Source organism: Punica granatum, chromosome 8 (genome assembly GCF_007655135.1).
Source record: "Punica granatum isolate Tunisia-2019 chromosome 8, ASM765513v2, whole genome shotgun sequence".
Lineage (NCBI taxonomy): Eukaryota > Viridiplantae > Streptophyta > Magnoliopsida > Myrtales > Lythraceae > Punica > Punica granatum.
In genome coordinates, this window is record NC_045134.1 from 24,764,681 (window position 1) to 24,833,173 (window position 68,493).

A 68,493-nucleotide genomic window follows, 5' to 3' on the forward strand; every position below is an offset into this window, starting at 1 on the left:
TAATAATCTTCATAATGTCAATTGTTTTTCGTCTTAACCCCTTCTTTTTCATTCTTCTTTTATCCTTATTAGCATGTTTTAACTATATATGCAATTAATTAAATATATCGTAAGACAAATTATATATATAATTCTCTCATTTAATGTAAAAACTATTTAATCACTGTTTTTGAAAATTATATACATTTTGTCTTTCTATATTTATAATGTCGTTCAATCAAATTTCTAATTTCTTTTTTCTCCACGTATATGTGTTCACCAAATTAAGACAGTTTGAAAGTTAGAGTATTCTATCAGTTTTAAAATGAGTCACTCTATATTAATTTTTAATGTTTCACTTTCCAATATTACTAATACATCTTTTCTCGGATTTTCATCGTAAAAAATATTATTGATCAAAATATTTTTAAGGACCGGCGACATCATATGGGCTCTATAATCAAACATATTTATGATAAACCTGCAGAAGATACCAACCGGAAGTGATCAATCAAGTAACAATCAATAATTTCTTTTTACTGGTAAAGTGACAATCAATCAAAATTATGGTACTAAAGATAGGCGACAACAAACAAGTGGAGAATGCATTTATCTATACTGCTTAAACTGAAAAAACCTTATCGATAACTTTCAGTTTTCAAAAGTACCCTTAACAAAATATTTACAGTTGATAATAATCATCAAATGAGAGATATAATGATAGTATGAAAGAAAAACTACCCCTATTTTTTCTTCAGCAGTCCCATCCATTCCTCTTTCTCTATTCTTTTTTTTTTTTGCTAGATAAGATATTTCATTAATGAGAATGAGCAAATACAAAGGCCGGTGGATCTAGCTTAGGATACCCTTCAAAAGTACAAAGAGACTGAAAATATGACTTTGAGCCAAATTGGCTTAAGTCGTGGGTAATAGTATTGTCATCCCTAGGAATACATGAGCAACACCAATCTAAAAAAGTTTCTAAAGGTAGTAATAATATATGATACAATAGTTCTAATTTCCCACGGGGAATTATGTGGATGCAAAATGGCATCTACAAGAATCAAGACGTCACTTCTTAGCCAAATCTTATTTATTCCTCTTTTTGCAGATATTGAAAGTGCGAGTAGGGCAGCTCGGGCTTCTGCTTTGAGCGGCTTGTCGTTAGTGGAGATTTGGAACCAGGATAGAATCGGTGGGCTATTCGGATGTTGTATGATTCCCGAAAGGCATGCTCTGTTTCTGTTCCAAGCTGCATCAGTGCTGATAATACTCCAATCTGGTCCAGTGGGTATTTATGAAGCTAGGAGTTGCAGGAGTTATGTCTGCGAAGTTCTTTCCCCCTGTTCCGTCCACTCCTGCTATGCTCCGTGAAAGACCTTTTTATTGTTTTGATAGTTTCGAGGAGATCAGCTAGTTTAATTGCATGGAAAGTAATATTTCGTGAGTTCCATAGTTGATAGAAAGTTATTGCTGCAAATAGAGAAAATGAGGTCTTATCATGAGTATTCGGAAGGAGAGATGAGGGAGGGGAAGCTATAAAGTTAATCAGATCCTTTGCACAAGTGTTAGGGAAAAAATTGGATTGGAAATGCTAGGGTGTTCCTCCAAGTAACACGATAAAAGATATACTCTCCGTAGATGTGATCTCGATTATCGGAGCTGGTTTAGCAGAGGGGACAATGTGAGTTCTCCTCACTAAACTAGGGGAGGCTTTCACTCGCAATTCTCCACAAGTGGAGTTTAAGGCGTTCATAAATTTTAAGATTCCAAATGTCTTTCCACAATATTCTACTAAGGTTTTAGAATCTATGCTGTTGATTCGTAAGATTGAAGGATTTGACGGTATGCTTCCTTGAAGTGTTTAGGGTCCATTGTGCTGAGTCTTCGAGTTCGTCCAGGGCGAGATGGATCTTGAGGATGTTCCGCACTGTTTCTTGGTCGAATAGGCTTGTAAAGAGCGGAATGTTCCATCTCTTTGGTTGGTACAACATCAAGTCACTTACTTTTAGAGCCGACTCTTGGGCTATATTGGTTTTGGGAGATGGTTTGTGGTCGTTCGTTCCAGGGATCCACAAATTAAGCCATACCGAGATAGATGTTCCATTTCCTACGGAGAAACACGTGTTGTCTTGGATGGTGTCTTTACACCATTGGAAGCCTTTCCAAATTGGTGAGGGGGAAGAGCAATTGGTGGTGTTGAGAAAGTTGTTATACTTAGTCTTGATAGCCCTGCTCGCAAGATTGTTATTCGTTTTTGTCAGGGCCCATACAGTTTTAGAAAGCATTGCCTTGTTCGTATCTTCTGCTCTTCGGAAGCCTAGGCCACTTGTTGCTTTCGGTTGGCAAATAGAGTCATAGCTCTTTGGCGCATAATAATTGCCCTCATCTTTACTAGTACCCCACCAAAATTGTTTTGTTACCTTGTCAATTTTGTTTAATGTGGATTTTAGTAACCGAAACAGTGACATGGTGTAAATCGGGGTGCTATTGATGATAGAGTTTATTAGAATTGTTATGCCAGCCCAGGAAAGTGCCTTTGTTTTCCATGTTGCTAGCTTATTTTTGATCTTGTCAATGAGGAATTGAAATGATTCATTATTCTTCCTTTTGACGAATAGCGAGTTTCCTAGATATCTTGCATCTTCTTTTAGTTTCTTCATACCTAGGATTGATTTAGCAGTTCTTCTTGTGTCCGTCGAAGTGTTCTTGGAGAAGAAGAGGCCTGATTTAGCGCAATTGACTTCTTGTCCCGACCAATCACATAATTTATCCAGGATTTCTTTTGTGGCTCTGATGTTTGCTTCGGTTGTTTTTGTAAGGATTAAGAGATCGTCTGCAAACATTAGGTGGGTGATTTGTGAGCCTCCTCTACTTATCTGAATTCCTTTGATGTCACCATTTGTTTCTTTCTTGTAGAGGAGTCGAGACATGATTTCCATTGATATGACAAAGAAGTAAGGCGAGATAGGACCTCCCTGCCTTAAGCCTCTAGATGGTGAGAAATGGCCGTGAGGTGATCGGTTGAGCAAGATGGAGAAGGTAGACGTTGAGATGTACTGATATATCCATAATATGATCTCCTCTTTCTCTATTCGTCTCTCCAAGTCAACCCCTTTCTCCCTTTTACCTTTTTACCTTTTTGCCTTTTTTTTTTTACAAGTTTATCCTTTTTTACTCAATATTTTCAATTAACTTGTCTTACTCAATATTTTTCAATTAACTTGTCTTACTCAATATATTCAATTAACTTTCATAAAAAAAATTATCAGAAGCAAAAATATCTTTATCGTGAAGTATTAGACCTCATCTAGAAGCAAATTTTACTTTTAGTATATTAAATTTTTCACATGTAGCTCAGGTATACTCTAGTTGTAGATAAATCACAAGATTTCAATTCAATCTGAACATTGCGCGTATAAAACTTAAAAAAAAAATTCCGGAAACATTCCCAAACGAAAAAAAAATAAAAAGAAAAGAGAATCTTAAATTCGTTTTGGTATTCAATGATTTTGTGAAGAATTATTCCATCAATTATTTGTGTAAGAGAAAAGTTGAGAGATGGGTAGAGCTAACCAATCATGTAATAGCTTGGGGCTCCAAGGTGCGCGATAGGGCCAATGGACAAACCAACCCAATGGAAGCCCTCACGCTGTTCCCTGGGGTCAGACAGTGGCCCCATTGACACCATAGCAGCGATTATGGTGACCGTACATTAAAATTAAATAAAAAAAGAAAAAACAAAAAGAGAGTATATTGCATGGACGGACGTTTTTATCTGTCAGTTGAAAGGTTAAAAATCCAATTTTCTTGATGAAATTATCTATACTTTTTATTAATTATTAGGATTTATATCATATCATTGTATAAGATTCACGAACTTTCTCAAAGAAAAAAGTGATATTTCTTTAAAAATCAGACTTTGAAAAAAAAGTAGGGCCTAAAAAAGAAGGAAAATAAAGCAGTTTGTGGGCACATATTATTAGATTGGAATGGACACTCCAGCCACTTCTCCAAAGGCAAACTAAAATGGGTCCTTTGCCGACCCCAATGCTTAATTGGAAATGTCCCAATTCAGATCTCGTGATGCCCTACAAAAGCTTTGATCTTTATAAAATTAGCCCGAAGAATTTGCTCGATCTTTTGCCCTAAGAGAAAAGGTCCTTACTTTAACACTAGTAAAATTAATTACCAAGAAGTCTCTCTTCTTTTCCGGGACAAACTTAACGAAGCCCGTGTTAAAACGGATTCCTCATTTATGCAAGAATCTGTTCGATCCAAACTGGTCTATACCATGCTCATTGGTTAAACACTGAAATAACTTAATTCCTTCGTGTGATCTTGGTTCTAGATGACCCTATCTTGCTTTAACATTTTTTTATGAGTTACGACTAATCAAAAAGCAGGCTTTAACAATATATTTTAACATTCAAAATGACCAAGACTATGAACATATAAAAAGAATTCTCTCAAGATTTATTTTATAAATTTTTTGGTGTGTACTTTGATATCCGAAATTTCAATGGACCACGACTAATTAAGTTCGAGTCGAGTCGGCCGACTAAGAAGGTAAAACTCCCTCAGTATGGATTTCTTCATTTACAAGATTTGAATTTAAAAATTTATTTATGGAAAATAAGTATCGCACTGCTTAAATCAACCAATATTGATTTCATTTTAAATTTTTTATAAAAAAATAACGAAATTTCTTGATTAAGAGTTTTTTTTGGTAGAGATTAAGAGTTATATTTGTATAAAACTTTTAAATATTTATTATTTTTTAATTATATCTATAGAGGAAATTCTAATATAACATCTAGTTACGATGATACGCTTGTTACTTTGGTTCAAATATTTAGCACTTCAGTTCAAGTGTTTAGTATTTTTGCTATTTGTGATGGATTATACAAAATACAAAATACTTTAACCCCAATACTAAATACCTAAATTGGAAGTAGAAGTAAAAAATATTTGTACCAATCACAATTACTGTACTAAACGCTTGAACTGAAAGTATCAATTGTGTTACGGTGACTTGATATCACTCTAGAAAGGACTTATCTATAGAATAAATGTCAGCTTTGATCTGCATAACTTTCAACATGATTATCTCAATATAATCATTCATTCATCACTAATAGAATTTGAATCGAATCCCAATTGCTCGACACTTGCACACTAAAAGAAGAACACTTACGAGGAACAATTTTTATACGGATCGAAACAAAAGAAGCAGATAAAGAAAAATACCGACCGCAAATATTATCATCGTCGTCAATATTTGCTATCATTATTTGATGAAATTATCTTGCTTAAGCTTTATGCACTTTTAGAACTACTTGACAGAGCGGCCCTGGTGTGAGCGTCGTTGATCCCAAATTGGATTAGGTTCAATTAAATCACATCCCATAATTGATGATTAGTCAAACAAAACGAGGACTTAGCCAAAATATAAGAAATCCCCACAGTCGTCCGTTATCGGTCGAACAGTTTGTACGGGGGTTGGGACGATTGGACGGTCGGGACAACGGTCGGGACAGCTCAAGCATGGAGAAGCTGCTCGGACTTTAAGCCCACCCACCACTTACATAAAGACCCCCTTTGTGCTCTTCTGCTCTGTAGAGCACTGTCTCTGCTTCTCCCTCGCTCCCTCTCTCTCCCTCTCTCTCTCTCTCCCTCTGTGTGAGGGTTGGTGGCTTTGTGTCCGTGGAAGGAATTCTGCTGAGGAAATGGAAGCACTCTGAGGGCTTGAGCTCTGTTTTTCCTGAAGCTCAAGCGAACCCCATTGATGCCCTGCTCGGTTTCTTCTTCACAAGTTGCAGAAACTTTCATAAGTTGTCGGCAACTCGCAATGGCTTATCAGCCTTTGCTCTTTCTCTCTGATGTTTTTTTTGTGGTGAACTGTTGAGAGGAAGCTCTGTTCTGTCAGATCGAATCTTTTTTCTCTGCTATTTCAGTTACTCATTAATACTTTGTCGACTCAAAAAAAAAAAAAACATATGTGAGTTTCTGTTCCAAAAATGGCGGTTTTTGAAGCTGTTTCAAGACACTGATCTCACCCTTTCCAACGGTGCAATGGCCGCAGGCAAAATCTTTACTTAATGAACCAAACCGACCCTTCTTGATTCTCTTGATTTCGACATCTCTCGTCTACCCATTACGCCTTCTCTTCTTTGGAGAGCCGCGTGCCGTCCGGCCGGCGTTAACGCCCTTCTTCTCAGAGATTTCGTTGGGGCCGCCGTAACACTTTTTTTTTTGTGTTCCTTGGTTAGTGTTGAAATGGGTCATGTATTTGGGAACTCATCTCACAAACCGACGGGCTTCGAGACCGCTGTCTGGGCTGTCAAGGTTGTCTTGGTAATAATGGGTGTCGTGTCGTCTGTGATTCTGGTGAAGATCTCTGTAATTCCAACCGTGTCCTCCTTCGTCGTCTCCACTGTCCCCTGTCTATGGAGCTTCTTCAGGAACTTCCTCTCTCCTCCTTACATTTACATACTCTTCAACTTCATCATCCTCATCATCGCAGCTTCTTCCACTTCCCAGCACCCCTTCATGAAACCTCAGAAGCAACCCAAGGCTGTGTCCCGGATTGTCGAAGCACCCGACGACGATCAGTTCGAATCCCTAGATCGAGAAGAGAGTTGGGAGCCTGCTGCTCGGGATGCTGATGAACCGGAGCGCCATGCGACGGAGCCTCTGAAGGACGTGGGCTCCTATTTTGCTTCTGGCTTATTGGCAAGGCCGGGTTCGGTTTCGAGAGAAGGTTCAGCTGATGTGAAGGAAATGATCGTTGAACCTCGAGGGCCTGAGGGTCGCAGAAAGCCCGAGCAGTCGGAAGAGCCTGAGGAGCCCGGAAATCCGGAGGAGCCTAATGACACAATTGACTCTATATGGAAGTCCATAATGGTGAGCCAGGGGAAGCCGCCGCCACCCCAGCTCGAAAAGAGCGACAAATGGGACTCTCCGCTGCCTCAGGTGGACCAGACTGAGCCCAAACCCAGCCTGGGACCAGACAACCCAGCCATCTGGGCTCGGTGGGAGGTGAGAACGTCGGACACATTCGAGGAGGACAATGCCTCCTCGAAGCTGAGGAATCTCTTGAGCCAAGACGAGCTGAACCGGAGGGCCGATGCATTCATTAAGCAGTTCAACCTCGACATGAGGCTGCAGAGGGAAGAGTCCAACCAGAGGTACATCGAGATGGTTAATGGGGGCAAGTGATCAATCCATTCCATTTAGGTCCGAGAAGGAAGATCTTGAATTGGCCCCTTGTTCCTCTATTCAAACCTCAGTCCCGCACCTGTATTTAATATCGGCCGTACTTCATCGTTACTGCACCGGAGTCTGTTCGAACTTACCGGTTCTTAATAGCACGTAGAATCAGACATTGCCCATTTCCTTTTCTTTTGGGACGTAAGTAGAACATGTAGAACGAGTTGTTGTGTTAATAGCTTTTCTAATAAAAATTTTGGTGTAGCTTCTGTCCTTCCTAAAGCAACTGTTGAGTTGGAGATGCGTATTGTAACAACGTGGAACATCTGATCTGATGTTCATGTCATATGGTTCGGATACGATTGATGTCTGATATCATTCTTTTTGAGTTAGGGAAAGTGGACGAGAGAGCTCAGTGCAGTTTCCTCGTGCCATTTCCCATCATTTTCCGACCAAATATCGATCGCTATTAGCTCATAATGAAGTGTTGTATTTCGCCAACTCCGCCTTTTAGTGATAACGTAGTCCATACAGTCAAAATGTTCGATCCAGTTCGGTTCACTTGCAGGAGTTTATAAAATTGTGACTTGTGATTTACTAGAAGCTCTACGATTACATTATCGGATATACAGAATTCAAAGCGATATATACCACGAGTTGCCATGGTCGTGCAGATTTAGGTCCTTATCAATTATAATAATGTCTTGTGAATATGTTTGCCACGAACAACGCCGAATATTGTGAGGGAAAACTTGAGAAGATCTTCCATTTTAGTAAATGGAGACTCCACGGGGGCAACATGTGCATCTGATCATACTTTGCCCGGACCGGTCTGGCCGAATCATGCATCCCTTTATTATACGCCTTTTTATTTCGTCGGACAGGGGCTGACAAGCCCGGCCCGATTCTATTGTGGGCCTCACTCTTTCTACCATGGGCCTGCTCTGGCCCAATAGCCGTCAGGCCACGCTCCTGCCCCCACAGCCGTAACCTTTAAACGATGCGAACATCGTTTGACTAAGCTTCGGCTTCGGTATGCCAAATGAAAAACCTTTTCCGCTTGAAAATTGGTATATCAGCTTCGTTGTATCATTGGGGAGACGAATCGATTAGCGTTCGAATAAATGAGACGGACTACGATTGTTGAAGTCGACGCTTTAGACTAATGCTCGGTTAAAACCTGCAGTTCATGACCGCTTCCGAAGTTGCTTGACTCAATGATTTAGATCAACATCTATGACGGTCAGATCAATCTTTTTGTAGTGAAATTGATACCACGGAAAACTAATCAAATGGCTTACATACACGGGAGACCGGACTGGTCCTTCCCGGTTCTCTCGGACTCCAAATTGGCTTTTTAGTCTTCGGATCTCGCAAGCTAACTCGGCAAATTCGAAAAAAAAAAAATGTAATTAAATAAAAGTTCTGGGCTTCTCAGCCGTCCGATCCTTCAAAACATCGACGGCACAAATTGCGAGAAATTTCCCCCCCATTTCGTCGTCGTCTTCCCCATATAAAGCCTGCCTTCCCAAGTTTAATCACAATTTCTCTCTCCTTCTACCCTCTGTATGTGTAAGAAGACGCCATTAGAGGAGCTCTAGCTCGGAAGCTTACTGATCATGTCGCTGGCGCTCTTGCATCGACAATGTTTCCGGTAAAGTTCCTCTTCATCTAACTGGTCTAGTCTCAAATTCTCTCCGCGATCCATGGAGACGCGGTCGAGTTTAGTCAGAACCACGTCGCAGTGCAGATTGCCGGTCGTAGTAGTTAGATTGTGAACCTCCTTCCTTGTCCGCCTTCACCTGCACAGCGCACAGCTCGCTGACTTCTAGCTAGGACGAGAAACGAGCTCGGATTTCTCCCATTGTGCGTGAGGGAGGAGCTTGGCTAGAGCTCTTGCACGTAGAATCAGGCATTTCGATGTTTAGGCTGAAGAGAATCATGCGGAGATTAGTGCTTGATCGTAGTGCGGGAGGCTCATCGCTTGGGTTCCGACTCTAATTTGAAAGCTTCTACGTGATTGTGATTTTACGAGTCCTTTGTCAGTTTCTGATGGATGAGACGAGAAGTTGTCGTCGAGTAATTTTCTGAACAATCGTGAAATCACTTGCTTATTTCTCGAACTAGTGTGCTTCCCAGCAAAATTTTCCACCGATTGGCTCTGATAAATTCTTCGACATGACAAAGCTTTTCTCCATGAAAATCTCTCGAGATATCTTCAGCATCTCGACTTGTTTTTTGCTCCGATAATTTCCTTGTTAGTACTTACTGCTAATGATCGCCATTTTGAACAGAAAATTTTGAACAGAAGTTACAGAACTCCGAGCTTAGCGGAGATAACTAGAGAGAGAGAGAGAGAGAGAGAATGGGTTTGAGTTTATGGATTAATTAATGGAAGGTTTAGTCGGAGTAATGGTGATGTGAGTTTGTGTGGGGATTCGAGAAGAAGAAGAGTTGCAAAGATGTGAAATGGAGATGGAGATGGTGACTTTCTCTCGAACTGATTCCTCGAGATCTGCGACTTTTTTGCTTTTCTCTCACATCTTTCTCTCTCGAAATCAGAAGGAATGGTTAGGATGTCGTTAGGTACTGTTTCGTACGTCATTGCCATAAATTGCGAATGGAGGAGTTCGTAACTTCAAACTGTAGTCCTTGACAGTCCTCCACTTTAGTCTCCTGTATTAATGATCGTTAACTTCTTCTATTGATTGGGATTTCGTTGGTTAGAGAAATGAATGGGGCGGGACCCTCGCCACTGCCGGAGACAACTTCTGAAATGAGCAATGGCTCGGAGGAAGAAGGGCTGGCCCGGCAGAAGCTGTCGAATCAAGCCAGTCACCCACCAGCTCTGCCGACAAAGGGGTGCTCCCTTTCCGCAGCTGCAGCACCACCCTGGCTCCTCTCCTCTCTTGCCGGTGAGGACCTCTCCTATCTCTTCTCAGAATTACACACCATCCATGACCATTTTGCACCCTAAAGTAACCGTACACAATCTTGACATTGTTATATGAAGATGAGTTGGTTGGTGTCAAGCTGGTTTATGGATTTTTTTATTTTATTATATCTTTTTATAAATTACATGAGCCTTTTAGGCCTAGTTTGGCAAATGAGTAATTTTTTTAACTTTGCTTCACTTTAACTTCACATATTTTTAATTTAACAACATAATTATTATTTTTTTCTTTTTTCTTTAATTTTTTTTAACTTAATCATCATTAAATTTAATTTTTAATACTAAATTCTTTCAATTATTCATTATTTTTTCACAATTTAACAACACAATTATTATTTTCTCTCACTTATTCATTATTTTCTATTTTTTTTATAATTCAACGACAAATCATTATAACTTCAAATAAATATAATTATTTATAGTTAGAATAGAGTGGAGTTAAACTACACTCTATTTCCCAAACAAAGCGTAAAGAAAAAAGAAAAAAGTGATAATTGTGTCGCTGAATTAAAGATAAGTAGAGTTAAAAGTGGAATTGAGTTTAAAAATTTTGCCAAACAAAGGCTAAGGCTTAGTTTTACATGATTTAGGCAATCTTCTGTCACGGTCGTAAATATCTGTTGCCCATCCAACAATTCATGTGCAATTGATGGTATAAAAATAGGACATAAATTCGAATTCTGGGGGGGTCCACTTTCTGGCTCTGCTGCCTTGGGATAATAGTTTTCCAAATGTCACTAGTCCAAGCAGGTGCAGTGTGCCTTAGACATTTTTAATATTTTTGTTTTATTTTATTTTTCTTTTTCCTTTGGGTGATTGATCGGTTCATATGCTGGGACCATATAATTAGGGTCAAAATTAGAACTGTGACTTGTCAGTTTAGCTTCACATCAGCAGTAATACGATAATCAGTACGTTTTTAAGGCGATAAGATGAGAAAACTAGTTCTCAGGGAAAAGAAAGATGTGTAAACAAGCAGTTATGCACTGAAGCTGAGTTACATATTTGGTGCGTTTGATCTGTTGCAAAAATATTTTGACAGTGTACTTGTTGAAGTTCATGCACTCACGCTCACATTCACGACAATTTTGGAGTTCCGTGCATGAACTTTAACTAGTCTCTTGATTTAAATTCGAAGGACGGAATTGGTTTTAAGATGGTAAACAGTGGAAGAGGAAGTTATTATAGTTAGTCTTTAAATACTGTATTTAGAGCATTCACAATAAACGAAGATATTGTACTGTTTTAAATACGTAATGAAAACATTCTCACTAAATAAAACAACAGTTCTTACAAGAACTTAAAAAGTGAAACCCAACCCTAATTTAACCAACATTGCTCTCTATACCAGACACTGTAATAGTATTCTATCCCAAATGCTGCCATGCCCGCCCCAATAGCTAACCATATAATCATTGGTGATTTTAGGTTGCAAATTCGCAGTGTAGGAAATCGTTACTACCATAAGCAGAAAATCTCAAGATTAGGGCATTTGACCCTTTCTCTTTATTCTATGACTGAGGTCAAACTAGAAAGCTTCTTGAAAAGAGACTTCACAAATTGACCTGTCCTAGGGCAGCGCATGATAACGCGAACATATTATGTAGTTCTGGTCGTACAAGAAGGACTCCCTTTCAATTTTGAAAAAAGCTGTTCCTTTCATAACATTTGACATATGATGTCTGTCTGGGTCCATGTCAGTGTCCCATACCCTTCTCCAGTCCTCTCAGTCCCTGTTGTATTTTTCCCAAACCGCCCCGGCCGGGCTCTGTCCTTTTTTCTTTTTTCTTTTTTTTCATTTTTTCCTTCTTTTTGAAATTCGAAATCCTCCGTTGTGTCCTGATCGTAGTTCAGATTCAGAATCTTATGCATGCCCCCTCTGCTTCCCTGTTCTCTACTTGATTTTGTTTCTATTCTCTGATAAATGACTCCTCCTACTGGGGCCCCTAACCTATCCTTAAACGCCGTTATAATTTGGACTCTCTTCACCACCCCCACCCCACCCCCCCAGAACCCTAGCCAAAGCCTAAAGCAATCTATCGATTGCGCCATCGGATCCTAGATTTTGGTTTTTCCCGTGGACTAATTCGCGGCCAGAGTTTTTTCTTTTTTTGGGCAAATCTGAATGAATACATGATACCTTCAGCAATGAGAGAATGTATACGTAATAGATATGGTGAGGCAGATAATCGGAACCATTAAGTAGATAATTGGAACCATTAAATGGTGTAGTTCATGTAATTTTGCTTAACAATTAACCGGCTCCAGCCGTGGCTACACCCTTTTGTTTTATAAGAAATCATTTTAGGACGAAGTCCTTGTTAGCAAATGTTTAAGGTTGTGTAAAGCAAGTTGCAACTCATAGAAGCTGAAGTTCCATTCCCACCACTCATTCCTATGCGTTTTACTCCCTTTATTAACACTAATTCTCAATTGAAATAAATATATAACAAATCAAAGTGCCTCAAATATTCCTCAAATATAACTATAAAAAAAAGAGCCTCAAATATTCCTTTTTCTCTGTCCCTCTTTTCCCCAGGCAGATATATCTTGGGCACACGTCAGATAAAAGAGTTTTTATGGTTGCTTAGAATGATCATTTAATTCGTTGGATCAACTTAATAAGTGGGCTCATGCATTTAAAATTGACCTAATAATTGGGTTGGTAGCAAGTCATTGTCATTTAAGCGAGTGTAAAATTTTCTACCGCACAATTTCCTTCCTTTGGGTAATAGTACAGGTCCTAGAATTATCATGGCATTGCAATTAACACGTCTACTTTATCATTGGCGATGGTTGGCTCAGGGCTGAATCTTCAAAACCTGTCCTTTTTGTACGGCGACCTTTTTGTCTTTTTTCTTCGTGATGCACAGTTATAAGCCATGGGCCAGTGTATGCCCATCAACTATTACATTATGTTGACTAGAGGACAGACAAGGCATTGGCAAAAGAACTATTTAATCTTTTGATTGAACGTTACAATATAGAAATTCCTTTAATTTATGGGCACTTTTGCTTGAACGAGAACTTTTCCCGTACTTAGTTATTCCTTTCACTGGTAAATTAATTCCACCTTTTGCCCAATTTTAAGGTTTTAGAAGTTTCTGATGACCCTTTAATTTAGGACAGTTTCCTGTCATTTGCTACTTACTGATCGAAATACGTGTAAGTTTACATCTACAAATGTAAATTTGATTGTGCATAAGCATGAATTTTTCATTTCATGAAGTGAGTTCGGGTCTTGGGTTTTCTCAAATTCTCTCATGCATGAACACTTTAGCCATAGACGTATAGTTTACGATCATCTTCTGATGTCTGCTGCGTGAGTTGCAGATCTTAATGAAAAGATGGGATGGATGGCTGTAAACAACCCTGAACAGGATGACACGGGAGAGACCTTCGCCCAACGAGCCGAGTCTTACTACCAAAAGCGACCGCAGCTCCTAGCTTTCCTTCAGGACCTTTACAGGGCGTACATCTCTCTTTCGGATCGCTACGTTCAACTGCTGTCAAAGAATAACCGAGCCCAACATAGCCGCCAGTCTTCCCAGGTTTCCACTATAACCACCGACAACGACTCTTGTTCGTCGGAGAATGATCACAGGGAAGATCACTCTGATGCCGAGAGCTCACTCTCGTTCCAACAGCCTCTCCAACCTTATCGTAGTTCATGCGAGCTTTTCAACTTTGATGTTCTGGTTGCGGAGATTGTGATAAAAAATGTGGAGTGCGACATTCTACTTCATGAGGTAGAGATCAGCAGCCGTAAGAGCAATGATGCATCAAGGAAGATTGAGCTGCAAAGGAGCCTGCTTGAGGTGTTGGAATCAGAAAGGCTGATACTGTTGAACGAGAATGCAAGGTTGGGGTACAGAATGAATGCCCTGATTGAGGAGAACCGGGAACTGGGGGCAGAGTCCATGTTCGTGAAGACGAAGGCGGGCGAGTTGGCCCGAAGCTTACTCAAGTTGAAGGAGGATCAGAGAGTCTGCGCGCTGAGCCGTAAGATCGAGGATCTCCAGGGGCAGATTCATGGGCTGGAGAAGAGGAACAAGGAGTATTACGAGCAGCTCGTGAGGAGGGAGCTCGAGGCCGAAGTCGGGAAGGGAAAGAAGGGGAAGAGGGACGGGAAGAGCGGGAGCAGCAGAGAGGTGGATCTGGACGTTTGCTTCCAGATGGAGAGGTTCAAGTTGAAGCCAAGCCTTCGGGTTGAAGAGGGGAAGGTGTTTGGGTGGTGGGAGAAGATCAAGAGGATGGACATCTTCATGTGCGGGACTATGCCTACCGGTCACGGCTGTTGATGATCTCTCAAGATCCAACTGATCGGAACATTATTAAAAGAAAAAGTAAAATAGTTCTCTCCCTCTCAGAATCTCTCTTCATATTATGATCGTGGCAGTATTTCTTCGGCTGTGGAGATGGCCTGTAAACTTGAAATGCTATTAATATAATTGTATATCAATCGCTAGGCTTTTCTTTTAGATGGCCTGTAAACTTGAATTGCTATATTATCATGTGATATGACGATGCACCACGAGAATATCAACTGCACCGAACACGTCTATCTTTAACCTGTTTGGTCAGTAAAATTATGAGTTGGGACCGTTCGGGTTTAAAATGCTGAGAAGCAAAATGCAAAACTAAAATCCGAGTATTCTTGACAAAATAAGGTGCAAGATAACTTCACTAATTGTGAAGAACAGAAAGGGAAAAATAAAATTAAAACTGAGAAAGAAGTAAAACAAGTGTTAGGGCCCAACAAACGCTTTAAGAAGAAGAAACGGGACAAAACTGCACTCTAGGCGGCCGCCTTAGCCTCCTCTGCAGCGGCTTCGAAGGTCTCTCCGGCAACAAGCTCGGGCACTTCATCGTCGTCCTCCTCCTTGGCATCGGCCCCACCAGGACCCTGCTTCTTTAACTGCTCTGCGAGCTTCTTCAAGTTCTCCAAGTTATCTGTCCCTGAAAGTCAAAAACACAGGATTAGAACAGGTTCATTCCCCTTTAATGAACATGAGCAGTCCATCAGAATGTGTTACTACAATCTCACCTAATTGGTTGAAGATACCTGGGAGGATGTCCGTCAATTCTGCACCACGCAAGAAACTCCATATTAGAATGCAAGGAACACGACAGTCTCTAGCCGGCATGTGATATATAAATTGCATGCCACAGCTAAGCAAAATAACAAAAACATGAAGACGCCCCGAGTCACTCCATAGGCTATCCAGCATATGTTGAATGAGAAATCTTGAGAGTACAAATCAAATGTTCTCCGAGTTTGTACTCTTGTTTTCACTGACCAAAGATTTTCAAATTTCAACCCAATAAATATATATATCAGAGGTAGTCATTGTAAGTTCAATCAATCAAAATATGAACAAATGAAAATACTTCAGTTCATCCAAAGTAGAATTTCCTGGCGTGGACAAAATTTTACAGGACCTAAGTGACATATTCAAAGATCCAATGTGCGAATGCCTAAAACTTTCTCCTATTAAGAAAATCAAGTTACCATGCAGCAACAAGTATAATCCACAAATAAAAGATATGGTGATAAAGAATACTAAGCTACTAGCTAACAATAAATAATTCAGAAGTAGAAGATAAAGAAGATAAACATACTCTTTGTTGTTGGAGTCCCACTAACAACCCATGTATTTGCTGCAATAGAGGCCTGAACTGAAAAATAAAAAGAGAAAAAACCATTAATCACCAGATTACCACCATTCCAGATACGAAGCAAGAGAGTATGCCTTTGGTGAATTAGTTATACCTTTAGGGTTCATAAACTGGATGACTACTTCATCCTTAAATATGTTAACCTCCTCAATTGCTGGAATAGTATTTACGCCAATTCTCTTCAGAGTACTCTGAAGCCTTTTGTCATCTGTGGTCGTTGCCTTGTGAACAGCCTTCTTCTTTCTGCAATTCCCCATAAAGGAAATTACCAACATGGTCATTATTTTAACGAGCACAATTCCATAATAAATACTTATTTTGTCATTTTACTTGCATGGAACTACATTCAGAAGCTTAGCATCAGTCCATATATGATTCATGAAAAACTTATGGAGTAAGAATCTATTGATCTAAGTCAATATAAATTTTAAAAAATATATACATATATATATATATTTATGGCATTCAAGAATCCCAACAGGAACAGACGTCAAAGAAAAATAACTAATTTAGAGAAAGGATGGCAAACAGATATATTGATTCAAAGAGACAACAGCAAGCACACTGCCAAGGGCACAGCAAAATATATGCTGGGAAAAAAGGACCAGAGGTCCAGAAGCTGCTATTGTTGACCCAAGATTCAGTCTTCTAGTGAAATTCTACTTATCTTAGAAGGCAGAGCACAAGTTGCAGACCACTTTAGAGCTAAGCTCGTCAAATATTAAAGTTGTAAGATTTTGAACAACGGAACCCACTAACAACAGGTCCATACAACTCAAAGTATGGAAATAAGGAAATTCAGTTACCAAATGCTATCTTGTCAAAGGGAATTAAAGGAAAACCAGAGTTCTACAACTAGCACTAAATAATTTAAAGTTGGCACCAATTTGTTGGGAAAAACTTGTTATTATACACTAAACATTTTACCATCTCAAAATGGTTTATATACAAATTTCCGCACCTTCTCATGGTACCCTTCCCGCCAGTGCGGACGGAACCCGCCATCTTCATAAGCTTCTCCCTATTCATCTGAAATGCAATGAATAACAGAATGAGAAAACAAACTCATCTGGAGTCTGAAGCTTAAAAACTCAAGGAGGCTGAACACAATTGCATTTATACTTAAAGACTTGTCAATTGATAATAGGTGACAAAGCACTACATCCAGTCCTACATATACAAAGGAATCAAGTCCTACATATGAACATTCAACCAAAACCGATCACACAATCTAAGGAACTACAAAGCCTTCCCAACTAGTTTCCCACCCAATAACAATACCAAATAAGTTGAGAGAGACTACACATTCAACAATTTATAATTCCACTTTAAAACGAAAAATCTGAATTTAACCTCAACGAATCCTTTTCCTGCCACTCCGCGTCAAAAACACTAACAATCATACTTGCATGATGCCGATTAAGCTTCATAATGACTACTAATAAATTGCTGAGGAACCAGAAGGCACACTGATCGATAAAACACTTAGGAATAGCACTTAAGTTCATAGGAGTATAAGAAACGGACCAGAAGGAACAACAACAAAGAAACCTTCGTACACAAAAATTCCGCAAACAAAATCACACAATCAGCAGTACAATCAGCTGCGAAAACCAAAATGCTAATCGGCAAGACACGACTGCAACGAATATGAGCAACCAACACCGACCGAACTAATACTGATCGATACAACACCAGAGACGGCGTCTAACACCATAGGAGCATATGAAATGTACGGTAAGAAACAATGAAAAAGTTTCGCGACCAAGACCACACAATCCACAGAACAATCAGCTGCGAACAAAAACGCAAAACAACGAGGCACGATTGCAACAAATTCGACCAAGCAGCATTCACCGAAGGATAGCAACACTGGCACTGCTGTACCTCTAAAACCCTAGAGATCGCGGCTGGGCAATGAACAACAAGATCAGAAACAGCGACAGAAATGAGAATGCGACGAGCGGAGAGGAACCGAAAGCGCAGAGAGAGAGAGAGAGAGATGCATACCTTGGGCTTGGGAAGAGAGCTAGGGTTTTAGGGTTCAAATGGGGGCAATGACTGGGGCCGTGAGGGAAGAAGATAAGAGAGAAGCGACTCCGTGAGAGTGTGTGTGCGCGTGAGACGGCGGTGGCTGTGAAGGTTTTGGCGCTTCCTCCCCATGGACCCCTCAATTTGATCCGACGGCCGAATATTTTTTTCTTGACACGTGTCTCAATCTTATTCGCATTATTTATTTATTTATTCATTGGTAACGGTTAACTAGTGCTGCTTCCTAAGGGTGTAGACGAATCGAAACAAACTCGAATGTACAAGGCGCAAGCTCGGTTCGTCGATGTGCTCCTAAGTTCGGGCTTAGGTTTGAACTTGGTCGAGCGTAAACATCCAAACTCAAGCTTTACTTACCAAATAAATCGAAGGCTCGGGCTTGGGCTTGGCAAGGAGCATAAAAGCTTGGGCTCGGCTCGAGCTCGGACTTGTTAGGCTCAAAACAAAATCAATAACTATAAACTAACTTACATGACAGCATTATATCATACAAAATGTAATTCAACAATATCAATTACAACTTGACACCCTCTTTAATTAAAAACACTACATTTGACAACATTAAAAAAACTAATAAAGGGATCATCAATTAAAGTGGAGTGAGTTTGAGGGAAAAAAAAAAAAGTGGAGTGAGGAGTCCGTTGGAAACCAAATTAAGTTTAATTTTGACTTAATTACTTTTCTTTTAAGTCAATAATACAATCAATACTTTTTCATTTTTTTCTTCAATTTAAAAATAAAATTTTTCACATACTTTTTCTTATCTATTATTATAATTAGTTTTTTAATACAAAATTTTCTCGATTATTAATTATTTTTCTCTCAATTCAACAACACAATCATTACTTTTTTTACCTTCTTCTTCAATTTAATGATAAATTTTCTCAATTACTTTTATTTTTATCTCGTCAAATTAAATAAAATCATATTCATACTCCGTTACCAAACGCACTATTACGGTCGAGAGTTGTTGATTAGGACTCCATTGACTCTATTATTTTCCTAATAATAATAATTATTATTATTATAATTATGAGGAAAATTGAGTTTAGACTGCAAGCTTCTCAAGCCGATACCATTGAGCTCGACTCAGCTCGTTTGACTAGCGATCTAAAGTTCGACTCGGCTCGAACTCAATAAGATCGAGCCAAATTCGAACATTCATCGAGCCAAGCTTGAACTATTGGTAAATCGTCGCATCTCACATACTCCCCTACTACTTGCTAATACTGAATTTATCAAACCACATACTACAAATAGTATATAAAGGGGGTTCGGTGCTTGTGGAATCATAGTTGATGTGGAATCAAAAGGTTTTGAATTTGAGTTCGATTTTCAAAAGGTCGGATACTACATCCAGTGGCACATAGGTTGCGCATCCAAGGAATCCGATTTGGGAATATCAACTCAACGTCGGCAACGTGCGTGATTCATGGTCCATGTGGTTCTGACTAGCTCTTGGTTCAAATATGTTCCGTCTTGTTAGCTATCATTCTTAAACTTCTTTGAGTATTATTTGCTTCATTTTTTATTACAAGCGAGGTCCATGTACCTAGTACATTGTCCGCTTCTGATGTTATTGATCGAATGATATTTCTAAAAGCGGAACAAATTTACACCCTCGGTTTTCGAATGTGTATTAAGCTTTTAACCATGAGGTGCAGAGAATTAAAATTGCACCACACAATGCAGTTACGCAAATATATTTCAACCTTCTGTCTGCGATTCGGATTTTACGGTCTTCGTTTCAATCTACTTCCCGAGTTCTATACCCGAATCACCGGATTTACTTCCTAGCTTCTCCTCCTGCTGCTGCTGCTTCAGGGTCTCATAGAGCGGAGCACACCGTGTCTCGGGAAGCCACAAGCTGACGCTACCGCTAAGTATCGCTAAAACTCAGAATACTAGGAACGATACTGCGGGACTCATGCACCCCACCACAACCAACAATGGTGCCATGGAAGCCCCCCAACATCACTGCTTGCCGCAGTAGAGACACCGCTCACATTCGTGAGGAACAGCTCCACGCAGTAGATGTATAGCACCTCAAAGGCGGTTGAGGCAGCCATGAACGCGACCCCCTCGATCACAAGCTGTACCCAGTTCCCACCAGGCTTGAGCTTATAGTGTCCACCGGCTCTGTTCCGGGGGAAGAAGATGGTGCAGAGAATGCAAGAGAGACCTGCCAAGAACGCCGACTGGGAGAAGAGGAGGCGGCCGTTGGTGAACCCAAGGAGCGTGAAGCCAAGGAGGACTGGAGGGATCTCCACAGGGCATTGATGCCCACCGTGAAGTAGAGGTTGAAGCCGAGATTCTCGACATAGAGTTGGATCCCACAGTAGACAAACCCGATACCGACCCCAGCAAACATGACCATGATTATTCGTCGCATAGCCCATCTAGCCCTCCAAAGGCTTTCTGATGCGTTGCTCGTAGTTGTCGCCGTTGTCGGTGCTTGACCTGCATTCCCTGAAACCATCATATATGTTCACCCCATTAAACCTCGCTTGATATAGAGAGCTAAGCTAACAAAATATTACATGTTAGGGCTCATTGCTTAGAACTTTAAAATCACCTTCACCCATCTTGCGTGGAGACGGGTTCGACAACTAGAGATTTGGGGGCAGTGTTTTCCAGTTAAGTTGGGCGAACTTTTAGAGCACATTGAGTGCTTCTTTGTTGCGACCCTTAGCGAGAAGCCATCGAGGCGACTCCGAGACAAAGGGGAGCAAGAAGGCGGATTAGAAGTGACGGAAAGTGGATATGATCCTGTACATGTTCCTCCATTGAGTTCTAGTCGGGTAAGCGATTGCAGGGAGGGAGAGGAAGCCCGCCGTGAAGAAGAAGAACCCACAGTCGCCCAGGCAGCAGATTGCAATCCCTGACCTGGCGAAACCATTTGTGAAGCGGAGGAAAGCGTAGACCTAAATGTTTGGCGAGAGGGACGTGAGGAAAGCTGTCACCGAGGTGAGCATGCAAGCTATTAGGACTGTCCCCTTTCTACCAAGCCATGCGTCCGCCAGTCGACCATAAACAGCAGAGCCTGATAAAACGAAACTGTAAGTGCAATGACGGAATTCGCATTAGTTACATCAGAATATACTTCAAGGAAAAATTACCGAGTAAGGACCCGATAAAGAACAGAGACGCCGGTACTGCTGCACGAAACTCGCGGTCACAGACGAGGTCCCATTCGGCAATAACTGAGCTCGTGTTTCTGCCGACCCACTCCCAAGTACCAGGCTTCAGCCCGCAGACCGGGCCAACCCCATTGTTGCTGCATGCCCCGTTGTTCGGTATTTGTGCACCTCCAAACCTTCGGTTGTGCATCAATAAAGGTCGTGACCAGCGTGCTATGTGAATCAAATATCCACGCCAGGGACAACGAAAACACATGTATGAACTGGGCAACCCTGAATGGTCCCACGTACGTAGTCATCAACCACCTCGTCGAGGGTTAGTTCGAGGTTACATTCGTCGGTCTTTCGGAGGAGTTTTTGTAGCCCTGAACGAGCTCTACTGCCTCTTCCACTTCCATGTTTAGATAAGAGTTTTAATTTTTCCTGCAGCTCTAGTTATGGTGCATTGTCCCAATTATATACGATCGAGAAGTTGTCATTGATCAAAATATTTCGAAATATTATAATTCCAACCCGTCGCCGTAAGTTCTCGGAGAATAAGTATATGTATGTTTACTCTTGAAATAAAATATATATATATATATTTATATTCAAGACTTGTACGTTATATCTATATGAAAATATTAACCTTGATAACCAAAAAAAAACTCATGTATTTTTTCGGTAGATATAACCCGTTCATACATTTTATTACAAACGATAATAGTCACCTTAGATTGTATTTGGATGATGGGCCTTGGGGGGGGGGGGGGGGGGGGGGGGGGGGGGGGGGGGGGGGGGGGGGGGGGGGGGGGGGGGGGGGGGGGGGGGGGGGGGGGGGGGGGGGGGGGGAGATTAAGTAAATGGTAATAGTAACCTTAGCTGTCTCATTATTAGAAATCTCCAAATTGTGAGTTCCTTTTTAATTTCTTTTAATAAACAAGTTAAATATTAATTAACTATTTTAATTTGATTAATATGATTTCCTTGATAAAAAATTGCACATAGTTCTTTAGGTTTGACTACTTTCTATCTTAATCATTTTTAAAAAAATTATGTTTACATCCGATAACTTTGAATTTTTTCTACTTCAATCCTTTTTCTTTTTTTTTTCTCTTGATTTATTTTCATCCAATACCTTTTATTACTTTTTATTTTCATCATTTTATCAATGTTTTTATTAAAGAAAATTTTAATTTTGGTTCCAAACCTTTTATAGCTACTTTTTTCATCCTACTTATTTTCTGTTCATTTTTTGATAATATTAAAAATGTTTTGTTTCTTATAATTCCACCACTCAATGTTCCATAAAAATGCCAACACAAAATTTCTAAAATAAAAAAAACTAAAATAATTAAAGGAAAATCATGAACCCACTCAAGAGAACGAGTTGAGGTGAGCGTTTAGGCCGTAGGCAATCTTGACCGGGGAGTAACGATCTAAGTTGAGAGCAGCTGTACATGAATTTGCGAGTGAAGAAATGAAAAATATAGAAAACAAAATAGAGTCAATTGTGACTTGATAGCCACCAATCACGCTTGTGAGGTTGGCCTTGAAAAACTAAGTAATAAGGATATGATGACCATTGATGCAAGAAATGATGCTACAAAGTGAAACCGTGGCTATGATTGTGAAAAAAGACGTTGACAGATATATATGTGTAGGCTTGAGGTGACCTCCCATATGGCAATGGTTCCATTATCGTCCCCTACCGTCACCTTTTCTTCTCAAGATACCATCCTCCTTTTAGTTCTTAGCACCACCCATGTCGAGGTACCTATACTTTGAGTTTCAAGTAAATTCACAAATTTCATGTTATTATTTTAATTGTTACTAATTTATTTTTATAATTTTCAAAAATAATTTTATTTCAATATAAGTTATGTTTGTATTTTTTTTCCAGAAATTGAGTGATACAACTATGAGAAATGAGAAAATTAACGTTGACGCAAATTTTTTTTTAATTAGGACAAAAGAAATAGCAACAAAAAATTTAGGACCAAAATTGATTTTCCTAACAATTATTTTGATAAAAAGATCTAAATAGAAAAGTAATCAAAGAATTGAATGAAATCAAGACAAGGAAAAAAAGGATTAAAGCATAAAAGTATTTAAAAGTATAGAATGTAAACAATAACAAAGAACGTAAAGGATTAAAATATAGTTTTCCCAAAAGAAAATTATATTAGCTATGTGCAACTTTGATCAAGGAAATCATATTAATTAAATGATGTAATCAGTTAGTTATTACACAAAATCTAAAATTTATATGATTATTTTAAGTACTTCAGGAAAATAATTTATGAAATTTACAATTTTATTTAAGAAAGTTTTTCATTATTGAGTTTTACATTTTACTATAAAATATGAAAAAATTAATATGTTGCAAATTAGTGCAAAGCACGGGATAAAACTAGTCCTTTAGTAATTTGCCTCAAGCATTTAACTCTAATTACAATAAAGTGCCAAACTATTCAGCAAAAAATACAATATAGTACCAAACTTTGTTATTAAAAGTCCTAAATTTGGCCGAATTGTTGTACTTCGTTGCTATGTGAAATACCAAAAATTTCACTTGTTTGTTATTTTAGTTGAAGCATTTACTGCAAACTAAGTACATGAAAATGTCAACCTTAATAACTAAAAAAAAAATACAGATAAAATAAAAAATCAATTCATGAAGGCGAGAGGGTCCAAGGGGAGGTGCATCATCAGTGGTGAACATTCTCATGGTCGTGGTCGCTGGCAGGCTTAGAGCTAGGGGTGATCGGTTCCGGATACCCTGTTTTTTTCATGATACCCGGACCCTACCCTGTAAGGGACCGGTTCCAAGATATTGGAACCAGACCCTACCCTGTTGAATCCTGGAACCGGAACCTACCCGGAACCTGTATTATACCACAGGTTCCGGGTACCCTGTTGGAACCTATAAATTTTTTTATCTCGCTAAATAAAACCGAAAATTTCACCCATAATCAGTAATCATGGCAAATATAATATCGGTCCCCTAATATGGACATAGAATCTTTACAGCACAAGTTTCAATGGAATAGGAACTACTCCATTCACATGTGATATAACTGATCAATTCCTAACAACTACTATCAAAGGTATGACAAAAACAGCATGGACGATTGCCTTGACAAGAACTTACTAATTGCGATAGGCACATGATTCTCAGCATCGTTCATCAACTGATCTATCTAAGAAAATCAATTTCATTATTTAGTATACTAGGAGACCTTGTCATTCCTTCAACTACTGTTGTCTCAACCTTATCTTGATAAGACTGAGGGTTCATCGATACAGAATGCAAGTAATATGCTAACATGTTACCTAATATACCATTACCAACACTTAATTCTCGTGCAAACCAATTACAGAACAAATAAACCTAACCATAGGATACATTAACTTTCTTAAATCAGAGTGATATATCATCATAAGAGAATCCAAAGTAAACCAAATATTAGGAAAGTCACAATGAGTTTGGACCACCTCCATTTCCCACTCCTACTTCTCTCCGTCCTCTCCATCACTATCCTCACATTAGCAGCAACTCTGGCACCAGCTCAAGCACCTTCATCGGCAAAGGTTGCTCTTCCACCCTCACCGCCACCTCCCTTGCCTCCATCCCCGTCCAAGACCCGCAAGCATGACATCATCCAGATCCTTCAGAAGGAAGGAGATTTCACCGTTCTACTGCAGATCAATTCCCAGCCCAATGACCCCAATGATACATACGGGAAACTTGAATCTGCCACTCTTTAGCCAAAAGTCCACGAACCGAAGTCACGAACAAAAGTTACCAAAATCTAGACGCGGCAGCACAGATCCGAATAAACTTAAGCCACAATCTTCCCGTGTCCTTAGTGTTCATGCCAACTCTAAGCCAGGCCTTAATGCCCCATAGATCCGAATCAACTCTAAGCCTAAGCCACGATTTAGGGCTTTCGCAATTGACAGTACAGACAGACTAACAAAGGCTATTTGATGGAGAGTCCGGAGGAGAATCTCACCGGGAGAGTCGGTGATGAGAGCGATGGAGAGGAGCCGGAGCGGAGAGCCGGAAACAGGAGCGACGGAGAGGAGGCACCGAGGCAGGACAGAACAGAGGATTGGAGAGGCGAGTGACAGAGGCCAGGCGACCATTCCCAATTTCCCGATTCCTGCTTGAGACTAACTTTACTCTTTTTTTTTTTTTTTCTAGTTACCATCCGGTTCCGGATACCGGTTCCGGTTCCGGTTCTGGATATCCTATAAGGTGGAACCGGAATCGGAACCGGATGTCACCGGTTCTTTATTTTAATACCCGGACCCTACCCTATTTTCAATACGAGCTACCCGGATCCTACCCTAACGGGTAGGTTTCAATCGGTTCCGGGTATATCCGGTACCCGTGCACACCCCTACTTAGAGCCACTCGCAACTTTGAGGGGACAACGTGGAAGGTGTTATACAATAACTGCATTCACAATCCAACAATCACCAATTTTTTTTAGTGTGTATTTGATATCTGAAAACCTTAACACATCCGGCATGGTTATACAATTTCAAAAAAAACTGCTTGCATGTCTTATATCTTATATCTTATACTATTATTTAAATGAAAGTATGAAATTATAACTACCACTTTTTATCGGACGTGGTTGAAAAATTGAAAGTATCCCTTATTCATAATTTCATAGTTTAAGTATATGATATAATCTAAAATAAAATATATGAGTTGAAGATATTAGGGAAAAATATAGTTTTGGTCCTCTACTTTTGTGTACTTTTCTATTTTTATCATTTTTGTAATTTTTTTTTCATCTTTTACCTTTAGATACTTTTCTATTTTAGTCTTTCGCTTACTTATACCGTTAATTTTTTTTTCAATTGGAGCCACATTAGCCACCATATGTGATAGCTATTCCACATCATTAATATATAAAATAAAAAAAGCCAGTAGATTTTAAATGAAAAATCAATTGACTTCTTGATATATGGAATAAGAAAAAGGAAAAAAATAGAAAGCCTTCTTGAGCTCAGTAACTCCAACCCATAAACCAACAGCAAGTCATCTTCTTCTTTTTTCTTGCACTTCCACATGAACATAACTCGTGTAAGGAACAAAGCGCCTACATGACATTGACCAACATCTCCGTTCAAGTATTTTCTTACCCATTTCCCACATTTTCAAGTCCCTTTTCACTAGCCATCTCTCTCTCCCTCTAACACAACTCTGATTCAAAGTAAAATGCCACAAAAATGATTCCATGTATTAATTGATTTAGAGTGCAAGTAGAAAGAAGAGAACCCAGCTGTGATCTCTCTCACAGATCAAGGATCCCCTAAAAAAGAAAGCTTTATCAATTTTATTCTCAAAATCATTGAAGCTTCACTCATTCTCCCTCTTTCCTAAGTGGTCCCAATTTGAGTTCAACTTATGTGCTCCCAACGAGTCTGGGGGGAATCGAAGGGAATTCCAATCCTCAACTATGAAGAAAATTCAATGTCGGAGTCGAAGAAGAAAAGGAAAATGACTCATTGGTTGATGTTTGGACTGGAATTTTTTTATTTTTCCCAAATATGAAGAACCTAATTAATTTTTCATTCATGATTTATTGACTTTTCTTTTTAGTTCCTTTTTTTCTTAAATTGATGATGTGGAATGGTTACTATCTATGGCGGCAGCTATGGCTCCAACTAAGCACAATTAAACGGTGTTAGTAATGGAAGGACTAAAATAGAAAATTTCCAGAGGTAAAGGATGGAAATAGAAAAAGAAATTAAAATGATAATAGAAATAGAAAGGTACTCAAAAGTAAAGAATCAAAACTATGATTTTTTTAAGATAATATTGTCCACCTAGTATTATTTTCAGTCTCTCTTTGCTCCATATGTCAACATTTTCTTATTTTGTTCTCTCCTCTCAACCTTTCAATCCACGTTGTATCACTTTTTTTTTCCCAAATTCTATCTCTAATTCTTACATTTTTTTTCCTCTTCCAAATTAATCCATCCATGAGCATTTTAGAAAAATCATTATAAATGGTACGAATACACGCGGATTAGGCGGTATGCACGGACAAGTTTCTAATATATATCACCACTAAAGTATGTCTTTTCTTCTTCTTTTTTTTGATAAGTTGCAAAATTTCATTAATCAGAAAAAAAAAATTACATCCTAGAAGCCACTCTTAACATCAGGCAAACAAACAGCCCACCCACAAGAAAATCAAAGACATAATGCACCAGGAGACACTAGGAAGAGCTAAAACTCTTGCCCGCACATCAGCAAGCATTTGCTGCACTAGTGTTGAAGTAGACACGGCCATCTTCTTGCGAATACTTTGTATTCCGCTCGCGCCGTATTCAATAGATATAGTGTGTTCGTGTGAGCTTCCAGTAGATAGTGTCAAGCTTCTTGCCTTTGATGTGTTTCGGGTATTTTCTCTTTTAGGCTTGTCTGGATGTACTCCAAAATGTATTATTGGTCGAATATGCAAAGGCTGCCCAGCCTAATCCGTGGATGTATAGATGCAATTCTGCTATGTACAATCACGTATATATCGCAATCCTCCTTGGTTCATCAAAATGTTGGTCGAACTTTCTTGACTTAGCCGCTGGCTAGGGATGTAATGAGGGAGCTGAAGGGGCACCAGTTACTGCCCCCTAAAATTATTGTGAAAGATGTCAAATTAAAGGAATTTAACCGAGAAGTAAGAACAATGAACACCTGGATATACGTGGTAAAACTCTCGGAGTGAGGGAAACATCAATAGACAAAGTAGAAGCTTCCACTAGATCGATAACCGGAGATTACAATCTTGAGAATTACACTCATATTTCCCAACCCCCATGACCAAACCTAACCTGAGAATAACCTCACGATCCTCTCAATTCTCACCACTCTCTCGCTCTTTGAACCCTAAAGACTCAAAGAGAGTAAACCCGAGAATTCCCAAGAAGATTACCCGTGATTCTCATACAACGTGTCGTCTTGATACAAGACCCTCTCCAATTAAATCGGTACAATGCCTTCCCAATATCTCAAAGATATCCTAATATAATCCTAGGATATTTCCCTTTTTGAAATATTTTAAAGATATTCTATAATTATCTAACATCCCATAAAGATAATTTCTCTATTTAAAGATCTAAAAGATACAACGGCATCCTTACAAAATAGGAAATATAAGATCTCGCCCTTTCCTTTTTCGTTCGATCTTGTTATCACTCTGGTCTTCGAATTCTCCACTGAATACGGGACATACTCAACAAATCTCCACCTTGGCTCGTATTCCACCTAGTCCAAATCGATCTAGACTCAACCTACTCTCTCACAGCCCTTCATGGGCTGCACCTCATCATATGCAATCACTCAAGTCCAAGATACCCTTGGACTCATCCGAGGTGCTAGGTTTCTTCGGCTTCACTATGGTGCACCCTCCGAAGCTGACATTTCGACAAGTCGCATTCCCAACTTCAGCATCACATAAGACCACCAACTCCGCAAGCCGACAGCATTCTCGCGGTCTCAACTGCTCACTTTATCTGTCTCCCACTTGCAAGCTATTCCACCGTAAAGATTTCGGCCTCCATTCTAATCTTTCATGAATAATCTCCACGTTAGGCAGAGTTACTTGAGCTTTAGACCCAAGCTCCACCTTCCTCTCAATCTTTTCCACCTGTCATCGACATGTGCTCTCGATTTGCTTGACCAAAGCAGGAACATCAAAAGTCACATTACTAATAAGGAATTTCGAGGCTTACCACGCGTGTGCAACCTATGCCTATCCACCTTATCAGTTCAAAGTAAGTCACCGCCATCCCTAAATGACTCAAAGTATTTTTCTTTAGGAATCAAACACTCGAATGTTATCATTGAAGGCTGAAGCCATTGCAGAACATACATGCCCTTCTGCAACAATCCCTTCATTGCCACTTCATCCAAGATTCTTATAACTCCACCTTGGTACCTGTACTTATAACTAAGCTCGTCAAGTGTACCCAATGAAATCATACTTTTCTTTAACCTCGAGACATGCCTTCACCGTTGCCTCCGTGGTGCTCCATCACCTTCTTCTGTAACTCCTTTGAGTTCAATGACGCCTTGACATCTTCTAAGGTGATGCTTATCCTACCATATAGTATGGTATCCACGAAACTCTCGTATGCTTCCAGGAGAGAACACAACAACAGTAGAGTTTGATCGTCATCTTCAATCTTGACCTCCGTGTTTGCGAGATCCACCACGATCTGATTAAAGGGGTTCACGTGATCACCTACGGAGGTCCTTGGACTCATCTTCAACTGGGACAATCGTTGTTTCAAGTACAACCTACTTGTTAGGGACTTCTGCTAATATAACAATCCCAACTACTCCCACATTTTCGATGCCGAGTCCTGATCGCATACCTCTCGTATTACTTTATTCGATAGGCTCAACTGGATGACATTCAGAGCTTCGACATCACTGTCTTCCTCTCCGCTTGTGACAAGTTCACGGGCAGCTTCTCTCATTCTAGTGCTCCCTCAAGACCGTGTTGCGCAAGCAAAGTCTTCATCTTGATCTTCCATAGCCCGAAGTCTTATGATCCATCAAACTTCTCCACCTCAAGCTTTGCTCCCGACATTTTCACCCGCTCAGAGATGTAGTTCTGTATCAATTTGTTGTGAAAGATGCTGAATTAGAGGAATTTAACCGAGATGTAAGAACAATGAACACCGGGATATACGTGGTAAAACCCTCAGAGTGAGGGAAGCATCCACGGACAAAGCATGATATTACACTAGATCGATAATCAAATAATACAACCTCGAGATCACACTAGTGTTTTCCAATCCTTGTTATAAGACCCAACCCAAGAATAACCTCACAATCATCTCAATTCTCACACCTCTCTCACTCTATGAACTCTAAAGACTCCAAGAGGGTAAACCTGAGAATTCCCAAAAAAATTATTCGTGATTCTCACACAACATGTTGTCTTGATACAAGACCCTCTCTCTTTAAATAGATACAATATTTTCTCAATATCTCAAAGATATCCTAATATAATCTTACGATATTTTCCTTTTAGAAATATTCTAAAGATATTCTAAAATTATCTCTAATATCCCATAAAGATAATTTTTTTATTTAAAAATCTTAGAGATACAATAACATCCCTATAAAATAAGAAAAATAATTTCAGGATAATCTGAGATCTCGCCCCTTCCTTCTCATCCGATCTCGTTATCGCTCCGGTCTTTGGGTTCTCCACTGAATACGGGACATACGCAACAAAATTTTTGACCCTATAGGAAAATTGCTTAATTATTTTTATCATTTTTTGGTGAAATTACTGGTATTTGCTTCTTAACTCGGAAATATACGTTCTTAACCACCTTACCAAGAACCCAGCCTTCTCTTGATCCAAATCTTGCTTCTTTTCAATTTGATGATAGGTGGAAGTGCACAAGCTTGTACCCCCGTTCAGAGACCTTGATAGACTAGCCCGACCCCCAGAGAGTCAGAGACAACTTAGGTCAGGGCATCTGAAATTTCTGTTTTTGGGATATGAACTCGATGCCGTTGATGTACATGATTCATAGTCCGTAGTTTTGACTCAATCAGTCGTTTCGTGTCGATTATGTCTAGAACCTGTCACTGTCGAGCTCCTTCGAGTATTATTTCCTGATCGCGGGGTATCATGATATTTCTTGGAGAGTACCAAATTCACAGCCTGGGTTCGCAAATGCGTACTGAGCTTTTTAACATGCCATAGAGAAATCAAATTGCAACAGAGAGTACAGATACCTTTCATATACATACTTCAACCTATCATCCAGTATTCGGTTTTTATAATCTTTGGTTCGATCTACTTCCCAAGTTCTAAACCTGAATCACCGGATTTATTTCCTAGCTTCTCCTCCTGCTCCTGCTGCTTCATGGTGTCGTAGAGTGGAGCATGCCGTGTCTCGGGAAGCCAAAGGCTCATGGTCCCGCTAAGTATCGCTAATACTCCGAACACAAGGAATGACAGTGCAGGGCTCACACGCCCAAGCGCGACCAATAATGGCGCCACTGCAGCCCCCAACATCAGGGCTTGCCGCAGTAGGGACACTGCGAAGTTCCTGACGTTCGTTGGGAATAGCTCTGCGCAGTAGATGTATAGCACATCATAGGCAGTTGAGGCTGCCATGAACCCGATCCCTTGGATCATGAGCTGTGCCCAGTTCCCTGCGGACTTGAGCTTACCATGTCCACCGGCCTGGTTCCGGTGGGAGAAGATGATGCAGAGGAGACAAGAGAGGCCTGCCAAGAAGGCAGATAGGGAGAAGAGGAGACGGCGGTTAGTGAACCCGAGGAGCACGGAGCCAAGGAAGACTGCAGGGATCTCCATCAGGGCGTTGAGGCCCACCGTGAAGTAGAGGTTGAAGTTGAGGTTCTCAACATTGAGCTGAATCCCGTAGTAGACAAACCCGACCCCGAACCCTGCGAGCATGATGTGGATTATCCGTCGCACAGCCCATCTAGCCCGCCACACACTTTCTGATTTGTTGCTTGTATTTGTCGCTACTGCCGATGCCGCACTTGCATTCCCTGACACCGTCAGATATGTTCACACATTAAACCATGCTTGATATATAGACGTAACACAATGTTATGTGCCAAGTCTTTTTGCATGAATGATAAACTCACCTTTCGGTGGACTCGGATTCAATAGGCAGAGATTCGAGGGCAGGGTCTTCCCGTTAAGCCGGGCGAAATTTTTGAGCACATTGAGCGCTTCTTTGTTACGTCCCCTCACAAGAAGCCATCGAGGAGACTCTGAAACGAAAGGTAGCAAGAAGATGGAATAAAAGAGAGGGAAAGTGGCTATGATCTTGTACATGTTCCTCCAGTGAGTTCTGGTCGGGTAAGCAATCACGGGGAGGGAGAGGAAGCCCGCCGTGAAGAAGAAGAACCCGTACTGGCCCACCTGGCCCCGCCACTTCCTGCCCACGCACTCTGTCGTCAGCACGATGCAGCTGATCCCGATCCCTGACCTGGCGAAACCATTCGCGAACCGGAGGAAAGCGTAGACCCAAATGTTTGGCGAGAGGGACGTGAGGAAAGCCGTAGCCGAGGCGAGGAGGGAAGAGATTAGGACTGTCCTCTTTCTACCAAGCCATCCATCGGCTAATCGACCATAAACAGCAGAGCCTGATAAAATGAGAATGTATAAGCACAATGACAGAATCCCGCATCAGCTACGCGCAATGGAGATCATAATATATTGTAAGGTCCGATGGACCAACCAACATTACCTTCGTGTTTTGTGATTGGTCCGCGGCATTCCAGTAAGTTTCATGTATTTATTCGGCCTCGTTGATTAGAAGAAGTACAAGAAAAAAGAGGATTACCTAGTAAAGACCCGATAAAGAACAAAGAGGCCGGTGTCGCAGCAAGTAACTTGCGGTCACAGATGAGGCCCCATTCGGCAATAACCGAGCTCGCGTTTCCCCCGACCCACTCCCAAGTCCCAGGCCTCAACCCACAGACTGGGCCCACCCCATTGCCGCTGCAGGCCCCATCGTTGTTCGGGATTTTGCACCTCCAAGCCTTCGGTTGGGCGTCGGTAAAGATCGTGACCAGCGTGCTCTGTGAATCAAATATCCACGCCAGGGACACCAAAAACACATGTATGAACTGGGAAACCCCAAACGACCCCACGTAATCCTCAACCACCTCGTCGACAGTTAGTTCGAGGTTCACATTCACGGGTCTCCCGGTGCAGTTTTTGCTGCCCTGAACGACCTCTGCTGCCTCTTCCACTTCCATGTTTAGACAGATAGGGAGTTAAGTTTTTTGTGAGTCTCTACTTATGCTGCATTGTACCATTTATATACACAAGAAGTTGCCATTTTCCTGCAAGCATTTTGAAATAATATAATTCTGATCCGTTACTGTCGGTGCTCGATGAATAAGCTTCACTACGTAGCTAAGTCACAATGCATCCATTTCCAAATTCAGTAACATGGCCACGCACAAAGGTCAAAATTTTCAGCTCAAACTGTTGAAATCAAAAGTGAGACGATTAAGTGGATTGCTTGGAAGTCCTGAAAACTAAGCTAAAAGGACGGGTTAGCAGTCTAAAACACCGTTGGCGCCGAGGATCTACAGCAACGGCATTGGTTAAGCGTGAGGACCGTTTTATCGTTAGAGAATGCAGTTGAAGTCTGCAGAAGGAACATTGAGCAAGTAAAAGAGTGGCACAATTAGCATGATTTATGTCTGTCAAGAACATTTGCTTATTAGCTTGTCAGGTCCATCATCCCTGTTGTCGCAACTCCCGACTTATTGTCAATGTAGTGTCTGTCCTTCAATCCGTCGCCAATTCTACATTCATATTAAGGTTATCGTGATCTTCTTGGCCTAATCGAAGCTATATCTCTTCGTGTTGGATTTACTATAGTCAAGTGTCAACCCGTGCCCCATATGTGAAACATCGGATGGTCCGAAGCATAAGCTCCACTTCCGCAAAGATCATCCGAACAACTGCTCATCGTACAACTGAAGACTACAAACAGCTAAACTTTTCGGTGCAATCACAGTGGAGCATTTTGGTTGGATTCGGCTGTACCGAGCGTCATCCAAGAGACATTACTGTTCGAATACACCGACGCCATCCCATCGTATCCGCCGAAAAGTCGTAACTTAATTACAACCGAGTGACATGGCGTAAAAATGTGTGGTTCACCTGCAACGTAGGGGGAAGGGAGTGGATCTTCCGTGGCCTACGACAGGGCGGATGTTGATCCGATTTGGCCTCTCCTTGATTGTGTCCTATCGATCCAAAGCAAAGTGGTAATCATGAAGTGTCAAGAGCACTTTGCACTTAACTATTTAATTAAAAAGATGACTTTTTTGCCACTAATAAATAAATAAAATCACAAAAGCTTCTTTGATTAAATTAAAAATGGTGGAATCCTGAGTAAGATTACAGTACAGCCTCCTAAATTAACGTATAATAATGAGTTCTCAGGTGTTTCAATTGATCACGATTCCTAGCTAGGAGGTTAGTGAACATCCAATCTCTATTCTTATTAAAATCATGCTTTTTGTGCTTTCCATCTATGTAACGATGTCACCCGCTCTTTAGAAACGTGAGATATTCACATTCTGCTCCGAAAGAAATCTCGTATGATGAAAATCCCGTGCGAGTAACACACAAGTTCAGAAGCCTTCCCAAGTTATGGAATCCGGCTTCGGTGTTATTTCCGGTTTATCAAGTTATAAGGCTAGTGGCTGGGATGCCAGCTGGGAAAATCAGTCCGAACATCTCGAGGAACGATCAGCTCATAGCACCAAACCCTCTAAGCAAAAACCTAGTAAAGAGACCTAATGACCTTGCTGACATGGAAAAACAAAGCAAGAGCTACAACATATGCACGTAATGAGAAACAAAATGCAGTCGGCTATATGAAATAGTCCCCGACTGATGCATGATCCGGTCGATGTTTATGGAATGTGGCAGCAGCCAAAGTTAGGGCAAAAAGGAAGGAAATTTCTATCCCATATGGAAAAACTAAGAAAAATCCAATTGATTTATAGGAGATTAGATATGACAACCTACTGACTCGAGCTTTGAATTAGATATGGGCTCAATCACTTATAGGTCCAATGAAATTTTTACATAAAAGTTTAGTTTGGTAAGAAAGAACGTAAAAGAATGGCAAGTGTGAATGTGGTGGGAATGGTGGAGGAGACTGCTGATATGTGCTTCCCACTGATGTCTTGACGTGGACGCCAAATCTGTAAGCATTTCATGGATGGCCCGTCGTTCAAGAAAACTTCTACTAGTGGCTTCGACGGTGACATCCACAAAAATCTTAATATATTCTCTTTGGTCCAATGAAATTCATTAACCATTGGATAGAGATTCCTCGGTGCATTGGCAGTACGTATCGAGACATCCGATAAAGATTGAAACGGCACAGATGCAACTCGATATTGTAACAGGACTCTGATTTCATTAGAAGCACGTCCTGTATGTGGAACAACATGCATGAACCCCACCATCATCCTTTTCTCATACCAAAATTGGCAACGGTACACAATGTCTTGGATGAACAGACAACGAGGACTCGATCGGCAAAATGTCACGTGTACCTTCTAACTAGCTTTATAATCCAAGAATATCCGCAACTTCTGCAGTAGAGCCTCGCGAGTGCCAAAAATAGGCTTACTTGAAACGATCCAGTCCCTCTCAAGAAGCCCTGATTTCGCAGCACCCTGCATCTCGCCATAAAATGCAGACACTATCTGATATAGGGAAACCTTGAGAACATCGGCTACTGCATAAGCTCTGGAGTGTAATGGGGAGCCTCTCTTCTTGCCCATCACGCTGCTCGGGAAGTCCCTCCTCCCTGTGTTTGGAGCAGCCCACCTGATGCCGCCGGGCCCCACCAGCTGATGCGAGGATTGTAAGTGGGTCCTCTTTCCGGAGAAGGTTTCAACCGCAAGAAGGCAAGAGAGAAGGGTTGAGACAACAGAGGCATTGCTTCCTGAAAGCTGAGCAATCCCAAACCTGTCCTCAGAGTGAGAACGGGCAGTGAGAGAAGCCACCGTTCTTGCGCTCCATGCATATAACTGCGTAATTTGCATAAGTAATACTATCAGTTTAGGCTCCTTTCGGTTCAGAAAACTATCGATATTTGTCCAACTCTCCATTTTCCTCTTTTGGGGGGAAATGAAAAAGAGAACGAAAAACAATATTCACTTGGACTGCACTTCACAACAAACTTCTTTTGATAAGGAAAGCAAAACCTATCAGCAAAATAGATGAAAAGAAAGAAATTTGATATCTTTGACAGCATATTTGTTAGCATTTCCGCACATTAAATGGAAAACTCGAGTTCTTTCCATAGCCCAGCAGAGCTTCATATCTTTGACATAAACTGACCTAATTCTTCATTTGAAACTTCCGTTTTTCCTTTGTCTTCATATTTGTTTTCACTGAATTCTAATTGAAATGAGAAACCAAATTCCCAAATGAAACAGACTCTGCACTAGTAGTTGTTTTGGAGCCAATCTGGTCCACCAACTCTTTCTAGGGAAAAACATGTTTCGTACATCAAGGAAGACAGAAAAAAATGTCAATATTGTGTGTCTGCAAGAAAAAGAGAGCACCATGCTGCAGAATTATTGCAGACACCACTTCAGCATAAAGTAGATGTAATGACACTGAAGAGGTACCTAACCCAGCAAAACCACAAGATTATCCTTCAGTAGTCTTGACCACGACTTCCATATGAAATGGAAAAGGCAAAACACATGATTGGATAGAAGAAAAGTGAATGATATAGATGCTCTTAGAATTTGAGGGTATATTCGATCGATAAGAATGTTAAAAGGCTATTAGTGCAGCATAATTGATCCATAGCCAATAATAGAAGTTGATAAAAGAGAATTGTAGTAAAGGCATGGAGAGACTCTATCTGCGTATAAAAGGCCATTGATAATGTCCCCAATTCAGATAATATACAAACCGATTTAAGAATGAAGTTCTGCGCTTTTGAACAGATTCCACTTCTATGAAGTAAGATCGTGTTTGGTATATTCGAATGACAACAAGATGGAAAGGAATCGTGATAGGAAATTGGATCATTGTATATTTCCTTTGAGCCAAATCTGACCTGAATTATTCAAAATTTGAGATTCTAGAAGGGCCCGGCTAGTTTAAGCACTGTGATTCTTCTCTCTTAATAAAGAGAATCTCATCAAAAATCAATAATTTTAAGCATAGATCTTTAAGGAGGTGGATGAGGGGAATTATGGCCACACCTGATAGTCTTTAAGTAGCTCGAGCTGAGATCCATTTGATGGGAGCAACAACTGATTGGATTGTTGCAAGGTTATATCGACGGAAGAAGATTCGAGACCTTCAGTCAACTTTGTTGCAAGACGTTCTAGGGGCCTCAAGCAAACAGCTATAACTCTTTTGTAAGTCTCACCAGTTTCTTCAAAGAAGGCAGCTCTCCTCCAAGTGTCAACATTACTCTCACATAACATGCAGAGATCAAGATATGCAAGATACTGCACGAGAGAATGGGGGCTGCTCTCTTCAAGTGCTGCAAGAAGCGGTTCACTTGGGTTTGTTTCCGCCGCAGCTGATCCTCTTGGTGGAGCGAATATGGACCTCTTTGTGTGAAGTGCCTAAAGGGCTCATACATACAATAATTGGATCTTGTCAGAGGAAATTTCTCATTGCAAAGTTCTGAATAACTTAAAGCAGCCAAGGGATTTCAAATCTTAATCACATCAGATGAAGGCGTAGTAGTATTTTCGTTATATTCAAACTCCCTTCTGTTGTCGGCTAACCAAAGAAATTAAAGATGTACTGGCTTAAAACCAAATGCCACCAGTAAAACATTCCCATTTCTCATGAAAATTACAAGCAACAAGTTAGACTTAAAACTCTTATGGCATTAGAAGCGGCAATAAACAGCTATAAAATTAGATATAATTTCAAAAAGACAGCGACCTGATTCCTACGATTCATACAATCACCGTGTGTAAATTACAAATTTCTGATTTCCAAGCAGTGAACAAAAACTAGGCATGTTGGTCTTATAAGATGCAATAGTTACTACAATATGTCAATTTTGATTGGCTAGACAGGTGTCTACTTTCTATTACCAAACAGATGTGTAAATAATTAAACAACCGAATATAAACCCTCAGATATTGGTGAAGTTAGATTAGTGGCTGCGAATAGACAAAGGGTGAGTTGTTTTCAGTAATGAAACGTCCAGATATTATTCAACCATGATGAAACATGTCCCAAATATCTCTGCTTTTGAAAGGAAAAAGGAAAAGAGTTATTCCTGCAGAAGCAGAAAAGAAAAGATTAAATGTGCCTCTTGGCCCACAAAAGACAGAATCCAAATTGGCCTATCAATACTGCAATAATATGAAGTTAAACAAGCTAATCCCCGAAAAATCAGGAGAGATGAGCTAGTATGGTTTCATCAGAATAAACAAATCACTGACAGAACCTTATTCAGGAAGAGGCTAATAATGAGAGCTTGAACTGTCATCAGAGTAGAGATTTGACCTGGTGTAAGTGGTGACTCAATTCCCAGCAGAGAAAAACCACAAACATCCCGATGAAGAAGATAATCCGCTCAAACATCAACCTTCCCCCAGGCATCTGAATCTTGAAATGGAGTCGTACCAAAGCCAACAGGACGGCCGAAAAGACATAAGCTACAGCAGAAAGTCTAAAAGCAATTCCAATAGCCGAAGGCACTCCCATCTTGAAGCTGAAGAACAGTGGACGCTGTAAATTCAAGTTCACCACGACTAGTCATGTTTCAATTACTTTAAAGTTGAGAAAAAAATAAATTAACAAACATAACGTTTTCTAGATGGTTCTTCCTATACCCTTGAATACTTTCATAAATTGCATACAAATTAGATTATATCAAAATTGACATGCTTCACAGCCTTGACTTCAAGCGTCCCATCCACAGTATTTCAGCCCACAAAATGAGTAACCTAAGGCAAAATAAGGGACTAACATGAAAAAAATTTGGATCAGCAGCCCATTAATTATATTTACAAAATCTTCCTTGCATTGTAAGCAACAAATCAAAATCCACATTCGCGGATCTCTACAACAGGCACTATGATCGCTGAAGAACTCCGACCAGTTTCATTATGTTAAGCAACCACAATCATAAAACTGAAGACCCATCAAGGTCCCTTTTCTGAAGAACTTCCTATCCCACCTACTTGATTAATGGTACTTAAAGTGAGCTATTGGACACCGCAAAAGACTACTGCGCAAGGAGTCAGCATTTACTCGGGTTTATGAGCATAACACGTTTCTCATTCTCGCAAAGCTTCGAGCGATTTATTTTTCAGTTTTGGGATATATTAACTGTGCTATGCCTTTGAGAAACGTCTTATAAGATCATAAATTCTCACTTGAAATCATCTCCTACTACAACCTAAAGATTGGATACCTTCCTGATTCATCAAGAAGATCACCAGATGTACTAATCACAGGCCGTAAACCATTCAAACCATGGATTGATACTAAGAATGAGGACTAGTTTAAAAACGAAAATGGCAACTCAACTGACCTGAATAATTGGAAATTTCAAGATCCATCTCTGCTTATAAACATAGAACAGACCATAAAACAGTCCAACTGCGAAACCCCTAAACCCCACAACTTTCACACTGAAACTCCCACCTCCCAGAGCCCAACACACCGCCACTACTGAAACCGCACCCGAGACAGCACACGCCCCCAAGAAGGCGGCGATGCTCAGCGACAGCTCCATCCGTCGGCGGCCCTCAGGGGGCGGCCCCGGCGGCTGCGAGCCGATCGCCAGGCGGACAAGCACGAAGCCGAGCTCGAGGGGCGACGCGGGGCGGCTGAGGGAGGGTGTTGAGAGGGAGGAGAGGGACGCCGAGAACAGGAGCTGCGAGAGCTGAAACATGACTACGGAGGTGAAGAAAGCCACAACCCGTGACGATACCGATGTGGGGTTGGTGGGTCTGGGCGAGCAAACGGCGAAGAGGGCATTGAGGGAGACGAAAAGCAGTGTCGAGGGGATGGATTGCCAAATCAAGAACCCTAGGAACCTCTTCCTCGGGATGGTCTCAGGAGGTAAAGGCGACATTTTTGCCTTCTGGGTTAAGTGAGGAATGGGGAAGAAGGGGTTTGGAGACGACCGGAGGATTGAGTCTACTCAGTGAGCTGAAGGCTCAGAGAAGAAGCGGGAACATTTTCGGTCACTGGTAAGCAAGCTCCGGATGGGTCGTTCATGGCGGACTGCTCTGTCTCAAGGCGGAGCCCAGTCTTGCATGGGCCTTTGCAAGAATTTTGTCGTGTGGGCTTCTTTAGGAACATACGAATCTGTCTATAACATCCATGTAACGTATCCATATCTATACTAGTAGGTATTCACGTATGTTGCACGTGAGGAATTTTTATTTATTTTTTATGTAATTAAACATAAAAATATTGCAATTAATGTATAAACGTGGAGCGGTTAAACCTAATCTCTATATGTCATTCAGATTTTAAGTAAGAAATTTTCCTTCAAATGTAGTCATCGATAGAAGTTTTCAGTATTCATATAATACTTTTGATAAAATATATTTATCATGATAGCAGCGCTTTATTAGAATGAAAATTAATATTAATAAAATTGCATGAAAAGATCATCAACAGCATAACAAAATTATTCAAATTTATGAAATGAATAAGTTGGGATTAGACCTAATCATATCAATTGAAATTAATCAAGTTATTTACAACTTTGTAACTCTTACATTTTTTAATATAATTAGAATGAAAATTATTCATTGTTATTCAAATTATTTATTTTTAAGCAACAACATAACAAAATTATTCAAACTTATGAAATGAATGTTGAATCTATTAATTATTATTAACCATGATAAATGAATAAGTTGGGATTAGACCTAATCATACCATTTGGAATTAATCAAGTTATTTACAACTTTGTAAGTCTTACATTTCTTAATATAATTAGAATGAAAATTATTCATTTTTAAGCAACAACATAACAAAATTATTCAAATTTATGACATGAATGTTGAATCTATTAATTGTTATTAACCATGATAAATGAATAAGTTGGGTTTAGACCTAATCCTATCATTTGGAATTAATCAAGTTATTTACAACTTGTAACACTTGCATTTTCAGCAGAAAATAGTTTGTAGGGAAAACTCTTGTCGGAAATAATCTTTGACCACCCAATTCATTCACTTGAAAGGGGAATCTAAAGTTGCCAACCTCTTAAGCCCAACGTCTTTCCATGGCACGAAGTTGCACTTTATATCATTTATTGTAACTTTTATGATAATTTTAACCTTAAATAAATATTTATTTTTAATGTATTTTGAGTAAATTTCTAGACAAAATTTTTACTTGAAAACATTTTTAGACAATATTATCTTGAAGTTTTTCTATGGAGTTTCTTTAGATTTTTTCTTTTTACTTTTAAAGTTCCCAATAGAATTTCTATCCAAAAACTTCAAACACATTCTCCTCAAAAACCTTTGTTCATATCTCCAACGAAATTTAACTTGAAAGTCTGTTGAAAATTCTAGTAAAAATTCCTTCGAAAATCATGTCGAAAATATCGAGATTTCTTGTAGCGAAAAGTTATATAAATAGATGTTGCGTTGTTACACGCAATATTCCCAAGAAAACTTTTAATGATCCTAAAACAAAATTAAGTAGTGAGAATATATTGGTACAATTAGCAATGATCCAACGATAAAATTTATTGGGTTGTTGTTAGGAAAAAAGTTAATTATGTTGTTATCAGAGAGACACTAATTCAAAAAGTTATTTAGTTATTGCTAATGACACCAACCCATAAAGGAGTGGGGAAGGACTTACTATGTTGGAAACTCTATACATGAAAAACAAACAGAACACGAAGAGCACACACAATTAACAAGTATGAAAAAAGAGGAAAACTTTTGTATGCATAACCAGTTCGAGGCACGCTATAGAAGTCGCTGACTCCAAAGTAACACTACATTGGTGTAATAGCGTGATGACGTCTTGCTCCCAAGATACAACAAATAACTCAAGATTTTCTAATGTGCACTCAAATACAAAATCCAAAAAGCTCGAAATTGTCTCGACTGCTCTTGAAAAATTTTCAAACAAAAATGAGGTTTTGGATCGTGGAATATATTGTAAGGACTTTGAGGGATAGAGGAGAGAGAGGGACATAATTATATTTAAAACACATAAATATAGATTTGTGGTAACTATTTTCTCAATTTTTAAGTATTTTTAGAAAATAAATTTTTAATTTTGTAAAATTCTTAAAATTTTAAATTTAAATTTGTGGGATTGATTGCTATTTTCTTAAGTTTTGAGTTTTCCTCGATTATTTCAATTTTCTAAAACATATAGATTCATTATTTTCGCATTCTTTGAATTTTTTAAAATTATATATATTTTCTGAAACAGATGAAACAAATCATGTAAGATCATATTTGCTTTTGAAAAATAATTTAAATAATATTTTCTTGGATATTATGTGTTATATATTTACTTTTCAAAAAGAAAATCAAATCATATTTTTTTCTATAGATATAAATATGATATGTTGTCTATACAATATTATGTATAATACATTGTAAGTAACAGAGGTACTAGTAGTTCACATAAATTTTGACAGACCAGCTCTAAAAAGTATTGTTAACACTAGAGTTGTTCAACTTTCCACGCGCAAGTTTATTTTAGTATGTCTACACTTGTGAAGGTGTGGACTTCAAATTTTTACTTTTTCTCTTACATAAACTTTTGTAGGATTTTTTAGTTCATCGATTAACATAAGACATAGTGTAACACCATACAAATCTTGACAACACTAAAGACAAAAATTCATCCTACCATAGTAGGAATTTATCTTTTTAATTTTTTATGCATGGTCTTAACAATATATGATTTTTTCAAAACAATCAGCCCCTCTCACGGTGCAAGAACAGATAATGAGTATTTATACAGGAATTAATTTATATTTTTTTATGTAATTTTCGTCTTGTCTTATTCGTGAAATTAAATTATCATTAGTATTATATATGTAACAATATATTTTTATTGATTGTAAGTTAATATTTTTAATAATTTATAACACATATTTTATATAACAAAATTAGCCTAAAAAGCGAGATTACGTTGATATTTTATATAACAATGATTTATGCTATGGAAGAGATTATTATGTGCACCCGATCCATCCTCCGCTTTTACTACAAGAGCCGAGGCCATGTCATCGACCTTCAGTAGCCGAGATCATGAACATGAGTTGGTCGGGTAGGAAATCGACCGATTATTTTTCCATTGGAAAGATAAAATACATCTGTCTTTTATTAACTCATTTACAATGACAGCATCAGAATGATCCTTTAAATTCTATGCAGTTTACGTTGTCACGGGGCGGAAGTCTGTCACGCCCTTCAGAACATTTGGCGGTAGAGCTTCATGAAGACGTAGTAAATGATCAAGAGGGACGTGATCGTAAAGCAACACCAGTTCCATGGGCAGAGCACTCTTTCCCCGTCACCTCTACCCTTGAAAAGTCGTCTTTCCGACCCATCGACCCTGCAATGGAGTAGCACCAAGTCGTTCTCCAGTAATCCTTTGAAAAATCTCGAGCCCTTAATTACAATAACTTGACATGAGTACATTCTTAGTTCAAGTTCTTTAGTAGAATCATGTACCTTGGGGTCGAAGGTCCTGCAGTTACAGGTTTCGGTGTCGGTTCTTTGGGTGCAGTCTCTATCTTTGGTACTGGCAGCTTTTTCTTACCGTTACTTGGCTCCGGAGGCAATTCCTCTTGGGGTTCCTCGACCTGGATTGGAACATTCTTTGCCTAATGTTTTTTTGAAAAAGGACAATATTATTAGAGGAATTGAGATGCAAAAATAAAAGTGAAACGGGTCGATCAGCAGGTCCAGTTGAAATTCGTCGAAGAGCGAAGGAATGTGTATTTGTTTTTCACTCACCAAGTTTCTGAACTGCAGACTGTACAACATTTCAATGTATCTCTGCTTGGCAATCTTCTGCTCCTTATTCATCTGCCTCCAGAATCCGTAAACCGATCCCATGCTTAGGACCTTGTTTGCATAAATCTTCCATGTGTAGCTGCACCATCAAAGAGAACAACCGAACATGAAGAACAACCTGGACAGTGAAGTTAAATGGAATTTATCAATTTAATGTGTCTCGAAGATTCTCATTTACCACTCGTAAATCCGTTGTAGGCCTCCGTTTGAGATCTTCCTCCAATGCTCAGGCTCCTTCCTGCACTTCTCGAAGAAATCTGCAATCTTATTGCTAGACTCATCCCCATTGTTTGGGTCGATGTGGAAACCGGAAACCCCATCCACAATGATCTCTGCTGGTCCACCCTGATTGGTTGCGAAAGTGGGCAACCCACAGTTCATTGCTTCAATGACTGTCAGCCCAAAAGCTTCATAAAGCGCGGGTTGCACGAAAGCCCCTTTAGTGTCTGCGATGCACCGGTAAAGCTCTCCGTTCCGGTACCGATCCGTTTGAGCTGCAATCCACCGGAACTGTCCTTTCAGTTGGTATTTCTCTATCAAGGAATGCATCTTCTTGATCTCTGCGATTTCTTCCCGGTCCTTCGACTTTGACGGGTCGAAGAATCCCGCCACCACCACAAGATTGACCAAGTTCCTTAGCCTCTTATTCTTCGCATACCACTCTGTCAGGCCTGAGATGTTCTTCACTGTATCGAGCCTTGCCATTGAGAAGATTATAGGCTTTTTTCGGTCCTCTAGAAATCCCCTATTGTTACAATTTTATGCATGGATCAATCTCCTATAATTCTACGTTTGATAGCCCTCTAATAGTGGTGATGGAAGAAAAAGAGAGTAGACTTACATGTGTTCATTGTTGTCCTCCTTGTTATACAGAAGCTCTTCGATGGCAGGATGGAAAGAAGTGAGCCTCTTCTCTTTCTCCGTATACGGGAAGTAGACAGACTGGTCAGCACCCGGGGAAGCGATATTGAACTTTGGCTCAAACACATTGATGCCCGAAACTACCCGACATAGCCCAGGCATGGTAAAAGCGGTATGACTCTCGTACTGTCCTGGCCTATTTTTGCTGCAAAAAAGAAGCCGGAGCCAGTAATATTAGTATCCAAAGAGCCAATCCTTGGAGGAGGGAATTTATATGTACTAACCTTCCGGCAATTTCTTGGTACGTGCTTGTGATGATGAAATCCGCGGCGTTCATCGCAATCAGATCAGCAGTAAATTGGCATGAGAAATGGTACTTCGGGTCAAGTTCCTTCCACTTAGCATCGGAGTCCTCGTACTTTGTCTTCTCTAGGGCGTGAGCTATGGTTCCCTGCAAATAACCAGAGCCAGAGTTCAGAAATTCTGTCTACGAAACTTCACTTACTTGGATTTAAGTTTTTCCCAGTAAAATTTTCTACGTAGTCTAAGAAAATAATTTTCCAGTTCTGAAGAAACAAATGTCACTGCAATCCTGGGTTTTGATTAACCTGAGTAATCCCGAGCTTGCTCGCCATCAGAGATGCCACGAGGTTTCCATCAGAGTAGTTCCCAATCACGAGATCAGGCTTGCATATCATGTGTTCCATGATCTTGTCAGCAGCATCCTGTTTGATGAAAATACAGCAAATTAAAATTAACAAACGCTAAAGGAGGAGAATAATAATCCTAGTGAATGGTTGACAGAATTTGCCTGAGCATATCTCTCCAAGTACGGGTAGATATCAAAGCGGGAAACCCACTGTCGGAGAACCCCTCTCTGTGTTCGGAAAGGGACACGGAGGATGTAAGAGTGCTTGGAGTCCAATATTGGCTCCAATTCTTGGTTGCACTTCGTCCCTCTAGCATCTGGTATCAATCGCGTGACCTGTTCAAAATATAACATTTTTAGGAGAATTGCCATATTCAGATTGATAAATGACAGGATAAAGCTCAATCCCGGTGTTCGGCATTGAACCAAGTTGACTAGCTCACCACGACTATGTTAGGCTTCACAGCGAGACCTTGTTTTTTGATCCTCAGGAGCATTTCCTCCTCTAGGGCTCTTACTTGATCGAGAATGTAAACAACCTATCAAAGGAAAACATATCTGACATAATTATCCGAGCTAAAATATATATATTGAAACTTGTTTAGATTATTACCAGTAACAGATTTCTCAGCATTTTGCTTATACCTGACCACCGGTATCGGGCAATCCTAGGACATCTGCCTGTCCGAAGTATCCATGAGGAGAGAAAATCACCACATTGAAGATTATCGGGAGTCTGCTAATGAAGGATTCCATTTTCTGGGGATCAGGAGCTTGGAGAAGCTCTGAGAGCATGTGCATCGTCTCGATCACTCTCTCGGCGGTGTCTCCCCAGCCCCTTTCAAACCCCAACTCCTTTATCCTGGAAGAACAGAGAATGAAGTTAATCATGCTAACTAATCGACTCCACCCTTTCGGTAATCTGTCTCATTATGTAGTAGCTCTTGAAGAAATACAAATGGGGAAAAAAGATGGGGAGGTGACCTTGTCTCGAAGTTCTGGTAAGGTGTCTCTTTAGGGAACACAGAGACGAACACTTCAGCTGCTATTAATGCCGCTTGAAGCTTTGCGACCGTGTTCAAGTTCTCATTTATCATAAGATTCTGCAAAGCAAAATATATGATATATTCAAATGCTTATTCTGTATCACGTTCTAGTTCTTTGTGTGGAATCCCGGATAAACCAATGCTGACTAATATGAAGGCCTAGCAGTTCATATGTACCTCTCCTTGATAGTTAAGTGACAGTAGGAAGTCCACCAAAGGCTTCGCATTGTGATTAGACTTCCTCCCGATCCTCGAGGTGATTGTCTTCGTGATGAAGCCAAGTCCATTCCCAATCGAGGAAGGAAGTGCCATGCGAGGGGTCGTGAAGTCCACGGCTTCGAAATCTATCTCCAGGGCATAATCGTCCTTCGCCCTGCACGCCAGATTTTCAATTCTTCTGCTCTAAGTAATCGATCTCTGACTGTTGATATATGCTTTTCGAGAAAGAATGGTTCTTGAACACATACCAGTTCTCGTCGAATATCATCTCCTTGAACTTCAAATACTCCTTGATAGCGATCCCGGTCACTTCGAGAGTGTCGGATTTCACTTTTACGTACTCCCATATGCCAGGGCTGGGCCTTACTGCTAGCGCTACATGTGGTGGGACCACGGCTGCCTCCTGCAGATTTTTCACAGCACGGAAGCATTACATGCTGTTTTGCACAGGACTCGAGCCCGTCGTCCAAAAGTGCGAAGTTTAGTTCAAGACAAGTCATTTAATTTCTTTTAGTCATAACAGAACCATCAGCACGCCTAGTTCTAGACCGGTACCTAAACCGTTTCACGTACCTGAGTGGAAGCGAGGATGAACCCAAGCTGGCCTTCAAGGACTTTGTCTCTTTCGAGCTCATCTTCGATGGTCTTCTTCACTTCGTCCAGGATGTGTTGTCGTTTCATCAGCCTCTTCCCCATCGCCACAAAGCTTGAAAGACAGTTAACAGAGGTTGCTTAAGCGTCGAGTCAGACTCTCCCTGAAGCTCGAAAAGAGAAAAACAGCACAAAAATCTTCGACTAGGAAACATACCTCGTGAAGCATTTCCTGGTGTAATAACGGCTGGATTTCACCGCGTCAGGCATGTTATCAGCGATCGAATCCGACCTCTTAAGAGACGGGGAAGGAGACGACATATCTTTTATCGCCTGGTAAAGACGGTCGGGAGGCGAAAATGGAGAGTTAGGAGTATTTCTCAAGAGATGAGCTGAGCAATAAGTCTCCTTCAAAATGGGCAATCTATATATATAGTTGAGGGAAGGCAATGGGCAAAGCACTGCATGGGAGGAGGAAAAGGGACAAATTTCTTCGTTTAGGAAATGTTTTGGGGAGAAAGAAAGGGATTGGTTAAGGGATGAAGCTATGTCAGATTTTTTTCCTTCAGACATGAGAGATTGGGATGTGGAGGGAAAGAACAAAAACATGAATAGTCTGATAACTGTGAGATGGAGTAAGCCCCTGTGATTCCTTTCTTCTTCTTGTGTTGGGGGGTTTTGGAGCTCTTTATTTGACTACAAATGCTTCAAAGATTTTATTCCCAAAAATCCAAAAGAAGATTTAGATTCATATATTTATTTAACCATGGTCTCATGAACTCAAAAGGAAACTTTTATGATTCAGTGTCGAATACGTTCAGTAGAATCCACTCCTAAGTGTTGATCCAACGGTCACGAGAAAATCATGAACAATTCAATAGCTTAACCAAAACATATTCAATTAACCTAAAACAAATGAACTCTTCTAAGAAGTAAGAACCAAAGTCCAAAACAAAGACTTTTTTTTCCCCACTTTTTGCTTTTGGGTACTCACATTTCGTGTAGTGGGCTACTCACTATTTATTAGTTTAACCTCAATCTAAAATGGGACTCGAACATCTTATACCCGACACTAGGTGGCATTACGGTTGATATTAATTTTTTAAAATATATTCTTACTTAGTATTCTTAATTTCTTATATTATGTGATAGACTTATTCCGTTAAACTTATTATTATCTGACCGTATAAATTTAATCAAATCGTTAGATTTGTTAACTAATTAGATTATTTTATACTTTTCCTTCTTTTCCGGGCCCTAAGCGCGACGATATAACCCTTTTTTTCCCTTACATTTTTGCTGATGATTTTGTGGGTGTTTTTTAGGCCTTCAAAATCAATCCAAATAAAATGGGCCCCGAAACTTTTTCTAGGAAAATCGACCATACCCGCTCATTTTCTCCGAGCTCAAAACTCCATGTGGGCATCGTTATTGAAGCATTCGGAGGGCATGAAGGGTTTAAAGCATTTGGAAGGCCATGAAGCACCCTTCGTTTAAGGATTTGGAAAGGCCTCCGATGGATTAAAGGAGGGGAAAGGTTTCGAGGAGTTCAATGGATTATAAAAAGTTTTTAAGGGAATTTTCAAAGACCATTAGAAAATTAAAAATTCGAGGGGTTCAAAGGATTATAAATAATTTTGAAGAGAATTTTCTGACGGATAGGGATTGAAATTTTAAAAGGGGAGGGAAAAGTTTTGTGGAAAGAAGTATAGAAAATCATGAGGCTTTTCAAAGACCATAAGCAATTAAAAAGTTTGGGTTTTAGAAGAGGAGGGAAAGGTTTTAATTAGGAGTTCAAAGGATCATGGAAGTTTTTTTATAAGAGGTTTTCTTTGGAAGGAGAGGGAACGGTTATGAAAGCTCGGGTTTGTAGAAGGAGAGGGAAAGATTTCAAGGAAAGGATTATTAAGAGGCTTCTTTAGAAATTGAACATTAAAAATTGAAAGTTCGGGTTTTAGGAGGGGAGTGAAAGGTTTCGAGAGGTTCGAAGGATTACAGTAAAGTTTTTGAAAGGATTTTCAGAAATTGAAGGTCTTTTGGGAGGGTAAAATATTAAGAAAAAATCTATACAAACGTTTTAAGAGGAATTCTAAAATTCGTTAGAAGAAAGTTTGAATTTTAAAAGGTGAGAAAAAGTCATTAGGAATTCAAATAATTAAGAAAACATTTTAGGCGAGTAAGGGATTTTTAAAAAGTTTTTAAGTGTTTTTAGAAATTGAAATTTTAGGAGATGAAAAGGTTTTTGAGAAATTTAAAGAAATTAAAAATAAGGTTTTAAGAAGCTTTAAAAATTGAAAATTCGAATTTAGAAAAAGCCTTTTGAGAAGGGGTTTTAATAGACTTTTAGAAATCAAATTTTATAAGAAAAAAAGTTTTTATAAATTAAAGGGATTTTTAGAAAATTTTGAGGAAAGGTTCAAGAAAAGGGTTTAAGGAAAGGTTTCCGTTTAATTTCGTAATCATGTTTTTAAAATTTTAACTCTACTCACTACACAACAAAAATCAATAATATAATTATCACCTTTCCCTTTCTTAAAAATTTTTTAAACCATTCAATTCAATTTTTAATACTAAATTTTATCAACTATCCACTATCTTTTCTACAATTCAACAATATAATCATTACTTTTTTTTCAACTATTTATTACTTTTTTTTCATAATTCAACAACACAATCATTATAACCAAATTAAAATCAAAACTCACTTTTACTTAACTCTAAAACCAACCTCACCTAAAAATCAAATTTTATAATAAAAGAAAGTTTTCAATAAATTCAAAGGATTATTAAAAAGTTTTAGGAAAAGATTTTAATAAGCTTTAGAAATAAAAAAACCGGATTTTGGGAGAGGAAAATGTTTTGAATTTCTAGAAGGTTTAAAGAGTTTCAAAAATCGAAAACTCAGATTCAGAAGAGCCTTTAAAGAAAGGTTTGAACATTTTTATAAGAAAATTAGGGGGGAAAAGCTTTGGAGAAAATGCATGAAGAGGCTTTAGAAAACAAATTCCACAAGGAAAAAAAAAGTTGTGAAATAATTTCAAAAGATTTGAAAAAAGTTAAGAAAAAAAGTTTAAAATAATTTCAAAAGGATTTTAGAAAAGTTTTAAGAAAAGTCTATTAGAGTATTGAGAAATCAAAAACTCAGATTTGAGGAAGATTTTTTTTTTTTTTAGAGAAATTTAAGGGACTATAACAATGCGTTTGTTTTCGGAGTTAAAGTCACGAATTTGTGATTGTGATTGTAGAAGAAGACAAAAATATATGGGGCCCACCAGTTTGACTTTTGAAATGTGAAATAAATGGAAGGTATAGATAATTAATTATAATGAAATTATATTTTAATAATATATGGAACCCACCAGTTTGACTTTTGAAATATGTGTTTTGTTATGTAGTGTTTTGAGTTAAAGTTAAAGTTAAAATCTTAAACCACGACTTTGAAAACAAACGGAGCATAAATTTTTTTGAGAAATTTAAGGAATTATAAAAAGATTTTGAGAAACTTTCCAAGGAAAGATGCAGTTAGACAACGAAGACACTAAGCACTTAAACAATCACAAGTATAAGCAAGATGTCCACTAATATAGCAAACCAATCCAAACACCATTGGTTATTCCACTAACCACACCACCAAGAGATCCCAATATAGGGCTCTCCAAAATGTCACACAAAACACTCAAAATACACACACCATAATATTGTCTTAATCATATATATCTAACAACGGTTGTTGCTCTAGTGCTCCTTCAGTTCTTGTTCCCCGAGCTTCGAGCACCTGCTTCGCTTAGCAATAGAACATCACTCGCTTGACATTCTCCTTGAGTGCGGGGAGGGGTCTCACCGTAGCACTTGCACCCGGGGCACGAGTGCTCCTAGAGATGCTTGCTCCAGCAGCACCACCACCTCTTCCTACAGCAGCCCCGCTTGCCATGGATCCACTATCCGAGGTCTCAAGCTCCATGTAGAACCGGGCCCTGAATGCGGCAAGGTGGGCATAATATGCTGGTGGCACTGAAAACAGGAGGAAAGTTCCGTTAGTTAAGAAGATAAATAAGCAAGATGTTTTTTATTTCTTCATCCAATTAAGTGAGTAACCATACGATAGGAAAGAATAGAGAACTGCTTACCAATAGAAACTGAGCGAGTGCACCTTGCATACGTGTAGCACAGGTTGTTGGTAAGAGATTGTAGGCCATCAGCTGTAAACTTGTTTTCGTCCCAGAGAACATGATAATGGGCAGGGCGACTTGTACCCTATCAGAGAAGAACAGTTCATACATTAGAGGGATTCGAGTTAAAAAGTAATTGATCATATTAATTAGTTATTACAGGGATGAAAGGTACCTTAATTCCAGCATGACTACACAGGTAGAAATCAAACTCAGTGGGGTGGCATATCTTAGAGTCAACAACCGTTCCTGCGCAATTGCAACACACATATCAATAGATCAGACCAGGATAATCAGAGACACTGGTTAAAATAGAAACTAGACTAGAGAATTGTCTTACCAGGCAATATGTTACCACTCCCATCAACAGCTTTATGGTTACTGGCAAAAAGCCTTGTGTGGTGGCGTTTTTGGACCACCACAAAAGTCACTGGAGGCTGATAGTCAGGCTCCAAAGAAGCACAGGCCTGAGAAAATGAAAGAGAGAACTTCAGAAAAATTGATCCAGAAAAGAAAGAATTAGGTGCTCCTCGAATGAAAGGAAAGCTTTACCTTCCGAATAGCATCGAGTTCATACAGCAGGACTTGGTAGAACTGCCCTTCACTAACCCCGTCCCTATAGAATATAATCCGCTGAGGCTTTTGTCCAGTTGAACGGCGGAAAGATATAAGGAGCTCCCTGAATTGAATAGAGACAAGCAACCACCAATGATACTATTCACAGCACGAGATTTGATAGAAGGATGAAATTCAAGAGGGAGAGACTTACTTGATCATGCCTCCAGTTACAGTCCCTCTAACAGGATCTTGCCAGATCTTGAAAAGGTCTTGGATAAGCTCCTGGCGATGAGCTTGGGCAGAGACCAGACCAGCATATTTTGTGACCTCCGGCCAATCTTGGGAGGCGACAACCTACAATCGAGAAACATTTTAGATCCCCTTAGTGCAAAACAAATACAATGGGAAACTCTCCTAGTGAATATAGTAAAGAAATAAGTGGAGACAAAGATAACTCACAGCAGCTATTGAAGGACTAGTGTCCTCCCCTGGATGAGGATGTGTCACATCTGCCCCAAAGATTATAGTGGGACGGTCACTGACCTGGGGAATACGCCTGGACAGTGCATCCACAAGAACGGTGTTCCTTCCCCCAACTTTCACATTAATTTTAAGGGCAACATTGGCCAGATAATGCCTGCTTTTCTTGAAGACATGCTTGGACAAACAGCATTGGGAAACAATTCCTAGGTCGGTCTCACAAATCCTCTTGAGATCACCTATGCACGCCAAAATGTACAGCAAGACTATTAGCTAAGGAAATATGCAATAATGCACGAGAAGATAAAGTAGTCAATCAGGGGCTTCATACCGTATAGAGAACCATTGTCGTCCGGTAGAATGACAATGAGAAGGTCGATATCTTTGCCTTTTGGTTGAAGCTTGGTCATCGCCTCATGATACCGAGCCTTCAGGACCTTCTCGACTTGATCAGGACGAGCACTGATTGGAGGCAAGATAGCGTCTCGGTTGAATGCCTACACACCAAGAAACAGATGTCAAAGGCATGCCCTTTATAAAGTTAAACACCATCAAAATAATTTAAAGGTTTTATATATGGGGAAAAAAATACATACCATGCCAGAAATGTAACACATATGGGCCAACTCATTGCAAAAGTCACTAGCGACAGGATCTGGAACATTCCGAGAGAAATTAATGCAAAACCAGTTGTTGACTGTCCCTCCATTTACCATTTTCTGCTCAAAAGAAACAGCAAGTTAAACCTTTGCAAAACTGCTGAGAGATATACAAAAGAAAAAAAAATCATAATCTTGAAGCACGTACTTTATTCATCATATTCCAGCAGCCAACCTCTGGAAGACAGTCCTTGATGCGGCCTGAATCATGGTATTTCAGCTGAAAAAGGGAAAATGAAACCAACACAAGGCATTTGCTAAACAGACAAGTAATAGTACAGCAAAGAGAACAATATCATTACCCAGGGTGCTGGAAGAATTCGGGCTTCAACTTGGGCAAGCTTCTCGCTGATCTTAATGTCAAACTCCTTTGCATAGGGGTCCTCACCGTACGCATTATGCCGAACAGTCTGAAAAAGAAAAATCATATTATTGTCAAAAAGTCATACTCCAAGTAATATGGATGCAAAGCCTAACTATTTCAGAGTGCATATTCAAGCATAAGGTATCCAAGCTCACCCGCAGGATGTCCTGTTCCCTTTCGTGAGGGCGCTGGCAGGTCACTGTCAGCAAGGCAGTGATTTGCCTTTTATTAAGCCTCTTGGAATAGCGCTGACCTTCCACAATCTTGCAAACCTCCATCGGGAGATAGTTTGGCCTGTTCTGGTTCCCCACTTGCAGGCATGGCCATTGAGTATGTTGAATTACGAAACGATATGTTTTGTAGAAGTATTCTACAACAGACTTCATAGTGCCTCTATCATCAAACCTGCAAAACAATAGAAATTAAGGACAAATAAGCTAACATTCAAGTTAATGCAAACAAAAAACTACATGAATTCTACAAGCCAATTGGCTTAGACATCTGAGAACATAATTACTTACCTCAGCTCCCTCGTTGCTTGTGGGGTCAAGCCAGAAATTCGGTACTTCCTCCGCATGTTGCCTCGGTGTGTGACCTCAACTTTAACTCCCCTTAGTGCCTTCTTAATCTGTCTTTGACAAGACAAAATAAGAGTAAGCAAAAGTAAAAGGCTGAGACCTAATCCCAATATGATTTTGATAATCAAATTAACAATGTCCCACCTTCACGCGATTGGAATCAGATAAAGGCCTTCCTATCACATCAGGGTTCAGCAGCCGAGCAACAAACTCAATTACTGGAAGGGGCTCAATGAAAGCAGTTGAGGACATATCTGCAGTCCAAAACAAAGAAATTATTAACTTTAAGAGTTCAAACATGTATGCATAATGAGGAAAGAGAGCGGGAACTTCGACAAAAGAAAGGAGAAGCATACCAATATTAAGAGAGAGTCCCATCTGAGTTGGACGAATACTCTGATAGAATCCCCGCCAGCTTTCGAGGCCCTCACCCAGTGATTGCCTCCTTCCCAGATCAGGAGAGTAGAAGGATCTCCCCACAGGACAGTAACTGGAGAAAATTCCACCAAATATTTGTTATAAATAATGCCCACTCTGTTGATTCAGTAAACAATTTTGCTCAGCAAAAACGAATCATACCGAGAATTTGGAAGCTCACGCAATACAATGTCCAGTACTTGAAGCGCATCTTGTGGTGCCTCAGCTTGCCTGCCTTGCAAGAACATACCCAAGTGGTGAAGATCAGCCCTGGCAGCCAACTTGATGACAACCTTGAATTCACGTTCTCTCCTGTAGAAAGTGTGAAATGAAAGAGCTAAGAAACCGAAGAATTAAGACTCAGGAATTCAAATATACAGAGATTGAAAAATAAAACCTTTGGTTCCCGCCCTCGTCTTCATCGCTGAGAGTAATTCTGAAGTCACTCGACAAAAAGGGCAAGGGCCCAGCAGTGTAGAGAGACTTGCGACCATCATAAGCTGGCAGTCGCTTACCCAGATGAGATTCTCTATATGTGTCGACCAGCTTCTTCATGACTTGACGATTGACAAGTCTGGAGGAGACTTCAGGGGTGATAGAGACCTGACATTGAATCCAATTAGTTAGTTAATTAAATGCAAGCAAGCCAACAATCTTAATAAGTGGCACTGTGAGAGAAGACACTTACATCGTACTGATGCAAATCTTTATTGGGCAGTTCGGCAAAGAAGTGATTAGCCTTGACAATACACCAGGTGCCGATGCTGCCCCTTCCCGGCCTGGGCGGGAATTTCATCCCCTTGGTAGAAGCAGGCTGAATAGCCAGGCTTGTAGAGCCCTCCTGCACAGAAAGCTGCGAAAGCTGCTGTGCAACCTCGGAGGGTTCAGCTGGCCCTGATGATGATGAACCAGCTTCCGAAGGCACGGGCTGAATAGACAACCCAGCTGGAATGGCTTGGTGCAGATCAGGAACAGTTCTGGGCGATGCCCCCTGGAGCCCTTTGCGTCCGCTGACCATGCCCCCTCTTGCGCCATACCCGCCACGCCCACCATGCTGAGGAGGAGCACCTCCCCTTCCGCCCCTGGGCTGATACTCAGAAGGAGCATATTGTTGCTGGGGTATGCTACGACCTCGCCCCCCACCATAACCGCCTCGTTGGGCCTGAGGGACCCGACCACCTCGTCCGCCTTGGTGCGGACCTCCTCCAAACTGCTGTGGTTGCTGGGGAGCACCTCTACCTCGGCCAACGCCGCTGGACTCTTGAGGGTTGGAGCTGGAGCCCTCACCACCAGTTGGAGGCTCAGTCCTCCTCTTCCTCACCATGATGTATTCAGCAAGAGAAAACCCTCAACTGTTAAAACCGAAAAGTCGAAAACAAATAAAAATGCTACGGCTGAAACTAAAAGCCCTAGAAGTCATCTCATCTCAGCAGAAATCAACCCACTTTCCCACAGTATAAAAGAAAACCCGGCGCAACCCAGAACCCTAGAACACCAAATGTACACGATCTATTGGCCCAGAGCGTAAAACATGACGCAAATTTATCATCACGGTCCAATAATCTAAAGCATAATCGGAAAGAAAACCGCAGATCGGCACCGTACAGCAAAATTTTCGCTGCCGATAGGGCTGGGGCGTCGCGGATCCTACAACACGAAGCTTTTTCACCAAATGAGACGCCGGAAACCTATAAGGGGAACTCTTTTTTAATCAAATTACCTGGAAGTTGGGTTTGCTCCGGCGACAGAAGAGGCACAGGATAACCCCCACCACACTCCACTTCTACTAACCCGCCTCAAAAAGTTAGCCCTGTCCCCTTCCCCGCCTTACACCTTCCGCCACAATTTATACTCTCAGCTACGTTTCCTACTCGCCCGATAAAACTCCCACCTCCGCAAGATGCAACTTTTCGATCAATCAAAATCAATTTGTACAGCCGTACGAGAATACCCCGTCCCGCCTCGGAAAATTTTACTATCTTCGTTCATAACTGTCATATTAATATTGACTTTAACCTCATCGTGTTGACCTTGGAGGGTATCGATAGACCGTATAGAGAAATAAGCGAGACTATCGAATTCAGCATGATCGAATAGTCATAAGACAATATCAGAACTTCATCAAAAGCTAGTGGTATTTATTATATCAGTGAAATATTCATATCCACTCAATAAACGAGAAGAATTGAAGGAAAAATCGCGTAGATTGTTTTTAATAAGGGAGGCTCGTCTTTAGACGTGAAGACGGGAGAAGGCAAACAAATAATATAAAAGCGATTAACAAAGTATTAAATAGGAAATTAGAGCTTTTCAAACTTGGGCAAGAGATACTATGATCACTTACTAGAGCGAGTAAACACATTCTTCGGCATGCATGGAAGCATAATCGGCTCAGGGATTGACCGGGTAGCCAACGCTCCGACCACCGTTACGGGGCGAAAGAAAAGGGCGCTCGAGGAGGCGTCTACGCGCGCGTTTCTAACGGTTGCCTCAGAATACACGTCGAACGTGGCCTTTGGGTTGATCTAAGACGGTCAAAATCCCGATCCTGCAATATGGGGATTTTTATGTAATCACCTCGTAAAGGACAATAAACTCTCAACAAATTACAATATAAATTGCAAACAATATATTTATATATTTTATCTCATTTTTTTTAACTAAAAATACATTTTATAAATAATATTGATAATATATGTAGATCAATGTTATCAGAATCGAATCGGATCGGGCGGCTCGACCGGTTGAATCGAAACTGGACCAATGTTCGGTCCAATTAGCTTAAAAACCGAAAATGCATAAATAGGCCGGTGAACTCAAGAAATCGGGCGGATTTTAGTCAAACCCGTTGAACCCACGTGAACTGGTCGGTTGGATGGGTTTAGAATTTTTTAAGCATGAATGACCTAAAGATAAATTTGAAAAAACAAGAAAACTCAAAAGGCCAAATGAAATTATCAAACCCTAGTCTTCATCTTCACCGGTTCACCTTTTTTCTGTTGCAAGAAGTCTCGATCTCGAAGTCTCCATGTGAACTGACGAACGAAGATCGAAATTTCAATTGCAAGTCGCCTCTTCTCGGCTTCCTCTTTTCCTTCTATCTCTTCTCGACTTCTCAGTCCCCCCCCCCTCTCTCTCTCTCTCTCTCTACCCCCACTCCTTTCTCCGCCTCCCATTCCGTCGCGAGATACACTGGTGAGTTTTGCTTCCGCTTGACTTTTCCCGTTTGATTGTTGAGCGAGATTAGCTTTTTTCAGGATCCCGACATTTGCTTGCTTCCATTTCAACTGCTGGTGAATCTTACGGGAAGGGAGTGTTGTTTGTTCTTTGTTGTCACGTTGCTCGATCAAATATGATTGTGATGTTTATTCATTGGTCTACTCATACAGTCACATGTGCAATTCCGTCAATTTTGGACAGGAAGTTAGCATCTGGCTATATGTGAAACCAACACGTCAACGTTGGAATATCTTAGGTAAAAAATCAAGTTTGGGTTAAAACTAAGAATTCCTTCAAACGTTAGATTATATGGCGCAATTATCCCTTCATATTACTACTAGGTGTCATTATCTTGAAATTTGACTAAGCTTCGCATCCTAATATTGATTTTCTAATTCATTGGATGAAGCTTGAAATATGTATGGCAGCTTGGAAGGTTAGACACTTGTGTGCTGAAGTTGTTGTGGCCTTACAACTTATGTATTGTATATTGTTTCTAATTCATTCTATCTCTTCAGGCAATTTTTTTTTACATTGGAAAAGCTTTTTCAACTCTTGACCGACTAAACACTATCATAAATGATTATCGATGAGATTTGATCTCTTCTTCCAGAGTCGCTCAACGGATATTAGTGCTCTTGAGCAATAAACTTTGAGCTGGAGCAGTTGCATGAGAAGTGGCAGAGTTATGTGGCATGATAGGCCTCTTGTACAAAGGTGTTGTAAGCAAACAATATGGCTGTATAGGAGCGCAATCAAATGCACCATCAGTTTTACGAGTCATTTGCAATCAGATGCAAATAAATTTTTTTTCTTGTATTTTTTGGACACATATTATCTAATATTTATTACTATTTTCTTGAATTTTATATTATTTTCTTAAAATAATAAATATTTATTTATTTTATAATTAAACACGTGGTCCAACCCATCGAACCCCCGCTTGAACCCATAAACCCATGAACCCATATCTCGATATGTTCGATTTTCGGTCCGATTCTGATAACATTGATGTAGATAATGAATAATATAATATTTTAATCAGACTAAGTTGATAACCTTTTTATATTTAAGTTTAGATGTTCTGGGTATTTCTATTTTCAATTACCTAAATAACTATGTACGTTTTACTTTTTTATTAATTAATTGATCAAAATTGCACCTTTAGATAATTGTACTCTAATTTTTTTTCATTTTTATGATATATAGTGGAACTATTTAAAATTCTTAATAAAATATAATATCTTGCATGCACTTTTTATTTTACTTATATATAATAACAATAAATTGAAAACCAATTAAAGCATAATTAATGTACCAATTCTCCTTTACTATATGTATTACGGATTATAAATTCTAAGACTTTATATGATTGTTATTGCGCATAGGCAAATGCACAGCTCTAGTATATAGAGATTCAATTTTAAGAAACACATCTAATACTGCACGTAATGTGAGCCAAATTCTAATTCTAGTTAAGTAAATGGGTTGCGATCGACATGCATGAGAACGACATGGTTTACTAACGCCACATAAGCACACATAAAGATCATTTTAGTTAAGGCATCGCATTCTTACTACCCCAACTTTCCTAGGCCGATAAATCTAATACTTTTAGTAATATCATCTAATTGAGAACTGAATTTCTTTTGCATAAATGTGATCAATTTTATTATTTGTATCCAATTCTAACCCTTTTTTTTCCTGTGAATGGATATTTCTTTAAAAAGAAAAAAGAAGAAGGAAAGATTGGAAAAAGAATTGTATCCGGTCATAATGAACTTAGCAATGACAAGGAATATTTTTTTGCCTTAATTGAGCCCCAGAGAAATATTGGAAGCTTCATTTGAGGTAATATTAGAAAGGGTTAATTTCAAATAAAACATATTTTTCTATTTTCTATTCTAAATATAATTAAAAATGAAAGTTGTTAAAAATAAAAGCATTTACTTTTAAATTTGTTCTGTTTATAACCAACTATACGTATTTTTCATTAAGTTTTTCATTGCTCTGTTAATTAAGTCTTCTATTAGCTTTCATTAATTTATTCGAGGTATAACAAGTAAAGGCTAATGCGGGCATGACGTTGTCACTACCTTATTTAGACAATGGTGGCCAACTTCGGCCCAACGCCTTCAAGATTTTGTCTCCCTCCACTACCACCCTAGCTCCTCTTCAACCATCTTCCTTTTATATCTTTTTTCTCTTTCAATTTTCTCAATTTTCTATCTTTTAGTTTATTTTTTATTTTTCAAAATAAATAATATATATTTTCTAACAAAAAAGTTAACGGAAATTACAAAGTAATTATAAACAAATAATTTTGAGAGCATGTACTTTAATTTCTAAAAACTTTAATTTTTGGCTTATTTAGAAAAGAAAACTAAGTATAAGCTCTTTCTTAAAAGTAACCCTATTAGAAATAGCAAAATGTATGGAAATTGAATGATATTACAACGCAAGTATTGAGATGTCATGTTCGGTGTATTAAATAGTTGGTAGAAAAATATGCATTTTTATGATAATGCATGATTTTTTTCATAAAAAATAGGAATAAAGCAATTAAAATTAGGACTACAAACAATATATGATATTATTTATTTTATTTGAAAATCTTAGTTTTATATTGAGAACTATATTTTGTTATTTGTTGAGGAAACCATACCATTCGATCACCACGAACATACATATCGAGTTCATTAAGGCCTAATTCACTCCATTATTTTTTTTTCCCTAACACATTTCTATTATTTTGTGAAAGAAGGACTAAACCCACAGGTCCTGTACATGAATAGAATAAGAAAAAAACAAAGAGTTCCACAGATAACATACAAATTCACAACTATATGGTATGAAGCAGAAAAATAGTATCATCACAGCGAATCTCCTCATATTGAGAAAATGTTAGACGGTAATTCATAACAATTACAAGGTGGGATTAAGCTGAACAAAATCATGGCCCACAACTCATGTGCTCGATGGGTTCAAGTTTCGATAGATACAATCTTACCATGTCTCCAAGATAGATTCAACCAAGAATTCCGCCTGGATACCGTTCCTATTGATTTCTTTGGACGTAGTTTAGCCTGTCCAAGATGTTTGTTAGATTAACGGCTATCTGGATTTGACATACTTGGAGCTTGTTTTGCGCGTATAACTAATGAACTTTTATAGCACATAAATCCAAACGGATCACAGTCGAAAGATATACATTTTGGGGGCATAGAATGTTGACAAACATTGGCCCCGACAAAAGGGAATGTGGGAGCGGAGTTGGCTGATCCTAAGAAAGGCCACTTAAGAACTACCTTCACAACCCAAGAAAAGGTTGCAGAGGTGATAGAATCTAAAACTAGTCAACATAATCTGTGAAACCTTTGAAGAACTCAATTGGTGCAGGACATATTCCGCCTGTAGTTCGAGATTCTGTCACAAGGGCCAAGTCAAGTACGACGTCTATGGGTACTCAAGTTGTCCCGATTCCGTCCCTGACGTTGTCAAACCCGACGTCTCAAGACCGGAGTGGTTCGATTTGATTTATTCACCTTCTGATTATTATAGAGAGCTCAGAAATCTTGGATCTTAGCAGCTTTGTGGATTTGAACGAACATTGGGGTTGGACGAAGGAACTGGGCTTGTGAGCCGAGCTCAAGTTATGTACAACTGTGCCCATATCAGGTCCAAGCCTAATCAAGTCTGAGCCCAAAAAAAAATGTTAGGGGTTTTGAGACCATTAATCCTAATTCAATCAAATTCCATCAAATAATAAAAGGGAGATTAAAAAGTTCACGACATTGAATTTGCTAGGTAAGTTTGGAACCAACTCAATCCATTCCATCAATATATCTAAATGAATAAGAATGTTCAAACTATCGATCTAAGTCTTAAGTTTGCTTGCATGGCAGAAGATTAAGAAACAAATTGATCTCAAATTGAATGACGTCATGAAGATCAACTCATTCTTTGGGCAAGATCAACACCCGACGCTCCCATATTTCCTCCTTTGGTGCCAGAAGGCCCTTATCATTTGCAACAACTCTCATGGGAATACGTTCGGTCCCTGTGGAGAGAATTGCAGGCCAAGGCTCGGTGTCAAGTCGAACGAGTCGAAATACTATCTGCTTGATGATTCTTGTCCTGAGCTTGCTCTTTGTCCCTAGGATGGATCTTGTAGATACATGCTCCATCCACGTCTGCAATATGATTAATATGAATTAATGGTGTAAATGAGTTTAACGATTCGAAAATGGTTCGAGCCCAGCTCGGTAAAAGTTCAAATTCAGCTTGATCTTATTAAGTTTGGGTAGCCAGTGAAACGAGCCTAGCTGAGCTCAAGAAATATTCGGTTTGAAAAGTTCACAAGCTTAAACGAATCTTTTTTATTTTTTATATATATAACAATATATATATATATATATATTATGTTAGTTGATCTCTCATTTTATATATTAGAATAAATAGTATAGGTAATAGGTAATAATAAACAAAAATAAAAGGTTATACCTTCCTCAAATGATAATGTAACCATTCCATTACGTATCTTTAGATGTATATATCAAAACTATTGTTTTCCTAGAGGTTACCCACACGAGGACACGTGTCCTTGTTACATTACAATACATCTCTGCTCTCTAATAAATAAAACCTGGTTTGGCTCCACTTTTTTGCCCTTTTAAACTTTTAAATTTATTTTTAAATTTTATTCGTTTTTCTTTTGCATTTTCAAATCCAACCCTAAAAAAAAAGTATCACGTAATTTGGTGGACATGTTAAGTCAAATGATCGAATCGTCAGGTCAGGCCATTTTAGTATTTTTAAATCTAACTCGAATAACATACCACGTAATTAGGTCGACAATACATCAAATGATTCGATCGTAATCCCTTTGTTTTTTCATTTTTTGTAATCCTCTTTTTTTTAAAAAAAAAATTCTAACCATTTTTAGCGTTTTTGAATCCGATCTGAACAAGGTATCATATAATCATATCACGCGTCATGCAAAAGATTTTATTATAAGGTCAACGAATTACGTGTTTTTTGCGTTCTCATATCATATCCTGATCCATGTAATTTCGTTAACGCGTTACGTCAAACTATCTGATCAATAGGTCGAAAAGTTATGCCTTTTTAGTTTTTTTAAAATCTGACCCGAATAATGTATCGCGTAATTTGGTCAACGTGTTATGTTAAATGATTCGATCATTATAGTCGAACTACTTTCAGAAAGTACTTTTACCCAATTTTTATTTAGAAAATTAGAAGAAATTTCGTACTAAAAGTACTAAATATATAAACTACGATATATGCTATATTTTTCTTCAAATTTTAATTTGTGAATACATAATTTTTTTCCTCTCCCCCTTTTTTTTATTTTCTTTCTTTTGTCTAGTATTGTTGGTGGTGTATCTTAATTGATCCACTGGATCAAATGACCATATCAATATGATTGACCAATTATATTTCTTAAAAATATAATATCATGTTTTACACCATATGGAGTACAAGTTTTTCTCTTTTCTTTCAATCACTATAAGATTTGATACAATTATCTTGCACTATTCTCTCTATCTATTTTACTCTCTCTTTTTTAAGAGTTATACATATATTATATACTTTCTTTTGATTTGTAAATATTAATTGACAGACACAAATTTTCTTCACCTATGTGCTATATTACTTAAGAAATTATACATTAAACACATACTTTTCGAATTACAAGTAATACTTTTTTTTTCTTTATCCAGCGAAAACCCAACAGTGAAAATTAATTTTGTTGTTCATTTATTTTCATAGATTTATAAAATATAAATATTTTCTTTTCTCAAAAATTGAGGTTTTGTATTATATCGGACATCGCATAAATTATGATTTCAATATTATTGGCTAAAAAAGTTTCAGCCCGCCGCATCCCGAGAGCATACATATAATTAATCATGGTCCATCTTTAAGATAGGGAGACTATGGTGAGTTTTCCCCCTTGACGTGACCCACTTTTCTCTTCTTCTTCTTCTATATATTTTTTATTAATTTTTCTAATTTTGTTTACTTTTTAACTTATATTTAATTATATGGACTTTTCCCAATGCGTGTCACTTCATATCTGAAGTTCAACAGACTTGATTAATCAAAGTATCAACGAGGTCGTCCACTAAATGATAAATCTCACCTGATCATGATTTTTTTTCCAAATCAAAGGACTTACATTTGAAATCTTAATTAAAAGAAATAAATTCTTGGATTACCTAAAATCAAATACCCTATTTAAATTTATCACCAATTTAAGTAGTTTCTTTTTATTTGTGTATTTGAAATGTCCTTATCTTTTTCAATTAAATGCAAGATTATGCATTTATGCTAGCCTACTGACTAAGAATGATTCTCGCTTAGGTATAGTTATGACCATGAGATGCTTTTAATGAATTTTGAACACATTTTGCAAGTAAAGTTCACCCATTTAAAAATAGTGGCCCACTTATGACCTATTTTATCCCGATGATGATTTTCTAAATATTAAAAGTTCAAATTAAAATTAGTTTGGAGAAATATTATTTTTATATCATATGAAAGTTAATTAGTACAATCTTTTGAAAAATCTAAGTCATCTAATATCAATGGAGAACTCGTAATTTTTATACATAAATAATTTTGTCATTAATTACAGTTGTACTCTATAGTAGTTATCATACAAACTATTATGATAAACCACAAAATTGAAGTAAAATTTTTCTCACTCGCCACATGGCGCGGGTGAGTAACCTAGTATTCTTAGGAAAACGAGACACCACTCCCTTTTTATATACCGGTTAATAATTTTTAATTTTTTTTAAATAGTAATTTAAAAAATAAGCATTTGGGCTGATTGTTTAGAATGGGCTTTGAGTCCATTAAGTCCAGCCTAAATTGTACGTTCTTGTTTCACTGAAATTTAGTCCGTGGAGACGAGGGAGGGATCATCTGGGTTCGACGGCGACCGATCATTGATCGGGGTGAGTCTATTTCCGAAACCAACGTCTCTTACAGGTACATGCATGGCCCATTCTTTGCTTTTCATGTTGGGTCTCTGTGTTTTTTCTGTTCTGGCATATTCTCTACTTAATGGTGATCATCTCAAAATTGTCCCTTAATTCACTGATAGTGTTAAGTCCCACCTGAAGGACAATCTGTGTGCAGTAGTAGCCTTAATATTGTTGTCGATTTATATGATTATAAACTTTACGGGGAAATTGCTTACTATAATAATAATATTTTTTTTTTATGAATTATTATTATGGGTCATCATCATCATCATCATCTTTTTCATTATGGACTATTAATATTTTTTATGGATTGTTATTATTTTTTCAATCATTATTATTATCATTATTACTAGTTGGAAGACTGCCTCGCGGCAATTAACACCATAAATCGAAAAAATGTCATCTAGCTAATATTAAAAGATAATAATTTTGATCCAACTTTAAAAAAATTTACATTCCAAAAACATGTATTTTCATGGATTCTACGCAATTATATTAATAAAAAAATGCTCCACAATAATATAGAATAGATCTCCTACATATGATTAGTAATCATGTAAGGAATTTATGTTCAAAATTATGGGGTATTTTAATGTCTTGTTTGGTTTGCAAATGTGATTTTAAAATCACAACTTTAACCTAATTCTACTAACAATAAAACAAAATAACTCATACAAAATCAAAGGGTGGGCCTCATTTATACCACTTTTTTTTCAAAATTAAAATCTGATTTTAAAATTATATTTTGAAACAAGAGTCATGCTCTCTTTTACATGTAGGGAACAAGAGTTTTAGTTTATTAAATTACTAGTGTTATTACCCATGCATCGCTTGAACCTTTGCATTTTTATGTTGACCGGTGCTATTTCCACTCCCTAATTGGCTAATGCACTTCATTTGTTACTTGTACCAAATTATCCTAAAAACCATAAATATGAAAACACAAATCATTCTCCCAAATCTATCATTTCCTTTCTCAATTTACTGTCATTGGTAAATTACTGTGTATATAGCCCTTAATACCCCGGTTTATTTTAATTGCCTTAAAATATGATTATGACCTGAAAATATAAAATAAAGTTATAAAATAACAAATTTTTTATATTAAGTCAAACTTATTTTAAATGCAATGATACATAATTCGACTAACTTGCCATTCGCAAATTAAAGGATTATGAAACCAAATAAAAAAGAAAAGTTTGAATTGGAAGCATGACCAAATGGCTTGAATATTTAAGTCTATTATTAAAGGCAACTCATATTTAATATAGAATTATTAAAAAGCTTCACCATAGGAAATTATTATGAACATAGATGTTAAACTTAAAATGAATAAAAAATTGTAAAAAAGTAGAAAAAAAACTAAATAAACAAATAAATGTGCATGTCCTAAACTTCATCCCCGTCCCACGAGCTTTCATAATCCTATCATAAGTTTCAAAATATTTTGCAATTCTATGACTAATAAATTTCATAAAAAAAAGTCTATGCAAGGATTAGCTGTTTAATCTTAAAAAGATCTAATGAATGAGATTAGTTGATCGATAATACTGATTATATTGTCTACTCCATGTCCGTCAAATATGTTTGGCTCCTTTTATTTTGGCATTGAGATTTTTTAAAACATTAGTCTAGCTCTAGATATAGGCGATTTCAAATCTTTAAGATTTTTTTAATCTATTATACAAAGATTTAAAATATAACAATGTTAGTAATTTAGTAATTTTTTATCAACAAAATATAGGAGTTTACAAATGGTAAAATCTGTGTCCAAATTAAGAAAGAAAAAGATGATTGAGGAGAGTGATTAATGGGTTCAATCATAATTATTAGAGCCATAAATATGGTATTAGGGGTAATTTTGTACAACAAATAACAAATAGGGTGTACGGGTAAAAAAGGTGGGAATAGCCTCAGCCTTGTTTTTATTTCAGTTAGTTTTTTTGTGAGAAATATCATTTGAGGGTAATGTGAAATATATTTTAGAAATGTAGTGGATGGATGACTAAAAATATTTTTGTTCACATTTTTATAAATTATATTAACAAATGTATTAATGATGATGAGGATCATGAAATATGTATTGTTGCTGATGAGGATCAGGAAAAATGTAATACTAATGATGGAGTCCTGTGATTAGCAAGTTTTGCAAGTGTTTGTATTTCTGTGTTTACTTTAAATTTTTTAAAATTGAAATTATGAATATTATTTGAAGAGGGAGCACAACTCTCAACGTATATAAATTTTTTTGTATTTCCGACAATTTGTATATATTATGTGCACATATAATTTTTAAAAAATTTTTTATTGTATTTCTAAATAATTTAAGTGGATTATGATCTTCGCTCCTCCCATCAAAAAGCTCACAGCCCAAGCATATCCAATTCAAGAGATAATTGAATATATCCAAAGAAGATTGTCCATCCCCTTCTCTTTCCATTCATCCTTTCCGGACCTCCTAGCTCTAAACCAACCTGACGAAAGGGGCCGAACCTTAGCAGCTGATACAAAGGTCCCGTACATACACTCTAGCGTCGAAAACTAGCATTAGCTATCCTTAATGTTGCCAACCTCTAAGGTCTAACTGAAAGGTCGCGCCTTTCCGAATGTTGCCGTCTCCTAATGTCAGTGGGCAAAAGATAATAATGCACTTAAACAATCACAAGTACAAGCAAGATGTCCACTAATATAGCAAAACCAATCTAAGCACCATTGGTTATTCCACCAACCACACCAATAAGAGATCCCAAGATAGGGATCTCCAAAAATGTCGCACAAAACACTCAAAATACACACCATAATATTGTCTTAATCATATATATCTAACAGTTGTTGCTCTTAGTGCTCCTTCAGTTCTTGTTCCCCAAGCCCCGAGCACCTGCTTCGCTTAGCAATAGAACATCACTCGCTTGACATTGTCCTTGAGTGCCGGGAGGGGTCTCACCGCAGCACTTGCACCTGGGGCACGAGTGCTTCTAGAGATGCCTGCTCCAGCAGCACCACCACCTCTTCCAACCGTAGCCCCGCTTGCAATGGATCCACTATCCGAGGTCTCAGGCTCCGTGTAGAACCGGGCCCTGAATGCAGCAAGGTGGGCATAATACGCTGGTGGCACTGAAAACCGGAGGAAGGTTCCGTTAGTTAAGAAGATAAAAATGAGCAAGATGTTCTCATTTCTTCATCCAATTAAGTGAGTAACCATACGACAGGAAAGAACAGAACTACTTACCGATAGAAACTGAGCGAGTGCACCTTGCATACGTGTAGCACAGGTTGTTGGTAAGAGACTGTAGGCCATCAGCTGTAAACTTGTTTTCGTCCCAGAGAACATGATAATGGGCAGGGCGACTTGTACCCTATCAGAGAAGAACAGGTAACACATTAGAAGGATTCGAGTTAAAAAGTAATTGATCAAATAAATTAGTTGTTATATGAATGAAAGGTACCTGAATTCCAGCATGACTACACAGGTAGAAATCAAACTCAGTGGGGTGGCATATCTTAGAGTCAACAACCGTTCCTGCGCAATTGCAACACACATATCAATAGATCAGACCAGGATAATCAGACACTGGTTAAAATAGAAACTAGACTAGAGAATTGTCTTACCAGGCAATATGTTACCACTCCTGTCAACAGCGCTACGGTCATTATGGTTATTGGCAAAAAGCCTTGTGTGGTGGCGTTTTTGGACCACCACGAAAGTCACTGGAGGCTGATAGTCAGGCTCCAAAGAAGCACAGGCCTGAGAAAATGAAAGAGAGAACTTCAAAAAAATTGATCTACAAAAGAAAGAATTAGGTGTTTCTCATATGAAAGGAAAGCTTTACCTTCCGAATAGCATCGAGTTCATCCAGCAGGACTTGGTTGAACTGCCCTTCACTAACCCCATCCCTATAGAATATAATCCGCTGAGGCTTTTGTCCAGTTGAACGGCGGAAAGATATAAGGAGCTCCCTGAATTGAATAGAGACAATCAACCATCAATGATACTATCATCGCAAGATATTTGATAGAAGACATAATGAAATTCAAGAGGGAATACTTACTTGATCATGCCTCCACTTACAGTCCCTCTAACA

The 68,493-nt window shown here is 38.9% G+C and overlaps 8 protein-coding genes, 1 long non-coding RNA gene and 1 pseudogene across 13 annotated transcripts in view; 2 read left to right on the forward strand and 8 right to left on the reverse strand.

The window, feature by feature from the left end:
- The first annotated feature begins 5,576 nt into the window (after window positions 1–5,576).
- On the forward strand, window positions 5,577–7,537 carry LOC116189170. Its single transcript, XM_031518717.1, has one exon. It carries the CDS (start codon window positions 6,259–6,261, stop codon window positions 7,198–7,200), a length of 942 nt encoding a protein of 313 aa, XP_031374577.1. The 5' UTR covers window positions 5,577–6,258; the 3' UTR covers window positions 7,201–7,537.
- A 1,150-nt stretch (window positions 7,538–8,687) lies between these two features.
- LOC116188366 (kinase-interacting family protein-like) lies at window positions 8,688–14,644 on the forward strand. The gene is made up of 3 exons (XM_031517670.1): window positions 8,688–8,845; window positions 9,919–10,106; window positions 13,478–14,644. Exons 1-3 carry the CDS (start codon window positions 8,811–8,813, stop codon window positions 14,443–14,445), a joined length of 1,191 nt encoding a protein of 396 aa, XP_031373530.1. The 5' UTR covers window positions 8,688–8,810; the 3' UTR covers window positions 14,446–14,644.
- Window positions 14,645–14,753: 109 nt separating this feature from the next.
- Window positions 14,754–17,988, reverse strand: LOC116188367 (nascent polypeptide-associated complex subunit beta-like). 2 transcript variants are annotated; one of them, XM_031517671.1, is made up of 6 exons: window positions 17,834–17,988; window positions 16,785–16,852; window positions 15,918–16,066; window positions 15,767–15,823; window positions 15,192–15,230; window positions 14,754–15,103 (listed from the first exon to the last, which is right to left on the reverse strand). In XM_031517671.1, exons 2-6 carry the CDS (start codon window positions 16,850–16,852, stop codon window positions 14,943–14,945), a joined length of 474 nt encoding a protein of 157 aa, XP_031373531.1. In that variant the 5' UTR covers window positions 17,834–17,988; the 3' UTR covers window positions 14,754–14,942. The 2 variants fall into 2 exon arrangements, with proteins under 2 accessions (XP_031373531.1, XP_031373532.1); XM_031517672.1 differs by lacking the exon at window positions 17,834–17,988 and adding an exon at window positions 17,711–17,788.
- Window positions 17,989–19,520: 1,532 nt separating this feature from the next.
- Window positions 19,521–21,202, reverse strand: LOC116188884 (annotated as a pseudogene).
- A 2,993-nt stretch (window positions 21,203–24,195) lies between these two features.
- Window positions 24,196–25,190, reverse strand: LOC116189587. Its single transcript, XR_004152430.1, has 2 exons — window positions 25,011–25,190; window positions 24,196–24,756 (listed from the first exon to the last, which is right to left on the reverse strand). It is a non-coding gene; the product is annotated as an uncharacterized LOC116189587 (long non-coding RNA).
- Window positions 25,191–30,648: 5,458 nt separating this feature from the next.
- On the reverse strand, window positions 30,649–32,801 carry LOC116187204 (organic cation/carnitine transporter 1-like). The gene is made up of 3 exons (XM_031515835.1): window positions 32,368–32,801; window positions 31,664–32,167; window positions 30,649–31,564 (listed from the first exon to the last, which is right to left on the reverse strand). Exons 1-3 carry the CDS (start codon window positions 32,783–32,785, stop codon window positions 30,840–30,842), a joined length of 1,647 nt encoding a protein of 548 aa, XP_031371695.1. The 5' UTR covers window positions 32,786–32,801; the 3' UTR covers window positions 30,649–30,839.
- Window positions 32,802–34,951: 2,150 nt separating this feature from the next.
- On the reverse strand, window positions 34,952–39,760 carry LOC116188498. Its single transcript, XM_031517900.1, has 4 exons — window positions 39,097–39,760; window positions 38,064–38,288; window positions 36,791–37,162; window positions 34,952–35,596 (listed from the first exon to the last, which is right to left on the reverse strand). The coding sequence occupies exons 1-4, from the start codon at window positions 39,640–39,642 to the stop codon at window positions 35,120–35,122; spliced, it is 1,620 nt and encodes a 539-aa protein (XP_031373760.1). The 5' UTR covers window positions 39,643–39,760; the 3' UTR covers window positions 34,952–35,119.
- A 2,983-nt stretch (window positions 39,761–42,743) lies between these two features.
- Window positions 42,744–47,515, reverse strand: LOC116215935 (sucrose synthase 6). Of its 2 annotated transcripts, none has more exons than XM_031551758.1 (15): window positions 47,169–47,515; window positions 46,934–47,066; window positions 46,609–46,763; window positions 46,319–46,514; window positions 46,080–46,198; window positions 45,741–45,957; window positions 45,539–45,634; window positions 45,258–45,431; window positions 45,055–45,171; window positions 44,731–44,897; window positions 44,427–44,651; window positions 43,764–44,282; window positions 43,526–43,664; window positions 43,241–43,392; window positions 42,744–43,121 (listed from the first exon to the last, which is right to left on the reverse strand). In XM_031551758.1, exons 1-15 carry the CDS (start codon window positions 47,270–47,272, stop codon window positions 42,977–42,979), a joined length of 2,658 nt encoding a protein of 885 aa, XP_031407618.1. In that variant the 5' UTR covers window positions 47,273–47,515; the 3' UTR covers window positions 42,744–42,976. The 2 variants fall into 2 exon arrangements, with proteins under 2 accessions (XP_031407618.1, XP_031407617.1); XM_031551757.1 differs by having other exon boundaries at window positions 43,764–44,330; window positions 47,169–47,512.
- A 2,982-nt stretch (window positions 47,516–50,497) lies between these two features.
- LOC116187986 (protein argonaute 1-like) overlaps window positions 50,498–68,493 on the reverse strand; it is a 31,454-nt gene continuing 13,458 nt past the window's right edge. Inside the window, exons 1-19 of one of the 3 annotated variants that reach the window (XM_031517062.1) lie at window positions 55,897–56,041; window positions 54,865–55,528; window positions 54,574–54,779; window positions 54,339–54,488; window positions 54,116–54,249; window positions 53,904–54,013; window positions 53,703–53,809; window positions 53,337–53,586; window positions 53,120–53,227; window positions 52,966–53,037; window positions 52,755–52,877; window positions 52,490–52,655; window positions 52,138–52,397; window positions 51,890–52,032; window positions 51,673–51,799; window positions 51,461–51,587; window positions 51,296–51,369; window positions 51,079–51,205; window positions 50,498–50,962 (exon numbers count right to left, since the gene is read on the reverse strand). In XM_031517062.1, the coding sequence (XP_031372922.1) occupies window positions 50,736–50,962; window positions 51,079–51,205; window positions 51,296–51,369; window positions 51,461–51,587; window positions 51,673–51,799; window positions 51,890–52,032; window positions 52,138–52,397; window positions 52,490–52,655; window positions 52,755–52,877; window positions 52,966–53,037; window positions 53,120–53,227; window positions 53,337–53,586; window positions 53,703–53,809; window positions 53,904–54,013; window positions 54,116–54,249; window positions 54,339–54,488; window positions 54,574–54,779; window positions 54,865–55,500 (3,147 nt within the window). In that variant the 5' untranslated portion in view covers window positions 55,501–55,528; window positions 55,897–56,041 and the 3' untranslated portion in view covers window positions 50,498–50,735. Of the gene's footprint in view, window positions 50,963–51,078; window positions 51,206–51,295; window positions 51,370–51,460; window positions 51,588–51,672; window positions 51,800–51,889; window positions 52,033–52,137; window positions 52,398–52,489; window positions 52,656–52,754; window positions 52,878–52,965; window positions 53,038–53,119; window positions 53,228–53,336; window positions 53,587–53,702; window positions 53,810–53,903; window positions 54,014–54,115; window positions 54,250–54,338; window positions 54,489–54,573; window positions 54,780–54,864; window positions 55,529–55,781; window positions 56,042–68,493 lie in introns of those variants that run through there. The other 2 variants (XM_031517063.1, XM_031517064.1) reach the window with 2 other exon arrangements.
- The window catches only part of LOC116187985 (protein argonaute 1), a 14,949-nt gene continuing 13,496 nt past the window's right edge, over window positions 67,041–68,493 (reverse strand). Inside the window, exons 15-20 of the mRNA XM_031517061.1 lie at window positions 68,461–68,493; window positions 68,242–68,368; window positions 68,021–68,156; window positions 67,858–67,931; window positions 67,641–67,767; window positions 67,041–67,525 (exon numbers count right to left, since the gene is read on the reverse strand). The exon at window positions 68,461–68,493 is cut by the window's right edge and continues 110 nt beyond it. Coding sequence (XP_031372921.1) covers window positions 67,299–67,525; window positions 67,641–67,767; window positions 67,858–67,931; window positions 68,021–68,156; window positions 68,242–68,368; window positions 68,461–68,493 — 724 coding nt within the window. The 3' untranslated portion in view covers window positions 67,041–67,298. The remainder of the gene's footprint in view (window positions 67,526–67,640; window positions 67,768–67,857; window positions 67,932–68,020; window positions 68,157–68,241; window positions 68,369–68,460) is intronic.

Excerpts from the sequence above, each read along its gene's own strand:
- LOC116189170 (XM_031518717.1), top strand. The coding sequence starts at position 6,259 with ATGGGTCATGTATTTGGGAACTCATCTCACAAACCGACGGGCTTCGAG.
- LOC116188366 (XM_031517670.1), top strand. The coding sequence starts at position 8,811 with ATGTCGCTGGCGCTCTTGCATCGACAATGTTTCCG. Across the intron at positions 8,846-9,918 it reads TTGCATCGACAATGTTTCCG|AGAAATGAATGGGGCGGGAC; the intron begins GTAAAGTTCCTC and ends TTCGTTGGTTAG. Across the intron at positions 10,107-13,477 it reads GCTCCTCTCCTCTCTTGCCG|ATCTTAATGAAAAGATGGGA; the intron begins GTGAGGACCTCT and ends CGTGAGTTGCAG.
- LOC116188367 (XM_031517671.1), bottom strand. The coding sequence starts at position 16,852 with ATGAATAGGGAGAAGCTTATGAAGATGGCGGGTTCCGTCCGCACTGGC. Across the intron at positions 16,067-16,784 it reads GGGAAGGGTACCATGAGAAG|AAAGAAGAAGGCTGTTCACA; the intron begins GTGCGGAAATTT and ends GGGGAATTGCAG. Across the intron at positions 15,824-15,917 it reads CCAGTTTATGAACCCTAAAG|TTCAGGCCTCTATTGCAGCA; the intron begins GTATAACTAATT and ends TTTATTTTTCAG.
- LOC116187204 (XM_031515835.1), bottom strand. The coding sequence starts at position 32,785 with ATGGAAGTGGAAGAGGCAGCAGAGGTCGTTCAGGGCAGCAAAAACTGC. Across the intron at positions 32,168-32,367 it reads CTTTATCGGGTCTTTACTAG|GCTCTGCTGTTTATGGTCGA; the intron begins GTAATCCTCTTT and ends TCATTTTATCAG. Across the intron at positions 31,565-31,663 it reads GAATCCGAGTCCACCGAAAG|GGAATGCAAGTGCGGCATCG; the intron begins GTGAGTTTATCA and ends TGACGGTGTCAG.
- LOC116188498 (XM_031517900.1), bottom strand. The coding sequence starts at position 39,642 with ATGTCGCCTTTACCTCCTGAGACCATCCCGAGGAAGAGGTTCCTAGGG. Across the intron at positions 38,289-39,096 it reads TGAAATTTCCAATTATTCAG|CGTCCACTGTTCTTCAGCTT; the intron begins GTCAGTTGAGTT and ends TTGAATTTACAG. Across the intron at positions 37,163-38,063 it reads TGAGTCACCACTTACACCAG|GCACTTCACACAAAGAGGTC; the intron begins GTCAAATCTCTA and ends TGAGCCCTTTAG.
- LOC116215935 (XM_031551757.1), bottom strand. The coding sequence starts at position 47,272 with ATGTCGTCTCCTTCCCCGTCTCTTAAGAGGTCGGATTCGATCGCTGAT. Across the intron at positions 46,764-46,933 it reads TCATCCTCGCTTCCACTCAG|GAGGCAGCCGTGGTCCCACC; the intron begins GTACGTGAAACG and ends AAAAATCTGCAG. Across the intron at positions 46,515-46,608 it reads ATGATATTCGACGAGAACTG|GGCGAAGGACGATTATGCCC; the intron begins GTATGTGTTCAA and ends TCTGGCGTGCAG.